At 42.8% G+C, this 71310-nt stretch overlaps 5 protein-coding genes across 9 annotated transcripts; 4 read left to right on the forward strand and 1 right to left on the reverse strand.

The window, feature by feature from the left end:
* Positions 1–406: 406 nt before the first annotated feature.
* On the forward strand, positions 407–11801 carry LOC129854917 (sulfide:quinone oxidoreductase, mitochondrial-like). 4 transcript variants are annotated; one of them, XM_055922089.1, is made up of 10 exons: positions 407–757; positions 4993–5244; positions 5648–5818; positions 8255–8308; positions 8819–9019; positions 9244–9453; positions 9942–10125; positions 10405–10472; positions 10915–11093; positions 11338–11801. In XM_055922089.1, the coding sequence occupies exons 2-10, from the start codon at positions 5014–5016 to the stop codon at positions 11393–11395; spliced, it is 1356 nt and encodes a 451-aa protein (XP_055778064.1). In that variant the 5' UTR covers positions 407–757; positions 4993–5013; the 3' UTR covers positions 11396–11801. The 4 variants fall into 4 exon arrangements, with proteins under 4 accessions (XP_055778064.1, XP_055778065.1, XP_055778067.1 ...); XM_055922090.1 differs by having other exon boundaries at positions 407–752; XM_055922092.1 differs by having other exon boundaries at positions 407–658.
* A 2989-nt stretch (positions 11802–14790) lies between these two features.
* Positions 14791–27915, forward strand: LOC129854918 (CTD small phosphatase-like protein 2-A). 2 transcript variants are annotated; one of them, XM_055922095.1, is made up of 13 exons: positions 14791–15034; positions 16208–16445; positions 19552–19684; positions 20318–20464; positions 20923–21147; positions 21512–21605; positions 22416–22527; positions 22850–22936; positions 24359–24421; positions 25144–25223; positions 25436–25562; positions 25717–25812; positions 26062–27915. In XM_055922095.1, exons 2-13 carry the CDS (start codon positions 16209–16211, stop codon positions 26125–26127), a joined length of 1467 nt encoding a protein of 488 aa, XP_055778070.1. In that variant the 5' UTR covers positions 14791–15034; position 16208; the 3' UTR covers positions 26128–27915. The 2 variants fall into 2 exon arrangements, with proteins under 2 accessions (XP_055778070.1, XP_055778069.1); XM_055922094.1 differs by having other exon boundaries at positions 14951–15034; positions 16189–16445.
* Positions 27916–34868: 6953 nt separating this feature from the next.
* Positions 34869–45698, forward strand: LOC129854919 (eukaryotic translation initiation factor 3 subunit J-A-like). Its single transcript, XM_055922096.1, has 8 exons — positions 34869–34976; positions 35097–35194; positions 41545–41599; positions 41696–41790; positions 42546–42693; positions 44404–44565; positions 44710–44783; positions 45074–45698. The coding sequence occupies exons 1-8, from the start codon at positions 34955–34957 to the stop codon at positions 45206–45208; spliced, it is 789 nt and encodes a 262-aa protein (XP_055778071.1). The 5' UTR covers positions 34869–34954; the 3' UTR covers positions 45209–45698.
* Positions 45699–49193: 3495 nt separating this feature from the next.
* LOC129854920 (cysteine-rich motor neuron 1 protein-like) lies at positions 49194–52078 on the forward strand. Its single transcript, XM_055922097.1, has 4 exons — positions 49194–49699; positions 51045–51132; positions 51402–51624; positions 51849–52078. Exons 1-4 carry the CDS (start codon positions 49324–49326, stop codon positions 51897–51899), a joined length of 738 nt encoding a protein of 245 aa, XP_055778072.1. The 5' UTR covers positions 49194–49323; the 3' UTR covers positions 51900–52078.
* A 10984-nt stretch (positions 52079–63062) lies between these two features.
* On the reverse strand, positions 63063–67882 carry LOC129854921 (protein mono-ADP-ribosyltransferase PARP16-like). Its single transcript, XM_055922098.1, has 7 exons — positions 67480–67882; positions 66626–66825; positions 66253–66390; positions 65803–66009; positions 65390–65561; positions 64955–65099; positions 63063–63709 (listed from the first exon to the last, which is right to left on the reverse strand). The coding sequence occupies exons 2-7, from the start codon at positions 66815–66817 to the stop codon at positions 63574–63576; spliced, it is 990 nt and encodes a 329-aa protein (XP_055778073.1). The 5' UTR covers positions 66818–66825; positions 67480–67882; the 3' UTR covers positions 63063–63573.
* Between the last annotated feature and the right edge of the window lie 3428 nt (positions 67883–71310).

The following is a 71310-nucleotide window of genomic DNA, read 5'->3' on the forward strand; positions in this document are numbered from 1 at the left end:
CACAAATTATGCTTAAATACATGTCATTTTGTCCTTGAAACATTTCATTTAAATACTGTAGAATTCCATTCTTCCTATAGAGGACTGCCAATATGGCCGAACGGTGGCTTCAAAGAATTTCAAACCGTCTCTCAATGACCAATACATAGCAACTGCAATCCAGTGTTTTACTTTTTTTTTTTTAATTAACAACAAATCAATACAGGAAGTACATGTGGGAACACAAGTATATAAATAATATACAATGGACAATTGGGCTAGGGGGTACAATATCACATTACACAAGGATCTTAAGGGTTTATATACTGTACATCATTGGCAGTGACCTATTGCCAGGGATTTATTTTGACAATGGTGCCATCATGTGGACATTGCGAGTAATGCACTCAGCAGCTGATTGACGTTCAACAGGTCGATGAGCTTGCGCAGTCATTTATGTTTACAACTCATGTTTCTGCACAGCTTCCGTTTGAAGAGGTTTGATCAAGCAGTCGTGCATGTCTTTATTGTGGGCGGAATGTTGTTTCAAGCGTCATGAAGTCTGGGTTTTGTGAAACGAGACCAATTTGAACCTACTGTAGTGGCTTACTACGAAAACTATACTACGCAATTGGTGACACGCTCTCGAGGTGTGTTCAAGATTGAAGGTAGATCGACAGTAAGTTTGACCAGAGCAAGGAGTCTGAGTAGCCAGTCATAGATCGCCAGCCTGCAAGGATCATATCCCGTTTTCGCAACTTTCTTCTTAATAAGTAAGGTAGGTTTCTAGCTTCGACGCAACTAATTCTGGGAGTCTGTTGTGACATTGGGCCTCGACTCAGTCCCAGCCCAATGTATTTTTAAGCAATTCAAAATATACAATATAATAGAAAAAAAAGTATACAAACATTACAAAGAACAGTCATGGAATACATACAATATATTTTAATAAACACCTTGTAAAAAGTACAAGCATTCAAAGTTTTAATAGCTTTTTATGTCATGAGAAGAAGAAAGTTTTTATTGTTTAATTTCATTCTCAAATAATATAGGTTTTCGACTCTTACATTTACGAATTTGGAATTGAGCTAAAATAACAATGATTTTTGATTAAGAAGGCTTCGCATAGCCTTTGCAATACTTTGTAGAAAAATAAATATATAACATTTTCAAGTAGAAGGGGAAAAATGTGCATGTATATAATCTAAAAAAAAATCTACATATCTTTCCACAACTTCCGGGTATAACATAAATGTAAAACAGTCCGGTTGTTCATTAAAGAAGGTACAATAAACCTCAATGTCTTTAAAAAACTTTTAAGTTCATGTTTAGTAGGGTAGCATTTTTGTATTCATTTCAATATAACGAATGTAATGTTATTAGTTAAAAAGAAACTTCTGAGAAAGAGAGTAACCAAAGAGATACATCCCTTTGTAACCAATTATTCCCAGCTAGCACAGTGGATCTGGGCTGATTCCTAGCTGGGTTACATTTATTTTGAGTTCTCTCTATGATAGGGTTAAAGTTCAGAAAACATCTAGCTTTGGTTTCTTAAGTTATTGTTATTTCCAGATAAGTGATTGTATCCTTAACTGGGATGTCAGATATTGAGGGCATTTCAATCAAATCAATCAAATTGATTTATAAAGCCCTTTTTGCATCAGCCGATGTCACAAAGTGCTGTACAGAAACTCAGCCTAAATCCCCAAACAGCAAGCAATGCAGATGTAGAAGCATGGTGGCTAGGAAAAACTCCCTAGAAAGGCCAGAACCTAGAAAGAAACTGAGAGAGGAACCAGGCTATGAGGGGTGGCCAGTCCTCTTCTGGCTGTGCCTGGTGGAGATTATGCAGATGACCTGCAGGGTCAGATAATAATAATCAGTGGGATACTGGCAACAACAGTTCACATGTATTTATGTTCAACCCAAGAATGAATGATTCACATTAAGCGCAATTGGAACCTGAAAGATCTTAACGTGCCGTAAACTCACTCCACAGTTAGCAGGAAATGTCTCAGATGGAGCTACCAAATTGGTACCTTTCGCACGTTGTCAAGGAGTGCGGTCACGTGTGTTGCACAGCGGAGGATCATTGGTTCAAACCGGGTATGGGGGGGCGGGCAAAGTTGGGGAAGATAGACTGTTAGCAGTATACAGACTGTTTCACTATTGCCACTTGTATACAGACATTTTGTAAAATGATTAAATATATCTCCAAAGCCACATTTGTTTTTAAGGGCATGAAAAATAATGTAATGTTCTACTATATCAAAGGCTTTATAAACATTCCAAAAGAGTATAAAACTCTCATCAGATACCAAATCTGAGTGATCTATGATATTTAATACCAGTCTGACACTATTCGAGATGTCTATTTCTCATAAACCCTGACTGGGACTCATCTATAATGGTTGAAGGCCGACCGCAGTACTGCAGGCATTGTCACCAGAATACAGGATCCCCCATTATAGTGAATGGGTAAATGGCGATCTTCTTGGTCAATATTCGTGTATATTAAACAAATTATTGAACACAATTATGGTACCAATAATTGGTTATGTTTCACCAGATGTATGTCCTTGAACCGATTACTTTAAAATCACGGGCGGCAGGTAGCCTAGTGGTCAGAGCGTCCACCCGGCACAGCCAGAAGAGGACTGGCCACCCCTCAGCCTGGTTCCTCTCTAGGTTTCTTCCTCGGTTCTGGCCTTTCTAGGGAGTTTTTCCTAGCCACTGTGCTTCTACACCTGCATTGCTTGCTGTTTGGGGTTTTAGGCTGGGCTTCTGTACAGCACTTTGAGACATCGGCTGATGTAAGAAGGGCTTTATAAATACATTTGATTTGATTTGACTAGTAACCAGAACGTTGCAAGATCGAATCCCAGAGCTGACAAGGTAAAAATCTGTCGTTCTGCCCCTGAACAAGACAGTTAACCCACTGTTCCTAGGGCGTCATTGAAAATAAGAATTTGTTCTTAACTGACTTGCCTATGTAACGGATGTGAAAAGGCTAGCTAGTTAGCGGGTACGCGCTACTAGCGTTTCAATCAGTTACGTCACTTGCTCTGAAACCTAGATGTAGTGTTGCCCCTTGCTCTGCAAGGGCCGCGGCTTTTGTGGAGCGATGGGTAACGACGCTTCGTGGGTGTCAGTTGTTGATGTGTGCAGAGGGTCCCTGGTTCGCGCCCATGTCGGGGCGAGGGGACGGTTTAAAAGTTAAACTGTTACACCTAGTTAAAATAAAGATAAAATTAACATACAGATGAAGTAATGAGGATCATTTAGTTGCTAATGGCAGCCTGCAGTACCTCGGTCTGCCTTCAAGAGAAACTCCACAAGGACAGCACTGAGCTAACCTGCAACATCATTTCCTAGAGTAGCTCAAACTACGCATGCAATGTTTCCAAAAAACATCCTCCATGTCGCAAGATTTCGACACACTGAAATCACACTTCCTGATCATCAAATACGCCACTGAGAATCTTCATAGGAAACAATGGGGTGACGTCATCGATGACTTCGTCCATATGTTTTACATTCTATGGGATCATCAGAGATCCTATCATTCACCATTTAACTGTTGACTAGTGTTTAGAGTGGTCCCAGCAGACTCCCAGAATAAGTTACATTGAAAGGGAAAGGGGGAATACCTAGTCAGTTGTCCAACTGAATGTATTCAACTGAAATGTGTCTTCCACATGTAACCCAAGCTAGTAGATGTCTTGGTAGAATGATGTGAATAGGCTGCTCTGCATAGACTTCAAATCACTTTGCTCAATGTTATTATTATTTTTTGACATAGGGGCTATGAAATATGCATATGTGGGTTGGCAATTTTAAAAAAGTATATATTTTTTACCTTTATTTAACTAGGAAAGTCAGTTAAGAACAAATTCTTATTTTCAATGATGGCCTACTGGGGAACAGTGGGTTAACTGTCTTGTTCAGGGGCAGAACGACAGATTTTTACCTTGGCAGCTCGGGGATTCGATCTTGCAACCTCTCGGTTACTAGTCCAACACACTAACCACTAAGCTAAACTAGCTAGGTTAAAGAAGTCCGATTGATAGAACAGTTACCCCTACACATAAGACGAATATAACCAGTAGCCTAAATAACCTAATAATTGTAAGTGCGTGTTTTATGCTTGCACACATGCACCTTCTGCGTTTTTTTCCTTTGACTATACTGCCTGTCAATAATCTGTCAGTCACTCGGCCTAGGCCCTATGGAATCACTGCCTGTCAATAATCTGTCAGTCACTAGGCCTAGGCCCTATGGAATTACTGCCTGTCAATAATCTGTCAGTCACTAGGCCCTATGGAATCACTGCCTGTCAATAATCTGTCAGTCACTAGGCCCTATGGAATCACTGCCTGTCAATAATCTGTCAGTCACTAGGCCTAGGCCCTATGGAATCACTGCCTGTCAATAATCTGTCAGTTACTAGGCCCTATGGAATCACTGCCTGTCAATAATCTGTCAGTCACTAGGCATAGGCCCTATGGAATCACTTCCTGTCAATAATCTGTCAGTCACTAGGCCTAGGCCCTATGGAATCACTGCCTGTCAATAATCTGTCAGTCACTAGGCCTAGGCCCTATGGAATCACTGCCTGTCAATAATCTGTCAGTCACTAGGCCCTATGGAATTACTGCCTGTCAATAATCTGTCAGTCACTAGGCCCTATGGAATCACTGCCTGTCAATAATCTGTCAGTCACTAGGCATAGGCCCTATGGAATCACTTCCTGTCAATAATCTGTCAGTCACTAGGCCTAGGCCCTATGGAATCGCTGCCTGTCAATAATCTGTCAGTCACTAGGCCTAGGCCCTATGGAATCACTGCCTGTCAATAATCTGTCAGTCACTAGGCATAGGCCCTATGGAATCACTTCCTGTCACTAATCTGTCAGTCACTAGGCCCTATGTAATCCCTGCCTGTCAATAATCTGTCAGTCACTAGGCCCTATGTCATCACTGTAACTGAATCCTGACTTTGAATCCATTCTAGAGATCATACAGAAAGGAATACATGGCTACAGTCAGAGTGGTGCATCGGCAGCCAGCCCTGTGGCGGCAGTGCCATAGGACTGCTGCTATAGCCCTCTGTCATCTCCACACCAGCAGCAACAGCCATGCCTCCTCCTCCAAAGAGCATTACAAGGTCCTAGTGCTGGGAGGAGGAAGTGGTGGCATCACAATGAGTGCTCGGATGAAGAGGAAGCTAGGGGCGGAAAACGTGGCCATAGTGGAACCCAGTGAGGTATTAAAGACAGTGGGTGTCTCAAATGGCCCCCTATTCCTATATAGTCCACTACTTGACCAGGGGCCCATAGTGCATTACATAAGGAATAGGAGGCCATTTTGGATGTGGAACATGTAGTCTCGTGCACAAGAGTATATATTTAAACATTAAGGCCCGAGGAGGGGGTGTGGTATATGGCCAATATACCACTGCTAAGGGATGTTCTTAGGCGGAGTGCCTGGATACAGCCCTTAGCCGTGGTATATTGGCCATATCACAAACCCCCAAGGTGCCTTAGAGCAGTAAAAATCTATGTTTTGTCATACCCCGTGGTATACGGTTTGATATACCACGGCTGTCAGCCAATCAGCATTCAGGGCTGGAACCTCCCAGTTTATAATAAGCAACATTCTTCCCGTAGATGCACTACTATCAGCCCATCTGGACATTGGTTGGCGCCGGGGCTAAAGGTGTGGCCTCTTCCGGTCGCCCCACCGCCAGTGTTGTGCCGTCTGGTGTTAAGTGGGTTAGATCCAGGGTTCAGGAGATCGACCCAGACACAAACACTGTGCGCACAGGAAATGGCATGGAGGTAGGTTGGGCTGTTTACTTTCCATATCGTTTATTTGATTTATTTCTCATTGGTTGAAGTTATAAAATGTAATTATAGGGCTTGGTCTCCATCTGAAGGCAAAGGTCAGTCAAGTGTTGTCATAATCTGTGTTGCTCATTTTTCCTGCGGATAATAGGCTGAATCTACCCCACACAGCAAAACCGATTAGTGAAGGTGCTGGAGGCAAAATGCTAAACTGGGGAAAAAAACAGAAAAAGCCATAACACTTCAACATCAGATGGCAAGATAAAAGGCTATAGAGCAGGGCTCTCCAATCCTGTTCTCAAACCCTGTTCTCGTAGGTTTACACCAGGGCTCTCCAACCCTGTTCCCAGAGAGGAACCATCCTGTAGGTTTACACCAGGGCTCTCCAACCCTGTTCCCAGAGAGGAACCATCCTGTAGGTTTACACCAGGGCTCTCCAACCCTGTTCCCAGAGAGGAACCCTCCTGTAGGTTTACACCAGGGCTCTCCAACGCTGTTCCCAGAGAGGAACCCTCCTGTAGGTTTACACCAGGGCTCTCCAACGCTGTTCCCAGAGAGGAACCCTCCTGTAGGTTTACACCAGGGCTCTCCAACCCTGTTCCCAGAGAGGAACCCTCCTGTAGGTTTACACCAGGGCTCTCCAACCCTGTTCCCAGAGAGGAACCCTCCTGTAGGTTTACACCAGGGCTCTCCAACCCTGTTCCCAGAGAGGAACCCTCCTGTAGGTTTACACCAGGGCTCTCCAACCCTGTTCCCAGAGAGGAACCCTCCTGTAGGTTTACACCAGGGCTCTCCAACCCTGTTCCTGGAGAGCTACTCTCCTGTAGGTTTACACCAGGGCTCTCCAACCCTGTTCCTGGAGAGCTACTCTCCTGTAGGTTTACACCAGGGCTCTCCAACCCTGTTCCCAGAGAGGAACCCTCCTGTAAGTTTACACCAGGGCTCTCCAACCCTGTTCCTGGAGAGCTACTCTCCTGTAGGTTTTCAATCCAACCCCAGTTGTAACTGACATGATTCAGTTTATCAACCAGCTAATTATTAGAGTCAGGTTCACTAAATTAGGAACAGGGTTGGAGAGGCCTGCAATATAGATTATCTTGATTTGCAACTGGACAAATGACAATGAAATTATTCAGCTTTACATGTCCTTTACACGGAGTACACCAAACATTAGGAACGACTTCCTAACAGTGAGTTGCACTCCATGTTCCCTCTAAACTTCGCGCTCGCCCCGGGACTGCCGCCCAGGAGAAACATTGGCCCACGTAGAGAAGCACGAGATTGAACAGACCGGTGCGGCATAACCAATCAGAGCTACAGTAGGCCTATATGCAAATAGACCGTTGGCATATGGATCGGTTACTTTGAACTGGACCGTGTTTACAGCATGAGCGTAACAGCATGAGATGCAGTGATTTTGAGATCAAAGGGAGAGCTGCATGTAGCCATGTGTGCACATTTTGTTCATTTATTTTGCTAGTTAGTGAGTTATTAGCCCAGTTGTAGATCATTTGTAGTCAGCGATAGTGGAGTGATTGCTTCCTACAAGAGCATTTCAAAACATGTACATTTCTAGACATCTTTGAAAAGCGAGTCAGGTAACAAGCTTTTTTTGTCTTAAAGGGGCAGTGTTGTATTTTGAAACAGGCTTGAGTAAGCTAAGTAGTGAATAGGCAGAGGGTAGCATAATTTGTCTGATTCTCTGTAATAATGGTATCAGAATAATAATGCATTTTACATTTTCAGTCACCTGGTCTGAAGGACAAGTGGATAAACAGGTTAATGTCAAGCCCTGCATGTTTTTTTCAAAAGTCTCATGGAATGTAGGTCTACATTGAACACCACACATTGTCTGCTACTGTAGGCTGAATGATAGAACAGCTATTTCCATGTTAAAATGTTATGGGATGCATTTTCTCCATTGTTTTTGATGGTAAGCCACTCTGGTAGGTCTAGATTATGATCAAATAGCCACAGTAGCCTACTTGACCACGGTTAAAACTGTAACTTAAAGTGGTTACAGCCTCAGTGTTCACAGTAAACGCGTTCTGGAAGTTGCACAGAATTTTAACAACGTTTGCGCTCAGCAGACCTGAAATGTGCTCAGTGCTGAAACAAATGAGAGGAAACATTTGTTTTTTCTTCCCTATTCACCCGCTAAATGTCACACATACACAATCCATGTCTCAATTGTCTCAAGGCTTAAAAATCCTTCTTTAACCGGTCTCCTTCCCTTCATCTACACTGATTGAAGTGGATTTAACAAGTGACATCAATAAGGGATCATAGCTTTCACCTGGTCAGTCTATATCATGGAAAGATCAAAGTTATTAATTGGTTTGTATACTCGGTGTATGTTTGTTAATAACAAGGCCTACAATAATTTTACCTTACAACTGACTGGAACTTGTATTGTCTTCCCTGTAACAGATCTCCTACCAATATCTGATAGTGGCTTTAGGTTTACAGCTACACTATGAGAAGGTAATACGCACCATATTGTTTATTTTATGCCTTTCACCACTCCCTCAATATTGTTTTAAAGGTCCAATGCAGACATGTTTTTTTCAATATCAAATCATTTCTGTGGAACAATGAAATAACTTACTGTGAATTGTTATCAATTAAAATGGTCAAAAAATAAACAAAAATAGCTTCTTAGCAGACTGTCTGAGTGGGGAGGTTTGGAACTCTCTTATTGGTCTATTAACGAATGTATTGTCTGGTGATGTCACCAGGCAGGCCAAAACTCCATTCTACCAAAACAGGCAGAAATTTCAGGTGGCCTTCTCAAACAGCGCTTACACTAAAAGGGCATTATCATATTTTTTCACAATTTCACAGTATTATTCCAACCTTAGTGTGGAAATATGTTTAAAATACAGGTAAATCACGTTTTTTACTGCAATGGGCCTTTTAACATAAATCCTTTTATAGTATGAGTCAGTCACTGCCAATGATCATCTATTTTTGTCTCTCACAATCACTCTCTAGATCAAGGGCCTGCCTGAGATTGAAGATTGGGTCAAATTTAAGATTGGTTCAAACTATTCCGTACAAACTGTGGAGAAGACTTGGAGTGCACTGCAGAACTTTAAGGAGGGAAATGCTGTATTCTCTTTCCCCAACACTCCGGTGAAGTGTGCAGGAGCCCCACAGAAGATCATGTACCTGACCGATGCTTATCTCAGAAAGGTATTGTGATATAAAATGCATCAGATAAACTGTTACAAAAATGTGGATTCAGAATACCTTTTTATATCTGGGTTGACTTGTGTTCATTAGTGCACACCGTAGCAAAACGTTTTGAAATGGTAAAAGTGTATTTCTTACTGGTACCTAATGAACACAACCCAGCTCTCATCTGTGTCATACCCTTCCTCAATATTATAACAGGTTTATTCTGATCCCTCTCGAAGACAGGAAAAAGGGCTAAGGCCAACGTTGTGTACAACACATCACTGCCAGTGCTGTTTGGGGTCAAGAAATATGCAGATGCATTGTGGGAGATTGTGAAGAGTCGCGACATCGAGGTGAATCTCAGACAAAATCTCATCGAGGTCCGGGCCGACAAGCAGGAAGCTGTGTTTGAAAACCTCGACAATCCCGGAGAAACCAAAGTGTTTGAGGTAATTTGCTAATGGAAAACACAGAATGTAGCCGAAGGGTTTGTTCATAGATTTCTAACATATTATTTAAGTTGACATAGAAAACTGATGCTAAGTAACATAGTATGCAGATGTAGTCACAGTTATTGTAGCATTCAATATCTCAGTGGCCTTGTGGTTGGTGTTTCTCCCCTAAGATAAGAAGATTGGGAGTTTGTTCCCCAAAGACTCTAAAAAATGATACCTGGTACATCAAGCTGACTCACACTACAGAAACAGGAGATAGACTAGCATCCTGTCCAGGGGGTGTGCTGGTACATCAAGCTGCCTCACTACATAATTAGGAGATAGGGCAGGAGCCTATGGGTCATTCTGGCTCAGACAAGGCTTACTTGTCTAAAGCTTAACTTACTATCTGAGAATTTGCTGGGCAACAACAAGACAGTAATAGTTTGATTTTGTTTGTGCTAATTTTCAGTCAGGGAATCAAGCTTTTCTTTCTTTTTCAGTATGAGATGCTTCATGTCACTCCTCCGATGGGACCCAACCCGGTGGTTAAAGGATCCTTATTGGCTGATGAGGCTGGCTGGCTGGACGTCAACAAAGAGACCCTTCAACATAACAAGTATCCCAACGTGTTTGGGATCGGAGACTGCACTAACCTGCCGACATCCAAAACAGCTGCTGCCGTGGGTAAGTCGTTTTTTTGTTTTTTCCTGTTTTGCCACTTGTAAAAAATGATAATACCACAACTAAACACCAGGGGAAACAGCTCTTGCAAAACTTTTGCTCTAGTATGGATGACCACACACCATAGCAGTCATCTTTACTCTACAACGTTGAAAATAGTAAAAATAAAGAAAAACCTTGAATGAGTAGGTGCGAGGTTGAAAACTTGTACCTACATGTACTACAATTGTTGTTGAGCATGGGGAAGAGCATCAGTAAGAATATGGTGCATTTTCTTTCCAGCTGCCCAGTCTAGTATTCTGGACAGAACAATTTCAAAAGTGTTGAAGAATGAAAAGCCGGATAGTAAGGTAAGTTACCTTACATAACACTAATTACACTTAACCTCGTATTAAAAATTACAGATCGTTGCGGATTAGTATTTTTAGAATCTTCAAGATAACACAGGGTATGTCCCAAATGACACACTATATAGTGCACTACTTATGACCAGGGCCCTGGTCAAAAGTAGTGCACTGTGAATGGAATAGGGTTCCTTTTGGGACGTATCCATATTATTATAAACTGGGTTGTTCGAGCCCTGAATGCTGATTGGCTGACAGCTGTGGTATATCAGACCATAAACCACAGGTATGACAAAACATTTATTTTTACTGCTCTAATTACGTTGGTAACCAGTTTATAATAGCTATAAGCCACCTCGAGGGGTTTGTGGTATATGGCCAATATACCACGGCTAAGGGCTGTATCCAGGCACTCCGCTTTGAACAGCCCTTACTTACTTGTTTACAGTATGATGGCTACACATCCTGCCCTTTGGTGACGAACTACAACACCGTCATTCTGGCTGAGTTTGACTATAGTGGGCAGCCATTGGAGACATTCCCTATTGACCAAAGCAAGGAGAGATGGACCATGTACCACATGAAAGCTGACGTGATGCCTCATCTGTACTGGCATGGACTTCTCAAGTAAGTAGCTGTCAAAGATAATTACTGGGTCGTGTTCGTAAGGCACCAAGGGGGGGGCACAAAAAGGAATGGATTTACTTGATTTGACCGATAAGAAATGCTCAGTTTCATTTTCCATCCCTAAATGTTTTCTGTTGTGTGCCCTAATAAACCCAACCTTTTATGTAGACTAAACAGGGAATACATGTTTTATAGAGCTTTTTGTTGCTAATATTTGTCCAAACATCTGATATTTTTCCCATAGGGGGTTTTGGGGTGGACCAGGACCATACAGGAAAATCATGCACCTTGGGATGAAATAGAAGCTTATACAACCAATTCAGCTGTTTCAGACTGATACAATGTAATCAACTTTTTCTCTCATTTCTTTGATTCCCAGATAGGGTTGCAAAATTTCTGTGACTTTCCCAAAATTCCAAGGATTTCTAGAAAACTTGGTAATTTTGGGAAAGTTACTAGAACATTGCAACACTATTCCCAGACCACTATTTGAATAACCATAATTTCATAATACAATTAAACAAGGTATTGAAAATCCAATTAGATTTTTTTTATTTTTTTTCATAAAACCTAATAATACTGTCAGTGCTTAATTTGAGCCAGATCACCTATTTTCCCGGATCTGGTACCTCTTGCGGAATGATTTATTAATTGTATCACTGTTCGCACTATAAACATTCTAATAAAAGCTATCAGAGTCAAATCAAATTGCCTACTTGTTATTTCTCCCAACCCCCAGAAAAACCATCAGCTAAAAGCGTGAGGATCCTGTGTAATCATCCTATCCTCCCACACTGATTCCAGACCTGCTTTCTTATTTGTACTTAAAGGTTATGGGTATGGTCGGTGGGGGTAAGTAACTGATCTTGATACAGGTATTGGTAGTGGTGGTCAGCTAGGGAAGAGGTCCCGACTGTACTTAGTCACGTACGTAGACGCTAGTCGTCTCCCTACTGAATTTGAAACGTGGGAAAGACTAATTAAAAAAAAAAAATGGATAAGAAGAAGCAATGATGATGTTATTCAAGTTAAAAAATCCAGAAAAATTGTGAATCAAACCCGAAACGAGCCAGAGAACTGTCAGTGCCAGAAGAGGGGGGAACTGACCCTGATGGCAATGCCTTAGCTAGCAGCGCTGCTAATCCTGCCACCTCCACTAGCAAGTAGGCCTTCGAATCTCATCACAGACAACTTTAGCATTTTAGCTACTTTTCAACTACTTAGCATGTTAACTAACCCTTCCTCTAACCTTAAACCTAACGCCTAAATGTAACCCTAACCCCTAGCTTACGTTAGCCACCTAGCTAAAATTTGTAACATATTGTACGTTTTGCAAATTCGTATCATATAATACGAATTATAAATCGTAACATACCATACGAAATGGGTGATGGACATTCACAAATTAATACATACCATACGAAATGTAACATATCATACTAAAAGGACCAGCTCAGATTTACGTACAGAATAATACAAAATGCTCTGAGACCAGGTTGATCCACTGAAGGGACACTCAGTTCAAGAAGAAGCAAAGATATAACCCCTGGCTTGTCATGTGAAATTAAAAGCTGGGCTGTAAAACATCAAAAATTTAGTGAGCTTGGGTCTAGAAACGACTGGATGGATTAAACTAGCAAAAGATTGGGTGGAATGTACAGCAATGTCTTCTGCCTCCGATGTAAAAAAAAAAAACAAAGCCCTCAAAGTTTTTTTTAACATGCCCAAAGCAAGGAGCATTTAGTGGAAGCAAGCATTGTAGACGAGGCTAAAGAGGACACACAGGTTATCGTTAACATTCAAAATTTAAAAAAATAAATAAAATAGGCACTACTGACAGATTCTTCTGAACAGCCTTACAAGGAGGCTAAACATCACAGATACAGGCCCGCTCATGGCTTTGAGCAAGACATTTACTGACATGGAAAGTCATTGTGAGAGGTTTTGAAAACTAAGGTAGGAACATATTTTCCTTAATCTGAATATGAGCTTCATGTTATAGGCAGGGGGCCTATATATTCTCATGTGCTCTGCTGGAACCAACATAAAATAAGAAATCTTAAATTATATTCTGATATTGTGATGTGTGTTCTACTGTTAGTCTTAAATTATATGAAATACGGTTATTGTAAACTGAGTAAGTGTGCATATGGCAGGAGATCTGCAGTGACTTAAAAAAAAAAATACTGTATATTGGTCTTGGAAAATTAGGCTGAAAGAAATTTGGACTTGTGTAAACACCACAGCTATATTCAAGTATGTGGGCATATAGTCTATGCCCCCTCTCGCGCTGAGTGTTCCGAGTGCTTAATTTAACTAATTAAGCACTGCATACTGTACACATCGAACATAATGCAGGGTTTTTCACATATAGGCTATATTTTATTTATTTATTTAACTAAGCAAGTCAGTTAAGATCAAATAATTTTTTTACAATGACTGCCTACCAAAAGGCAAAAGGCCACCCCCGGGGACGGGGGCTGGGATTTAAAAATAAATATAGGACAAAACACACATCACGACAAGAGAGACAACACTACATAAAGAGAGACCTAAGACAACAACACAGCATGGTAGCAACACAACATAGTAGCAGCACATAAACATATCTATATATTTTTAATTTATTTTTTATTTCACCTTTATTTAACCAGGTAGGCTAGTTGAGAACAAGTTCACATTTGCAACTGCGACCTGGCCAAGATAATAGATAATGGCTTGTATATAATTAAATGTCTTATAAATGGGAGTAACAGGGATTCTCACAACTCATGAGGATTATTAGGAGAGAATTGACCAGCTTTATACTAAAATATGAATTTCCAAAACAAACATTAGATATATACACCTAATGTAACAATCCTCACCTCAATATGATTGTCCTGCTTTCATTTCTATAGGAAATTATAAATATAAAAGTTGAGTAATTTTAATAAATAACATATGTATTATGTTGTTCTATTTTGCTGATAAGCTACACTGAAGGGCTACTCCTAAACCGATCCCTTTTATGTTTGACAAATTCTATAGTATGACATCCTCCTCTGCTTACAATGACGATACCATACAAGGCATCCACACATACCGCTACTCACTATGCTTAGTAGGCTTTGGAAGTATATGAGATCAGACTTTGCTTTCCAAACCTATTTTTGAAAATAAATTTGTGTACCAGTAATGCTGAAGTGCGCCTGCGCAGGTCATATGTGTGGCGCAGCGGCGAGTGGCACAGCGGTCAAAGGCACTGCATCTCAGTGGTAGAGGAGTCACTACAGACCTTGGTTCGATTCCAGCCTGTATCACAACCGGTCGTGATAGGGAGTCCCATAGGGTGGCGCACAATTGGCCCATCGTCCGGGTTAGGTTTTGGCCGGGGTAGGCGTCATTGTAAATAAGAATTTGTTCTTAACTCATTTGCCTAGTTAAATACATACATATATATTTTTTTATCAATCATCCGGGGTTTCTGACGAGGTAGCTAGGATTCGCATTACAGTGGGTACACTCGGTTTACTCCGGTGCAGCAGCCACATATATGCTCCGTATTGAAACACGTGATCCGTCAAACCATGTCGTGAAAATAATATATTTCTTACAAACCGTTTTACCGCATACTTATGACGTTATTCAGTGGTTACATTTAGCTGCTTTTGCGATGATGGGCACGGTGGTGGTACACTGTAAATTGCATATAATATAATCCACATTCCTAGACATCAAACTAGCGCTGGAGTCAGAGTAGCTTTATCGAGTGCACTCTCGATAGAGAGAATTTGTGATGAGGCGGGAAATGGCGTCCAAAGAGCCCGTCGATGGTCTGTGGTTCTGAACACAGCTGGCAACGATAACGACGGCAAGACCTCTCTCGGTGGCCGCCCCGTTGCGGCTACCAGTGTGGACAGGCAAGCGGCAAGTTTGGTTACGAATTTATTGCACCATCGGTAAGTAACGTTAATTGTTTATGGCTGTGTCAACATGTTTTTGATTCAAACGATTGCCATATCATCAGTGAGCACCTAGCCGGCCAGCTTGGTGTAGCTAAATGCTACCAGCTAACGTGACTAGTTAGCTATATCTAGCGACAATACTAGTCATTTGATTTATTAAACCAATATTAAACTGCTGACCGATGCTATGCATGTTGTTTGGTTGGCAATCGTGAAATCAAAATGGCTAGTTGCTAATCTTAAGTGTATACCGTTAGCTAACTCTAACGTTAGCAAGTTCGCGAGCCAGACAACTATTCCGTTACTTTTATCGTTAGTCCCAATTTCGTTGGCTAGCTTAGCCATTTTACTATGTGAATACCGGTATCTCGTTTTAGAATGGCCGTAATAAAATAAGTGGGTCGCTAACTGTTAAGGTTAGCTAACTAACACTGGTTACATAACAGTTAACTAGCTAATGCAATGTTCATGCCTGTCACTCGCTGTTCACGGGCTTGCACTTACAGTTTTGCAAACAACTGCTAGCTAGATACTAGCTAACACATGATTAATGTTTGGAGCCATATATAGGGGGCTTTGGTCAAGTCTCAGATTTGATTTAACGTCCTATATGACTTGGCTTGTGGAAAGGGAATTCTCGTCGTATTCTAACTAGTTACCTAGGCCTCATACTAGCAGCTAGTTAAGTTTGCCAACAACTTCAGCTAGAAAAAAAAGAAGCTTGCAGAACGAACACCGCCCACTTTTCTGGTAGTGTTCATACAATATCTACAAGTACTGTAGCATAGATCCCACTGTGGATATGTTATTGTGACCGTGGAGTATGTCTATAAATTAGTCGAATTTAAATCTGTATTCTGAAATATTTATAAATTACAATGCCATAATTATTAGCTTAAATATATAGTTAATTATAATTCTCAATACTCTTTTTAGATATAATCGTTTTTGGGAATACAAATGTCAAGAATATGCCTAACATCCTAACAAAGTAAAATAAACACATTGTTAGGGCTATAATAAATAAATGTGTTGTGGCTGTGTTAAAGCTCTGACTTGGCTACAAGTCACCTCACTGGTTTCCTGTGTTCTCTTTGTTGTACTTGTAATATATATTGCCCCGTCTGCTTGCTGTGCTGCCACACCAGTCTTCCATGTAACGTGTAGGATGATGAGGTTGAGAGTGCGGAAAGCTTCTCAGCAGCCCAGCACCAAACCAAAACCTACTCCCAAATCCAGCCCCGGCCTTCCAGCCCCAGCCTCAGCCCCCCGCCCAGCCCAGGCCAAGAGGAAACACTGTGAGGTGGAGCCCACTGCCGTGACCAGGAGAGGCCTCAGAATGCAGAAGAATGAGACAGGCCTGTTTTCCACCATCAAGAAGTTCATCAGGGGAAATGCTGTCAAGGTGTGTTTGTGTGAACTGTTTGCAATTGCTCACATTTTTCGGCAGCAGGTAGCCTAGTGGTTAGAGCGTTGGGCCAGTAACCGAAAAGTTGCTCAATCGAATCCCCGAGCTGACAAGATAACCTGTCATTCTGCCCCTGAACAAGGCAGTTAACCCACTGTTCCCCGGGTAGGCCGTCATTGTAAATAAGAATTTGTTAACTGACTTGCCTAGTTAAATAAATGTTAAATATAAAATAAATTGCAGCACATTCCATTCATGTCATGGGATGGATGTTAGCATTTTTACACGCTTCGTGTTTAAATAATCCAAGTGACTTTGTTGAGCTTCACAATCAATTTGAGATACTTTCAAGTGATATGGACATGATGTGGGAAAAATACTAATATCGGTCCCATGACTTGAATGGGTTTTCTACTTCAAATGCTAAAACATTAGCATTTAGAAACGGTACCAGGGAAACTAAAGCAAAGCATGGATTGCTGTCATCAAATTTTATTTGTCACATGTGCTTAATACATCAGGACCTTACAGTGAAATGCTTACTTACAAGCCCTTAACCAACAATGCAGTTCAAGAAAGAGAGTTAGGAAAATATTTGCCAAATAACCTGAAGTAAAAAAAGTAATACAATAATGAGGCTTTATACAGGGGGTACCGGTACTGAGTTAATGTGTGGGGGTGCAGGTTAGTCAAGGTCATTTGTACATGTAGGTAGGGGTAAAGTGACTGCATAGATTAGTGTAAAAACAAAGAGGGGGGGGGGGGGGGGGGGGGGTCAATGTTGATAGTCTGGGTGGCCATTTGATGAATGGTTCAGCAATCTTATAGCTTATCAATAGAAGCAGTTAGGAACCATTTGGTCCTAGACTTGGCACTCCGGTACTGCTTGCCGTGCGGTAGCAGAGAGAACCGTCTGTGACTGGAGTCTTTGACCATTTTTTGGGCCTTCCTCTGACACTGCGTAGTATATACAGTACCAGTCAAAAGTTTGGTCACCTACTCATTCAAGGGTTTTTCTTTATTTTTACTATTTTCTATATTGTAGAATAATAGTAAAGACATCAAAACTATGAAATAACACACATGGAATCATGTAGTAATCAAGAAAGTGTTAAACAAATGAAAATATATTTTATATTCTTCAAAGCAGCCAACTTTAACTTGATGACAGCTTTGCACACTCTCTTGGCATTCTCTCAACCAGCCTCACCTGGAATGCTTTTCCAACAGTCTTGATAGAGTTCCCACATATGCTGAGCACTTGCTGGCTGCTTTTCCTTCACTCTGCCGTCCAACTCATCACAAACCATCTCAATTGGGTTGAGGTCGGGTGATTGTAGAGGCCAGGTCATCTAATGCAGCAATTCATCACTCTCCTTCTTGGTCAAATAGCTCTTACACAGCTTGGAGGTGTGTTGGGTCATTGTCCTGTTGAAAAACAAATGATAGTCCCACTAAGTGCAAACCAGATGGGATGGCTTTTTGCTGCAGAATGGTATGGTAGCTATGCTGGTTAAGTGTGCCTTGAATTCTAAATAAATCACTGACAGTGTCCAGCAAAGCACCATCACACCTCCTCCTCCATGCTTCACGGTGGGAACTACACACACGGAGATCATCTGTTCACCAACTCTGCATCTCACAAAGACATGCCCTTCACTTGCAACAGATTTCACAGGCTCATCATTTGTATAAACAAAATTAAAATACAGAAAGTAACCCACTTCATTACTTTGATACACTTGATAACCCAATTGTAAAACATAATCTATGTAAACTGTCATTATTTGTTGCTTATTTTCTACTTCTTAGATGGGTATAACCTAGCCTGGTGGAACCAGCCTGATCACTGTGTTCACCATATAATGTCCAGGGTATAACCTAGCCTGGTGGAACCAGCCTGATCACTGTGTTACATATCCTAACTGCCATTGATAATAGAACAGTGACTATGTGTTCACAGAAACATGTATGGAGCCAGCACGTGGAGACTTGCAAGATAATGTGATGTGAAGTCCAGACTGACAGACAGGCTTGATACTGATGTCTCTGAATGGAAAGTGACCTGGCACTCTGTACTGATGTCTCTGAATGGAGAGAGACCTGGCACTCTGTACTGATGTCTCTGAATGGAGAGAGACCTGGCACTCTGTACTGATGTCTCTGAATGGAGAGAGACCTGGCACTCTGTACTGATGTCTCTGAATGGAGAGAGACCTGGCACTCTGTACTGATGTTTCTGAATGGAGAGAGACCTGGCACTCGGCATTAAACATTTTTTACTTGACAACTTTTACTTGTATTGTCTTTTTGTTATTATTGAATGGAATCAGTCAATATGGGGAAGGGGGACACCCCTTTGTATTCTGCACCAGGATCAGGGAACTCCTGTTGTGTGTATGGGACACCAAACAGGAAGGTATTACCATGTTTACCAATGTCGGCCCCATTACCACCAGAAACAATGCAGATGGGCACAGCATCTGTATCGCCTGGGAATGACAATGAAATATGCACATTGTTATATTAGCATAACACCGCTTCTATGGTGTTATGTAAAGGATGGTTTATTCTACATGGACCTGTTACTACAATTTTAAAGTTATCAAAACACTTTGTTTAGAATATCTACATTAATTCATCAATTGCATTCTTCTCATATGACTCTGTAGGCTACTGACCTATTCAAAGCTTCCTCCGGCATCTCACCATACATCTGCCTGTAGTTGTACAACTCAACCTGCAGGAGGTTTGTTTGTTGTGATTTTGGGGGGGGCAAGATTCTGACAGATGTGTGTGTCTTGGTGGTGGCAAGGACACACCCACAACAACCCCCCCCCCCCCCCCCCCAAGCCAAGTCACATTTGGCTTCTGTCATGGCCGCCATCATTCCTTGAGGAGCAAGCCCCCCCCAAAAAAAGAGGACAAAATCTGCAGTTGCAATTTACCTTTTTTTAAAGTTTGAATGGCGTTTTGATCTTAAAACGGTTGAAGAGGAGTAGCATCCCAAATAAAAGCTACAGGTCAGAAGGGTGCCATATTAAATGTTGCTTTCAGCAAGTCGTGACACTAACTACTAGTCCATCTGCTTCCTTTCTGTCAGATGGAGCATGACATCCCAGCTAAGAGGAGTCGTGTTGATTGTAAAGTGGACAGCAGCAACCTAATCACGTCTTCTCCTCATCCTCCTAACAAAGCTATCCCCAGGGGCTGCAGGAGAAGCGCTAACAAACCTGGTGAGTCAAGACTTTCCTCTGGCGTAATTAAGCAATAAGGCACGAGGGGGTGTGGTATATGGCCAATATACCACGGCTAAGGGCTGTTCTTACGCATCGCGGAGTGCCTGGATACAGCCCTTAGCCGTGGTATATTGGCCATATCACAAACCCCCAAGGTGCCTTATTGCTATTATAAACTGGTGACCAACGTAATTGGAGCAGTAAAAATAAATGTTTGGTCAAACCCGTGGTATACGGTCTGATATACCACTGCTGTCAGCCAATCAGCATTCAGGGCTGGAACCACCCAGTTTTATAATTTGTAATAATAGAGTCGTTCATAGCGCTAAAAGACAAACTGTTGTCATGACGCCATCTTTGTGAACATCTGCTTTTGGAAATGTTGCAATTAGTCAATTGGTAATTAATATTCATGAGATCGAAATATTCTGTTTTGCTATAATTGTGTGGATGTTGTCGTGTCCATTGGAAGAGTTCTGGCTGTTGACCACGTGGATAACACTTCCCCTCCGCTATAAGGAGGCGGTGATCATTAATGCTCAAGAAATCGGAAATATCCTGCATTGTCATAAGCAGGTGGATTTTGCAGGTTTCATTGGAAATAGTGAAGTTCCCTTGTTTTCCCCTCAGATCCAATGACGTTGAACAGTAAGCCCCTGAAGCCCAATGGTAAACTGGAGGTCCCCGTGGAGGTAGCCATCAGTCCTCCTCGCACTACTCTCCTGGGGACCATCTTCTCTCCAGTCTTCAACTTCTTCTCACCTGCAACCAAGACGGGTAACAGAATCTGCCTCAAGTCTCATCATTGTGCCTTGTGTTTTGTTTTTTTTTTTCAACCAGGAGGACCAGTCTAAGAATGACCGGTTACAGATTAAGGCTATTGTTGGACTGAAACGCCTTTACTCAATGGAGTTTCTCCAACATGCTTTACTAGTCCATGACTTGGTGTAATCTGTCTGGGATACCAGCCCCGTGTTTCTTTTTTTACCGATCCTAAAGGAATTCTCTTATATACCTCCCTCTTCTCCACATCACTCCTGTATATTCCCCTCGTCCAGCCAGAGGTTTTAAATGTAAAACATCTGTGGGTTACACAATTTTTTCATCCATGCTCACTCTTCTCTCGTCATTGCCTTATTCCTCTCTGTGTACGGAGTTAACGAGAGAAGATGCAAAGAATCAAAGAAAATACTTTTTGAGATTAACCCTGTGTCTCCGCTGTCTCCCCGATCCAGCCACTCTTGGGTCTGACTCACCTGGGCAGGTGCTGGAGGCTGAGGAGATTGTGAAGCAGCTGGAGGTGGAGGAATTGTCCACCAGTACCCCCACATCTACAGAAGGTGTCGTCCTGTCTCCTGTTGCTCCAGTACCACCACCACCGCCGGCTCTTCTGGCTACACCAGAACCACCTGTCGAGGAAGGGGAGATGGTTACAGAAACAGATATGCCCCTTCTAACAGGTAACCATGACGATATGCCCCCTTCTAACAGGTCACCCTGGTGATACGCCCCCTTCTAACAGGTCACCCTGGTGATACGCCCCCTTCTAACAGGTCACCCTGGTGATACGCCCCCTTCTAACAGGTCACCCTGGTGATACGCCCCCTTCTAACAGGTCACCCTGGTGATACACCCCCTTCTAACAGGTCACCCTGGTGATACGCCCCCTTCTAACAGGTCACCACGACAGGTTAAAACCCAGTGATTAGTGATGTGAAATTTTTACTTGCTGTGTTTGCTATGTTGAAATACCTGGGGAGAAAAGTCAATGTGAATAAATAAAACCTGTGGATTTCTACGCCATTTACATATGTTGTCATCCAGCTCCGGAATGCACCCCAGTCAGCTGTTACCCCCACGCCCCTCACACGACCCCTGCAGACGGCACCTACGAGGAGGACTGGGAAGTCTTTGATCCGTGAGTACCGCTTAGTTTATTTAGCAACCGTACCAACCAAACAACCTTTTAAATGCCTCTCTCTTTAAATGTCTGTGGAATAGTAAGTAGTAGAAATAGGTCTCCCATCTGTGTGTCATCATCACCATCTAACCAACTGAAGAAAAGCATTGTGTGTGCAAAGTGTCACGAACCGGCTCAAAGCCCGTAACAAAAGGGAGACCACATGGAGATAAGGAATAACAAAATATACACTGCTCAAAAAAAAAAGGGAACACTTAAACAACACAATGTAACTCCAAGTCAATCACACTTCTGTGAAATCAAACTGTCCACTTAGGAAGCAACACTGATTGACAATAAATTTCACATGCTGTTGTGCAAATGGAATAGACAAAAGGTGGAAATTATAGTGTATTTATTAACTAAGGTGAAGTAAATACAATTAACATTGGTGTGTGTGTAGTCAGTAGTCAGTAGTGTAGGTGAGTGGCTGCGTGTACACATGTGATAAGTAGGGGTGTTGAAGGGTGCCAACACAAACAAACCAAATAACCACAACAAGGCCACAACCAAAATCTGTCTGTGTCTGAATGGAGAGAGTCCCCCCACTGACTGTGGAAGAGGTCTATTTATCCTGGGACACACCCGGGCCCAGGTGTTTCCCATGTAGCTGACGACCCTCCATATTCCGCCCACCAACATCCTAATAAGGAAACAAGAGCAAAGAGAGAGAGAGAGAAAACGGTAGACAGAGTGGGAGGGTCGTCACAAAAGGTTTTTTTCTTTACTTGAACCAACTAAAATATTCTGTGCCTGCTCGGTTTTCAGGTACTTCTTCATCAAACATGTGCCTCCGTTGACAGAGGAGCAGATAGCCAGGAAACCAGCACTGCCTCTCAAAACACGCAGCACACCAGAGTTCTCCCTGGTCCTAGATTTGGTGAGTAGCACATTTTTATATTTGAGTCATTAGCAGAAGCTCTTGTCTAGCCTGGGTGCCGGTCTGTTTCTGCTCTCTTTTAATATAGCCTGGGTGCCAGTCTACGACATTTGCTGTCCCATCGGAGCGCTACGATTGGTTTCTCAAAATTCTGGGGCTTAGCGAAGGTTAAAATGTGCTTGACAATTGGAGTAGGCAGAAGAAGCACAAACCAATCTGCGACTAGCTCTCATCTACAGCGTCTTAAAATCGTGGTGCATTCAACTAAAGAAGGTTGAACAGCCACTAACCAGAAGGTGTGTACTGTATGTGTTTTCATCAGGACGAGACGTTGGTGCACTGTAGTCTGAATGAGTTGGAGGACGCAGCCCTGACCTTCCCAGTCCTGTTCCAAGACGTCATCTACCAGGTACAGGCTGTCATACTATACAAATCCACCGGTTTTAAGTGATTGTCAAGGGCTCTTTCTCAAGTCTTCTTTCTTTGATTCTTTCCTTGTGTCCTCTCTCTCTCTCTCCTCGCTTTATTCTCAAACCACATTGTAAGAGAATATCCAAGGTCTTTTTTTCCCATGGATTTACTTCTATGCGTTTTGAGAAGGAGGCGAGGAGAGGGGGGACATGAGGAATCAAGGTAAGACAAATTGAGAAAAAGCATTAGGTTTTATGTGATTTTGTCATGTGTTAAAATGGCCAGCTTCAGTCATCTGATTCTAGTCAGGCAGCTTAGTATCCCATTCAGGGGACCCCCACTTTTGTTAGTGTCTTATTGGTCAAGGTCAGCCAATTACTTATCAGCAATTCTCGTTCGGACTAGATTCCCTGGACTTCAGTTAGTGTTGGAACCCGGGAACACCGTATGGTCCGAAACGTCCCCATCCTGATGAGCACTACCATCGTTTCCCCTCCGTGGACTAAATCCATGCCTGTCTGATGTTTAAGTGTACTTGCATGCGTACATGTTGGGTCCCTCTTTCACTTGTTTCTTCGCTTGGATGGTCCTCCCATGTGGAGTCCTCCCCTGTGGGGTCCCCTTATGCAGGGGTACTTGTCGGTGTCTTCAACATCAAATTACGTAAGTGACCTGAGAGCCGGAACCTCCGCTGTTCCACTGGGGAGGGATTCCGGAACACCTCCGCTGTTCCACTGGGGAGGGATTCCGGAACACCTCCGCTGTTCCACTGGGGAGGGATTCCGGAACACCTCCGCTGTTCCACTGGGGAGGGATTCCGGAACACCTCCGCTGTTCCACTGGGGAGGGATTCCGGAACACCTCCGCTGTTCCACTGGGGAGGGATTCCGGAACACCTCCGCTGTTCCACTGGGGAGGGATTCCGGAACACCTCCGCTGTTCCACTGGGGAGGGATTCCGGAACACCTCCGCTGTTCCACTGGGGAGGGATTCCGGAACACCTCCGCTGTTCCACTGGGGAGGGATTCCGGAACACCTCCGCTGTTCCACTGGGGAGGGATTCCGGACTAGGATCACTTGCCATGATTTTAATCTCCAGCTCTGTTCCAACCAAGCGCAACAATTTGAACCAGAGTTAATGTCAGTTCTCACTGGACATGATTCTCACTTATCTGAACCATGAGTGGTCAGATGTATGTGGCTCTTCCATTAAACTCCCCTTAACCTGGACATCTGCCTCATCCTTGTTCTGACCGGACACTCTGTAGTGGTTGCTACCGGCAACTAAGGTTTCTTATTACAATGATGGTCCGTTGATTTTCTACAACCTACCCTTATTTTTCATCATGCAAAACATATCTTTCACTGAACAGGGAACACTCTTGACATGCTATGGTTTTCATATGATTCTTCTCTGCAGGTATATGTGCGGTTGAGGCCGTTCTTCAGAGAGTTCCTGGAGCGCATGTCTCAAATTTACGAGGTGAGGTCCTATGTGTTTAATACATTGACATCAGACACTGTTGACTAGAGTGAAAATTCATTCCTGTCTTGGTCTGTCAAAAGAAAATCCCCCACCTGTACTGTCCTGATCCCACAACAGTTTTATAACCCCACAACTTTCCTGTCCCTTCTCAAAATAAATCACTGCCGCACCGTGCTCAATTTTGCGTGCAAAAGGATGTAGGCTATTCAATCAAATGTGTGTTTAAAGCCCTTTTTACATCAGCAGATGTCACAAAGTGCTATACAGAAACCCAGCCTAAAACACCAAACAGTAAGCAATGCCTGTGGCTGCGAGAATGTCAAGTGTGCAAAGCTGTCATCAAAGCAAAGGGTGGCTACTTTGAAGAATCTCAAATATAAAATATATTTTGATTTGTTTAACACGTTCTTGGTTACTACATGATTCCATGTGTGTTATTTCATAGTTTTCATGTGTTTTTTTTTGTTTATTCTACAATGTAGAAAATAGTTTCAAAAAAAAAATTTACACTGTATTTCCACCCCTATTACTGCACTGCCCCTTCCTGTGGACTGTTGATCCTGTTCCGAACGTGACTCCCATTCCTGACAGATTCCCGCGGGTCCCGTTCTCGTGTAAACCTCTACTGTAGACTTCACTGGGACAGACAAACAGAACGGAAATATATATATACCCTTTTTTTTTTTTTATGATTCTTATGGGTTTCTTGTCGTTCACAGATCATTCTGTTCACTGCCTCTAAGAAGATGTACGCAGACAAGTTACTTAACATACTGGACCCCAAGAAACAGTTGGTCAGGTCAGTTAAATAAAGTTATTGCTTTTTGAATGATTACAAATAACCAGTGTTGAGTTGCACCATGATCTGTATCCCAAATGGAACAATATTCCCCAAAAGTAGTGCACCTACGTAGGGATTAATTAGGGTGTGTATAAAGCTTGTACTAATGTCCTAACACCCACCACTACACTTGACTAATCATTTGGTTTATTTTTCTACCTCTCCTACAGGCATCGTTTGTTTCGTGAGCACTGTGTATGTGTTCAAGGAAACTACATCAAGGACCTAAACATTCTTGGAAGAGATCTTTCAAAAACCATAATAATCGACAATTCACCTCAAGCTTTCGCCTATCAGGTAAGCCGTCACAGTACAGCTACTCATTCTATCCCGCAGGAATCGCATACTTAAATTATATACACTCAATATACAATAAGTATTTTGGATAAAAGTGACGGCAAAGTGGCATATATTCATATACGATTCAAAACGTCATGGTTCTTCATCACAGCTTTCCAATGGGATTCCCATCGAGAGCTGGTTCATGGACAGGAATGATAACGAGCTTCTCAAGCTGGTTCCTTTCTTGGAGAAGCTAGTGGAGATGGTATGTACTCATTCTGGAGAAGGGGGGAAAAAAACAAATGAATATTTTTGGATGTGGATCCAACTAAAGCGACTTCCTTATGTACTCACTCAAACATTTGCCCTTGTACCTGTAAGATTGTCTGTATACGGCTTGCATAAACAGACCGGTTTCTGTTCTTTCTCTTCCTCCACGAAAGTCACCTCAGTCATTTGTCTTGGTGTACTATTTTATGCAACCTCTGCTCTCTGTTCTTACTCTCCTCCACAGAATGAGGACGTAAGGCCTTACGTCAGAGAACGGTTTCGTCTTCACGATCTCCTTCCTCCAGACTGATTTTGTGATTGGTTGAGGCAGCAGGCTAACCCATAGAAATATAGAATGTGTATTTATATTAGAATGTTCATTCTAATTCTATGGACTAGGCCTGCAGTACATGGGAGAGGGTTGCCTTCCCTTCAACACAGCAGAGATGAGGAGAATCAAGTTTAACTGACTCTAATGAGGATGTTGTTTTTTAAATGGATCTCTGTCTACAACTACAACGTTTTCGTTACCGATGAAAATACCAACAACAAAACACCATTACAGAGGATTGTCTTGTTACAGAAAACAACAAAACACCATTACAGAGGATTGTCTTGTTACAGAAAACAACAAAACACCATTACAGAGGATTGTCTTGTTACAGAAAACAACAAAACACCATTACAGAGGATTTTCTTGTTACAGAAAACAACAAAGCACCCATCTTTATAATTCCTGAAGCTATGTACAGTTTGAGTATTTGTATATGTTTTGTATTCTCTAACTAAACTGTTATACTCAAACTAAACTGTACCCCCAGAGTAGAGCAATCCCCTTGTATTGTAAAAGGTTTCTGCCTAGACGGACCTTTTATTTATTCTTGAAACAAACGTTTTGCAACTAAGGGGGGGAAGCGTTTCTGATTGGACAAGTCCAGGCAGAACATCTCCAATTCAGACCGTTTTCTTCGTTTTGGTGCCTAATGAACAAGACCGTGGTGACTTTCTGGGAAATGTTTCTCATCTGCAGCTATACTTTTGGACTGACTGAACTGAATGTCATGCAGTATTTGAGTGTGAGGACCTGACTGCTCCAGACTCATTTTAACAGGAATGGGCAGTCAAACCTGTATAATATACACACTCGATTACATGTGTATATATATGACGTATATATTTTTCAACTTTTCACTGTGCTTCTGATTTTACTATGCGTTCCTCTTTTAACTGACTGCTTCTTTTACATTTTTATTTTTATTTTTTTTAACCTTTGGTGGGAAAAATAGGTGATTTTTCTGTTGTCTGCCTGCATTTTTGCATCCGAAATGGCTCCCTATTCCCTATATAGTGCACTGTTTGACCACAGCCCTATGGGACCTATTCCCTATATAGTGCACTATACAAAAGAATAGGGTGTAATTTGGTATGCATGCTTATTTCCTAGTCTGCTTTTTAGTCCCATTTTAAGTGCAGTTATGTGGTCTCTAACAAGGTGCAGGTTTTAAACTTATCTTTTAAGAGGAAATGTTTATGAAATCATCATGAGGATGTGTATAGGTCGTAATATTAACGTAGAATAAGGTTTCACTTGGAAGACCATTCAACAAGCCATAATGATGGCCCAGATATTAATTTAGAAAATGTATATTTGAGATTTCACCACTTTCTTTTTTTGTAAAGATGTTTAAAAATACCCTTAAGATGCTCTGTTTTTAGGGTGTGATGAAGAGTTTTAAGGAGGAAGGAAGGAAGACTTCGGAGCTCCTGCACTTTTTGTAAAAAAATACTTTTAAATCCAGCCCTATGTAAAAATCATTTTTTGTACACAAGTTATCACCTCAATTGTTATGTACGGACTATTTTGAAATCGTAGCACCAGCAAAAACGGCTAACATTTTGTTTTATCTTTTAAATCATGTGTTTCAATGCTGTTCTTAGTCTTGTGTGTGTGGAATCTCTTATGTAAGAGTCTTAAAGTTTGGCCGATGAGACTCCATGTTGTCATTGACCATCTTGGACGGTCACTCCTGTTGTACTCGGTGTTACTCAATGGTGTCCTTGATCATAAATACATTTTTATACAATTAATGAAAATGAATGATTTACCATTTTGTTTTTATTGAACTGCATCAGTATGAGCCGAGACACATACATTATTTAGCAAGGTACTCTTATCTGGAGCAACTTAGTCACACACTAAAAATACAAAGGTATGTGGACACCCCTACAAATTAGTGGGATTTGACTATTTCAGTAACATCTGTTGCTGACAGGTGTATACAAATTGAGCACACAGCCATGCAATCTCCACAGACAAACATTGGCAGTAGAATGGCCTGTACAGAAGAGCTCAGTGACTTTCAATGTGGCACCGTCATAGGATTCCACCTTTCCAACAAGTCAGTTCGGCAAATGTCTGCCCTGCTAGAGCTGCCCCGGTCAACTGTAAGTGCTGTCATTGTGAAGTGGAAATGTCTAGGTGCAACAACAGCTCAGCCCTGAAGTGGTAGATCACACACGTTCACAGAACGTCTGTCCTCGGTTGCAACGTTCACTACCGAGTTCCAAATTTTCTCTGGAAGCAACGTCAGCACAAGAACTGTTCATCGGGAGCTTCAGGAAATACGTTTTGATGGCTGAGCAGGCGCACACAAACCTAAGGTCGCAATGCCAAGCGTCGGCTGGAATGGTGTAAAGCTCCCCGCCATTGGACTCTGGAGCGGTGGAAATGCGTTCTCTGGAGTGATGAATCACATTCATCTGACAGTCCGACGGATGAATCTGGGTTTGGTGAATGCCAGGAGAACGCTACCTGCCCCAATGCGTAGTGCCAAATGTAAAGTTTGGAGAAGGAATAATGGTATGGGGCTGTTATTCATGGTTCGAGCTAGGCCCCTTAATTCCAGTGAATGGAAATTCTAGACGATTCTGTGCTTCCAATTTTGTGGCAGCAGTTTTAAGGAATGCCCTTTCCTGTTTCAGCATGACAATGCCCCCGGTGCACAAAGCAAGGTCCATACAGAAATGGTTTGTCGAGATCTGTGTGGAAGAACTAGACTGGCCGGCACAGAGCCCTGACCTCATACCTATCTAACACCTTTGGGATGAATTGAGCCCCCGTGCACAGAGCAACATACCTTTTGGTCATGTAGTGCGGAAAGTATTCAGACCCCTTGATTTTAAAACATTTTTAAATTTACGTTACAGACTTTAATGGATTAAATTACTTTATTCCCCCTCAGTCTACACACAATACCCCATTATGACAAAGAAAAAACAGGTATTTAGACATTTTTGCAAATTAAATACCTTACGTAAGTATTCAGACCCTTTGCTATGAGACTCGAAATTGAACCAAGCCATTAGGATGAAGGAATTGTCCGTAGAGCTCCGAGACAGGATTGTGTCGAGGCACAGATCGGGGGAAGGTTACCGAAACATTTCTGCAGCATTGAAGGTCCCCAAGAACACATTCTTAAATGGAGGAAGTTTGGAACCATCAAGACTCTTTCAAGAGCTGGCCGCCCAGCCAAACTGCGATCAGGGGAGAAGGGCCTTGGTCAGGGAGGTGACCAAGAATGCGGTGGTCACTCTCTGACAGAGCTCCAAAGTTCCTCTGTGGAGATGGGAGAACCTTCCAGAAGAACAACCATCTCTGTGTAACGGATGTGAAATGGCTAGCTAGTTAGCGGGTACGCGCTAGTAGCGTTTCAATCAGTTACGTCACTTGCTCTGAAACCTATTAGTAGTGTTGCCCCTTGCTCTGCAGAGGCCGCGGCTTTTGTGGAGCGATGGGTAACGCTGCTTCATGGGTGACTGTTGTCGATGTGTGCAGAGGGTCCCTGGTTCGCGCCCGTGTCGGGGCGAGGGGACGACGTAAAGTTATACTGTTACATTGGTGCCGTGACCCGGATCACTGGTTGCTGCGGAAAAGGAGGAGGTTGAAAGGGGGGTGAGTGTAACGGATGTGAAATGGCTAGCTAGTTAGCGGGTACGCGCTAGTAGCGTTTCAATCAGTTACGTCACTTGCTCTGAAACCTATTAGTAGTGTTGCCCCTTGCTCTGCAGAGGCCGCGGCTTTTGTGGAGCGATGGGTAACGCTGCTTCGTGGGTGACTGTTGTCGATGTGTGCAGAGGGTCCCTGGTTCGCGCCCGTGTCGGGGCGAGGGGACGACGTAAAGTTATACTGTTACATCTGCAGCACTCCACAAATCAGGCCTTTATGGTAGACTGGCCAGACGGAAGCCATTCCTCATTAAAAGGCACATGATAGCCCTCTTGGAGTTTGCCAAAAGGCACCTAAAGGACTCTCAGACCATGAGAATCAAGATTCAAGAAACAAGATTGAACACTTTGGCCTGAATGACAAGTGTCACGTCTGGAGGAAACCTGGCACCATCCCTACGGTGAAGCATGGTGGTGGCAGCATCATGCTGTAGGGATGTTTTTCAGCAGCAGGGACTGGGAGACTAGTCGGGATTGAGGGAAAGATGAAAGGAGCAAATTACAGTGAGATCCTTTTTGAAAACCTGCTTCAGAGCACTCAGATCCTCAGACTGGGGTGAAGGTTCACCTTCCAACAGGACAACAGCCCTAAGCACACAGCCAAGACAATGCAGGAGTGGCTTCGGGAAAAGTCTCAATGTCCTTAAGTTGCCCAGACTTGAACCCGATAGAACATCTCTGGAAATAGCTGTGCAGCGACGCTCCCCATCCAACCTGACAGAGCTTGAGAGGGTTTGCAGAGAAAAATAGGAGAAACTCCCCAAATACAGTTGTGCCAAGCTTGTAGCGTCATACCAATGAAGACTCAAGGCTGCAATCGCTGCCAAACGTGCTTCAACAATGTACTGAGTAAAGGGTCTGAATACTTATGTAAATGTCATTTCAGTTTATACATTTTTGCAGACTTGTTTAAAATCAACATCTTTTTTTGGCTTTGTCATTATGGTATATTGTGTGTAGATTGAGGGGAAAAAAGATATCTAATCTATTTTTGAATAAGGCTGTAACCTATCAAAATGTGGAAAAATAAGGGGTCTGAATACTTTCCGAATGCACTGAAACAGTACTTTTTCCGTTACTCTCCTCTCCCCAACTTGGGGCTTGAACCAGGGACCCAGTGCACACATCGACAACAGTCACCTTCGAAGCATCTGTCGTGGAAATTCTACACAGGGACACTCAAAGTCAATCTTAAATGAGTCGTTGTTTATTAACATTTAACTGGAGAGGATCCAACAAAACTTGATACACCGTAATACACGTCTGTCAGGAGCTCTATCAGGGCAGTCCCGTCAGATATCTACTACTTACGGTCTTGTTACATAGGCATTATTTAGCTTATTCATCATTCATAATTAATTCATCATTAACGTTTGGTTCCTTGAAACGGAGATCCTTTCATTCTTAAAACAGAAGGTTCTGTGCGTTCTGCCAAATTGCAGATACTGATAGTGAGGATTTGTTCAAATCAGTCACTTGCATGAACACAGAAACTGGTTATTAGAAAAGCTCAAACATAGCCTCCCGAGTAGCGTAGTGGTCAAAAAATCCATTCTTACTGAAACGTATATAACTTGTTGGCTTATCCCTCTGTACTGGTACAGATCTACTACTCACACCACTCCTCTCAGGATCCCTCACCCTTGACCCATCTTCCTCTTTCTTCACTGCCTCAGCATACGACAACTTCTACACTACTCTAATCCTGATAACCTCAACCTGCCCCTCTCTCACCGGACATGTCTGATCCCCAGCCACATGGGCACCCCTACAATTAACACATACCACTTCTTTCCCCAATGCTACACATTTCTTTGTCTCATGCCCTTCTGCACACCTAGAAACCTCCCTCCTACACACTGCTGCCACATGCCCATAAGCTTGACACATGTAACAACATAATGTATTCGGTTACAAAAGCTTAAGTGGGATAATTGATATCCTAACATCACTTTGTCGGGCAAAGACTCAACAAAACTAAAAAGAAGACAACTTTTTTTTCACCACTCACGCCTTCCTGTCTGCATCGCACCAAATGACAAGCATCACAAACACTGTGAATCTCACCCCAAGACTCACAAACTTTTACAGATGCACAATTGAGAGCATCTTGTCGGGCTGTATCACCGCTTGGTACGGCAACTGCGCGGGCCGCAACCCCAGGGCTCTCCAGTGAGTAGTGCGGTCTGCCCAACGCATTATCTGGGGCACACTGCCTGCACCCAGGACACCACAGCACCCGATGTCACAGGAAGGCCATAAAGATCAAGGACATCAACCACCAAGCCACGGCCTGTTCACCCCACTATCATTCAGACGGCGTGGTCAGTACACGTGCATCAAAGCTGGGACCGGAAGACTGAAAAACAGCTTCTATCTCAAGGCCATCAGACTGTTAAATAGCCAAACACTAGCCGGCCACCACCCGGTTATGTAACCCTGCACCTTAGAGACTGCTGCTCTATGTACATAGACATGGAATCATTGGTCCCTGTAATAATGGAACATTAGTCACTTTAATAATGTTTACATACTGCTTTACTAATTTAATATGTATATACTGTATTCTACTGTATTTTAGTCAATGCCACTCCGACATTGCTCATCCTAATATTTATTTATTTATTAATTCCATTATTTTACTTTTAGATTTGTGTGTTTTGTTGTGAATTGTTAGATACTACTGCACTGTTGGAGCTAGGAATACAAGCATTTTGCTACACCCGCAATAACATCTGCTAAACACGTGTATGTGACAAATAAAATTTGATTTGATTTTTCGTTGGTCCACTTTCACTGCTACTCCAGTAATCACTTCTTTCAATGGCGCCATTTTCTTGAGAGCAAAATAATTCACATCTCTTCCCCCCATTCGTTTAACGTGGAGCGCCTACTCCCTCTGACCAACAGAAACACAAACATTATCACAAGACGACTTTGGGTTACCTTCACCGATTCCACAGCACCTAAGGTTCGTTTTCACCCATCCTTGAAGCCACAAATGGATCAGCCAAAATGCAAGGGTTCACTTTTCTTTTCTTTAAATGTCACTCCTACCGTCACAGACTCATCTTTTATCCTGATCCTTGATGCAAGCTTCGGGCTCCGAGAACTTCACCACACCTACCACCTCTGATACTTCGCCCTCATTCACTTCCATTTCTCCTCCTGTCTTCAGCACCCTCTGCTTACACTTTCTACCAGTCTTCTTTAACAAACCATCTCACTTTTTCCGCCATTTTTAACCAATTCAAGCTCACCCTCTTCCTCCCTCTCTCTCTTAGACCTCATCTGCCTCTCTTTTCCCCCCATTCCTCCTCCGTAATCCAAGTATACATCTCCTTATGATAATACTGCACTTCTCCTTACATACATTTTGTTCTTGCCCTCTCAAGGGATGGCATTCCCCGCTTGCTCCAGCCCTCCACCTCCACAAGTGTGCATGGCACACACTTCAAAACAAAGCTAGCTAAGTCACACATCGAGGAGGATTTCTCGCTGTAATAAAGCCTTTTGTGAGGAAAAACTCATTCTGATTGGCTAGGCTTGGCTCCCAGTGGGTGGGCCTATGCCCTCCCAGGCCCATCCATAACTGTGCCCGGGTCATATGAAATCCATAGATTAGGGCCTAATGAATGTATTTCAATTGACTGATTTCCTTTTATATGAACTGAAACAGTAAAATCATTGAAATTGTTGCATGTTGCATTTATATTTTTATTCGGTATACTGCAAGGTGTCAGAGTGAGTGGCGTCACCGATTGAAACGCTACTAGCACACACCACTAACCAGCCCTTCACAGTCCCCAAGTCCAGAACAGACTATGGGAGGCATACAGTACTACGTAGAGCCATGACTACATGGAACTCTGTTCCACATCAAGTAACTGACGCAAGCAGTAAAATTATATTTGAAAAAATATTTAAAAACACCAGATGGAACAGCGGGGATTGTCAAGCAACACAAACACTGACACAGACACATGCATACACACACATAATAACATACGCACTACACATACACACGGATTTAGTACTGTAGATATGTGGTAGTGGTGGAGTAGGGGCCTGAGGGCACACAGCGTGTTGTGAAATCTGTGAATGTATTGTAATGTTTTTAAAATTGTATAAATTCCCTTAATTTTGATGGACCCCAGGAAGAGTAGCTGCTGCTTCGGCATCAGCTAATGGAGATCCATAATAAATACAAACTAGCTAGCCATTTCACACCGGTTACGCATACACACCATCAGCGGTGGAAAAAGTATCCAATTGTCAGACCTGAGTAAAAGTAAAGATACCTTAATAGAAAATGACTCAACTAAAAGTGAAAGTCACCCAGTAAAATACTCCTTGAGTAAAAGTCTAAAAGTATTTCGTTTTAAATATACTTAAGTATCAAAAGTAAATGTAGTTGCTAAAATATACTTAAGTCTCAAAAGGAAAAGTGTGAATAATTAAAAAAAAATCCTTATATTAAGCAAACCAGAAGGCACAATTATCTTGTTTTTTATTTATTTATGGATAGCCAGGGTCACACTCCAACACTTAGACATCATTTAAAAACAAAGCACGTGTTTAGTGAGTCTGCCAGATCAGAGGCAGAAGGGATGACCAGGGATGTTCTCTTGATAAGTGTGTGAATTGGGCCATTTTCCTGTCAAAATATAACCAGAACTTTTGTGTCAGGGAAAATGTATGGAGTGAAAATGACACAATTTTCTTTAGGAATGTGGTGAAGTAAAAATAAAAGTTGTCAAAATATAAATAGTTAAGTACAGATACCCCAAAACCCTACTTAAGTATTACTTTAAAGTATTTTTTACTTAAGTACTTTACACCACTGCTAATTGGTGACATCTATATTCAGTGGTCTAAAAATTACTATTTTAATGGGTATTCTGAAATTATATAACTGACATTATGTTTTGGCTTGAACGAATGATGCTATGTTGCCACTAAATAGGGGAAAGCAATGACTGAAGAATAATAATTGGAGCAGCAATGACTGGAGAATAATATTGGGAGCATGACAGCGCACATCGGCGTGTGCATCATTCTCTCTCGGAACCAAAGAGCCAGTTACCGATTGTACACCCACGGAATTCGTTCTGATCAGATACACAGGCAATATGGCGGAGGGAGATTCATGGGGTAAGAATCCAATCCACCTGTGTGGGAATGGAGCATTCTTCAAGTTTACCGAAACATTGCCAATTAAAAATACAAGAGATGATGGTTGACATTTGTAACATGTGTATTGTTTTGTCTTAGATGCTGACACTTTCGATCCGGACGAGCCCGCAATCGGGGCCAAGAAGGCTGTTGTGGCAGACAAATGGGAAGGCGAGGATGAGGATGAGGATATCAAGGTAACGATAGCAGGCTAACGTTTAGCTAACAACCACATACACCGTAGTTGATTTCAAGAGCATCTAATCACCTCTTCGCATCCTAACTAGATCATACATATGATGTTAGCAGTGTTAACTAGCTAACAGTAGCTAACTAACCAAAGTTAGCCGAGTGGTCCACAGCCTAAAATGACAAGTCAGGAGTAGAACAGACTCGAAAAAGTGTCCAGAACATTCGGCCTGTCATGCCAAATAGTGTCCCTCTGCGTCACAATGAGCTTCGAGAAGCTATTCGCTTCCGTTGCTATATCAACGGCGTGATGAGCGAATGCAGGCCTGGGCAACTCCAGTCCTTTGGGGGCCTGATTGGTGTCACCATTTTTCCCCAGCCCCAGCTAACACACCTAACTCCGATAATCAACTAATCATGATCTTTAGTTAAAAATGCAATTAGTTTAAATCAAGTGTGTTTTCTAGGGCTGGGTTGGGGTTGGGTTGGGGGGGGGAGTGTGACGCCAATCAGGCCCCGAGGACTGGAATTGCCCAGGCCTGAGCTAATGCGTAGAATTTTGGAGAGCATTACAGCCAAACTGACTTTATTTTCATCCCTACTATGTAAACAAAGCTTATTTAATGAAAACATTACTTTGAACTACTTTTGGGTACCTTAACATTTCAACAACATTTACAAGTAAACCATACTTTTGAAATACCAAAGAACAATAATACAATACCATTATACAGCTATAGACTGAAATATATGAGTATAGGCTAACTTCAACACATAAACAATACAATGCCATTTAGTTGAAAAAAAAACAAGTATCAATGACATGTACATAATATGATTGGGGGGGGGGGGGTGGTCTTGGCAGAAGTAGGGCATGGGTTTTATCTCAGTTCTGGTGTGTGGGATAGAGGAGAGGTGGATGCTACAGGGGGTCACTTTCCCTCGACAGGCAGCCAGTCTCAGGAGGTGGACTTGAAGAGGGAGATTGTAGTCCAGGCACAGCTGTTCTCTTCCCTCTTGGAGTGTTTACAGTGCTAGTGTATGTAGTGCGTGATATGTCGAGCACAGTTCCCTTAGCAGATTACATTAAACGACATTAACAGTAGCTGTAGGTAATTGTAATGAAAAGTGGGATCTTGGAGGACATCATGGGGATCCAGGTCTGGGGAAGGGATACGGTAGGTATCTCAGACTGGTGTGACCCGTCGTCCAATAATAAATGACTGGTGTGACCCGTCGTCCAATAATAAATGACTGGTGTGACCCGTCGTCCAATAATAAATGACTGGTGTGACCCGTCGTCCAATAATAAATGACTGGTGTGACCCGTCGTCCAATAATAAATGACTGGTGTGACCCGTCGTCCAATAATAAATGACTGGTGTGACCCGTCGTCCAATAATAAATGACTGGTGTGACCCGTCGTCCAATAATAAATGACTGGTGTGACCCGTCGTCCATAATAAATGACTGGTGTGACCCGTCGTCCAATAATAAATGACTGGTGTGACCCGTCGTCCAATAATAAATGACTGGTGTGACCCGTCGTCCAATAATAAATGACTGGTGTGACCCGTCGTCCAATAATAAATGACTGGTGTGACCCGTCGTCCAATAATAAATGACTGGTGTGACCCGTCGTCCAATAATAAATGACTGGTGTGACCCGTCGTCCAATAATAAATGACTGGTGTGACCCGTCGTCCAATAATAAATGACTGGTGTGACCCGTCGTCCAATAATAAATGACTGGTGTGACCCGTCGTCCAATAATAAATGACTGGTGTGACCCGTCGTCCAATAATAAATGACTGGTGTGACCCGTCGTCCAATAATAAATGACTGGTGTGACCCGTCGTCCAATAATAAATGACTGGTGTGACCCGTCGTCCATAATAAATGACTGGTGTGACCCGTCGTCCAATAATAAATGACTGGTGTGACCCGTCGTCCAATAATAAATGACTGGTGTGACCCGTCGTCCAATAATAAATGACTGGTGTGACCCGTCGTCCAATAATAAATGACTGGTGTGACCCGTCGTCCAATAATAAATGACTGGTGTGACCCGTCGTCCATAATAAATGACTGGTGTGACCCGTCGTCCAATAATAAATGACTGGTGTGACCCGTCGTCCATAATAAATGACTGGTGTGACCCGTCGTCCAATAATAAATGACTGGTGTGACCCGTCGTCCAATAATAAATGACTGGTGTGACCCGTCGTCCAATAATAAATGACTGGTGTGACCCGTCGTCCAATAATAAATGACTGGTGTGACCCGTCGTCCATAATAAATGACTGGTGTGACCCGTCGTCCAATAATAAATGACTGGTGTGACCCGTCGTCCATAATAAATGACTGGTGTGACCTCGACCCGTCGTCCACTAATATATGACTGGTGTGACCTCGACCCGTCGTCCATAATAAATGACTGGTGTGACCCGTCGTCCATAATAAATGACTGGTGTGACCCGTCGTCCATAATAAATGACTGGTGTGACCCGTCGTCCATAATAAATGACTGGTGTGACCCGTCGTCCATAATAAATGACTGGTGTGACCCGTCGTCCATAATAAATGACTGGTGTGACCTCGACCCGTCGTCCATAATAAATGACTGGTGTGACCTCGACCCGTCGTCCATAATAAATGACTGGTGTGACCTCGACCCGTCGTCCACTAATAAATGACTGGTGTGACCTCGACCCGTCGTCCACTAATAAATGACTGGTGTGACCTCGACCCGTCGTCCATAATAAATGACTGGTGTGACCTCGACCCGTCGTCCACTAATAAATGACTGGTGTGACCTCGACCCGTCGTCCATAATAAATGACTGGTGTGACCTCGACCCGTCGTCCATAATATATGACTGGTGTGACCTCGACCCGTCGTCCATAATAAATGACTGGTGTGACCTCGACCCGTCGTCCATAATAAATGACTGGTGTGACCTCGACCCGTCGTCCACTAATATATGACTGGTGTGACCTCGACCCGTCGTCCATAATAAATGACTGGTGTGACCCGTCGTCCATAATAAATGACTGGTGTGACCCGTCGTCCATAATAAATGACTGGTGTGACCCGTCGTCCATAATAAATGACTGGTGTGACCCGTCGTCCATAATAAATGACTGGTGTGACCTCGACCCGTCGTCCATAATAAATGACTGGTGTGACCTCGACCCGTCGTCCATAATAAATGACTGGTGTGACCTCGACCCGTCGTCCACTAATAAATGACTGGTGTGACCTCGACCCGTCGTCCACTAATAAATGACTGGTGTGACCTCGACCCGTCGTCCATAATAAATGACTGGTGTGACCTCGACCCGTCGTCCACTAATAAATGACTGGTGTGACCTCGACCCGTCGTCCATAATAAATGACTGGTGTGACCTCGACCCGTCGTCCATAATATATGACTGGTGTGACCTCGACCCGTCGTCCATAATAAATGACTGGTGTGACCTCGACCCGTCGTCCATAATAAATGACTGGTGTGACCTCGACCCGTCGTCCACTAATATATGACTGGTGTGACCTCGACCCGTCGTCCATAATAAATGACTGGTGTGACCCGTCGTCCATAATAAATGACTGGTGTGACCCGTCGTCCATAATAAATGACTGGTGTGACCCGTCGTCCATAATAAATGACTGGTGTGACCCGTCGTCCATAATAAATGACTGGTGTGACCCGTCGTCCATAATAAATGACTGGTGTGACCCGTCGTCCATAATAAATGACTGGTGTGACCCGTCGTCCATAATAAATGACTGGTGTGACCCGTCGTCCATAATAAATGACTGGTGTGACCCGTCGTCCATAATAAATGACTGGTGTGACCCGTCGTCCATAATAAATGACTGGTGTGACCCGTCGTCCATAATAAATGACTGGTGTGACCCGTCGTCCATAATAAATGACTGGTGTGACCCGTCGTCCATAATAAATGACTGGTGTGACCCGTCGTCCATAATAAATGACTGGTGTGACCCGTCGTCCATAATAAATGACTGGTGTGACCCGTCGTCCATAATAAATGACTGGTGCGACCCGTCGTCCATAATAAATGACTGGTGCGACCCGTCGTCCATAATAAATGACTGGTGCGACCCGTCGTCCATAATAAATGACTGGTGCGACCCGTCGTCCACTAATAAATGACTGGTGCGACCCGTCGTCCATAATAAATGACTGGTGTGACCTCGACCCGTCGTCCACTAATAAATGACTGGTGCGACCCGTCGTCCATAATAAATGACTGGTGTGACCTCGACCCGTCGTCCACTAATAAATGACTGGTGCGACCCGTCGTCCATAATAAATGACTGGTGTGACCCGTCGTCCACTAATAAATGACTGGTGCGACCCGTCGTCCATAATAAATGACTGGTGTGACCTCGACCCGTCGTCCATAATAAATGACTGGTGTGACCTCGACCCGTCGTCCACTAATAAATGACTGGTGCGACCCGTCGTCCACTAATAAATGACTGGTGCGACCCGTCGTCCACTAATAAATGACTGGTGCGACCCGTCGTCCATAATAAATGACTGGTGCGACCCGTCGTCCATAATAAATGACTGGTGTGACCTCGACCCGTCGTCCACTAATAAATGACTGGTGCGACCCGTCGTCCATAATAAATGACTGGTGTGACCCGTCGTCCATAATAAATGACTGGTGTGACCTCGACCCGTCGTCCATAATATATGACTGGTGTGACCTGTCGTCCATAATAAATGAATACCACAGACGGGCAGCACATGTAAATAACCCACAGCAGTAATAACCCAACAAAACCGTGTCTATATCTCATTGTTCTATCTGTGCCAATAGGAGGGGGGGAGGGGACTCTATTTGGCATGACAAGCTCGCTGACTTTGCTAACGATGTTGCTCTACTTGTGACAGCGTTAGCTAGCTAGCCACCCTAGGATGACAGCTGTTAGCTAGCAAGGTAGATTAGATGGTCTTGATGAGTCCGTTGGCTACCGTTATGTAGCTACACGTTACTCGACAGCTATGCACTATTGGCCTGCTAATGATTAGCTACATCTGTCTGTCATTCTATTGCTAGTTTAGAAGCTATCTAGTTATGTAATTTAGCTAGTTAGCTTCGGCTTGCCAGGAATAAGCACCGTATGTGACGCCTGTTACTGAGGTTCACGTTTGTTTTTTTAAATGTATTTTATTTCACCTTTTATTCATTAACCAGGTAGGTGAGAACAAGTTCTCATTTACAACTGCGACCTGGCCAAGATAAAGCAAAGCAGTGAGACACAAACAACAACACAGTTACACATGGAATAAACAAACCATACAGTCAATAATACAATAGAAAAAAAAGAAAGTCTATATACAGTCTGTGCAAATGGCATGAGGAGGTATGGCAATAAATAGGCCAATAGTAGCGGAGTAATTACAATTTAGCAGATTAACACTGGAGGGATAATTGAGCAGATGATGATGTGCAAGTAGTAATACTGGTGTGCAAAAGAGCAGAAAAGTAAATTAAAATATGGGGATGAGGTAGGTAGATTAGTGTACTGGTAAGAAAAAAGAGAAGGAACCCGTATGTGCGCGTGCCTTTTGAATTTTGATTTACTGTACCGGTAAACATCAGTAGATAGCCCAAATGGTGCTAGCATATCAGTCTGATTTAATCACATAACAAAATGAATTGGTCTATACGTCCTAAAAGGAATGACTGCAAAATCCTGTAAATGTTATTTACAAGCAAGAATGTTTATAATTTTATACAAAATATCCCACAGAAAAGTATTTGTTTACCAAACTTCTTTGAGCATCAGTACTGAAATTGACATTTTCTATCAACTGTCACAATGCTCAAAACCATGACAACACCTACTGACTTCAGTTTTAGTCCGCATGCATCTCGTACACACGTGTGTTTGCGCATGGCCGAAGGCACGTGCACAAGACTGACGTCAGCAGGTGTTTGTGCCAGAGGATTTAACTTTCTGTTTGAATTTCAGCACTTTTAAAAAGTTGGTTTAACAATACTTTCCTATGGAAATTCTGTCTAAAATTGACCATCCGGAAGGACTAACCGATAGAGTAAGTTCAAATGTAATTTTATTCAAAATTTCTGCTGTAAGGAACATTTTACATGATTTTGCAGTCATTCGTTTCAGACTGTATATACCAATTAATTGTGCATGACAGCCTGATTTAATCAGGCTGGTGCTAACCAATGGTGAACAATGAATAAGGTAAATAGTGATGGCTTTGGTTGTAACTAAAAGCTAGATACATGACTGGATGTAACATTCTGAAGCATACATCCATTTGTCCCATAACCGTGTGTTCTCTTTGTAGGATAACTGGGATGATGAAGAGGAGGAATTGAAGAACGCAGAAGAGAAAAAAGCAGGTATTTAAACCACATGACTTGAACCAGTGAGTTCCTATTATATTAATACAAGTTCAAATTAAATCATATTGTTTTCCGTTTTCTTTTCTTTTGTAGCTGAGACAAAACTTTCAGAAAAGAAGAAATTAGCTGAAAAAATCAAAGAAAGGGAAAGTTTACAAAGAAAAAAACAAGAAGAGTTGAGAAAGAGGGTAAGTGCCTTGCATACTGGGATTTCTGCTTGTTGTTGCTATGGAGTACATGATAGTAGCCACGGTAACCAATCCAGCAACTGCGACTGCTGGGTTGCTTCTCAAAATTCAGCAGGAACTTGACCTTTGCTTCCATAAATATTAGTACATTTGGGATGCCTTGATGATTTTAATTGTCTTTATCATTTGGATTGGGTACAAATCATTACACTGTACATCCGGTATTCCCAGAGACTGTAAAAAATAGTTTTTTCCAGACCCAGATTAAATCTCAAATTGTCCCAAAGGGTTTCACAATGTGTGTGTGTATATACACTGAGTATATAAAACATTAAGGACACCTGCTCTTTCCATGACATAGACTGACCAGGTGAATCCAGGTGAAAGCTATGATCCCTTATTGATGTCACAGGTTAAAGAAGGATTTTTATGCCTTGACAATTGACCCATGTATTGTGTGCCATTCAGAGGGTGAATGGGCAAGACAAAATATTTAAGTGCCTTTGAACATGGTATGGTAGTAGGTGCCAGGACTACCGGTTTGTGTCAAGAACTGCAACGCTGCTGGTTGTTTCATGCTCAATAGTTTCCCGTGTGTATCAAAAATCGTCCACCACACAAGGGACGTGCGCAACTCAGTATTAAGGTGTCCTTAATGTTTTGTACACTCAGTCTATAGCCTAAAGTGTCCATGACTGACAAGTCATTGTCTGCTGGATCTGAAAGTATACTATTTCTAATTTATTGCTTGGTAGTTAGAGGAATCTAATGAGACAGAACTCACACCAGAGGAGGAGCTAGCAGAGAAACTACAGGAAGAGGAAACGGAACTAAAACCAGAGGAGGAGCTAGCAGAGAAACTACAGGAAGAGACTGGTCTTCTACTGGCTCAGGATGCTTTTGGTAAGAGATCAGGGCCCGGTTTCCCAAAAGCATCTTAAGGTTAAGTTCATGATTTGAACTATAGTTCCAATGATGAATTTAGCCTCAAGATGACTTTGGGACACTGGTCCCAGTATTACAGGCAAAGGAAAAGTTTGGCCTTGTCTGTTTTATATAAAAACCTGTTTGTCTGTTTATCATATGTCATAATACTGTCAGTAAGCAAATAAGTGCATGGTTCAATTTGCTGATGCATACATCCGTATATACAGTGTGCTTAGGGTCGTTGTCCTGTTGGAAGGTGAACTTTCGCCGCCCCAGTCTGAGGTCCTGAGCGCTCTGGAGCAGGTTTTCATCAAGGATCTCTCTGTACTTTGCGGCATTCATCTTTCCCTTGATCCTGACTAGTCTCCCAGTCCCTGCTGCTGGAAAAACATCCCCACAGCATGATGCTGCCACCACCATGCTTCACCGTAGGGATGGTGCCAGGTTTCCTCCAGATGTGATGCTTTGCATTCAGGCCAAAGAGCTCAATCTTGGTTTCATCAGACCAGAGAATCTTGTTTCTCATGGTCTGGGAGTCCTTTAGGTGCCTTTTGGCAAACTCCAAGCGGGCTGTTATGTGCCTTTTACTGAGGAGTGGCTTCCGTTTGGCCAGTCTACCATAAAGGCCTGATTGGTGGAGTACTGCAGAGATGGTTGTCCTTCTGGAAGGTTCTCCTATCTCAAGATTGAATCCCCGAGCTGACAAGGTAAAAAATCTGTCGTTCTGCCCCTGAACAAGGCAGTTAACCCACTGTTCCCCAGTAGGCCGTCATTGAAAATAAGAATTTGTTCTTAACTGACTTGCCTAGTTAAATAAAGGTAAAATAAAAACTCTAATTTCCGTTACACCTCCCAAATATTTTTTGCACCATTGCTTTTGTTGAATTGCCCGGAAACCTGCCTAGTGTCTGGTGGAAAGCAGATTGAACCTTGTTTTCCTCTAGGATTTTGCCTGTGCTTAGCGCCATTCTTTTTTATAAAGCATTGTGTTGTATTGGACTTGCCCCAAACGTAAGACTGTGTTCGGGACAAAAAGTTCATTGCTTTAACAATTTTTTTGCACTATTACTTTAGTGCCTTGTTGCAAACAGGATACATGTTTTGGAATATTTTTTATTCTGTACAGGCTTCCTTCTTTTCACTCTGTCAATTAGGTTAGTGTTGTGGAGTAACTACAATGTTGTTGATCCATCCTCAGTTTTCTCCTATCACAGCCATTAAACTCTAACTGTTTTAAAGTCACCATTTGCCTCATGTTGAAATCCCTGAGCAGTTTCCTTCCTCTCTGGCAACTGAGTTAGGAAGGATACCTGTATATTTGTAGTGACTGGGTGTATTGATAAACCATCCGAAGTGTAATAAATATTTGTAAACATTTTGAAATACATAATTTCACTTTGACATTGATGTATCTGTTTTAAATTCATGCTGCAACACAACAAAATATGGAAAAAGTCCAGGGGTGTGAATACTTTCTGAAGAGATGCTGATGCATGATAAACATTTTAAAGTTGACAGGCTACACATTCCAGATCCATAAAAAGCTTTACAGAGAATCTGTGATTAAAACCAGCCATTTTGCTAGAAGTGTAAAGCGTTTTTTGACATTGTCAACACAAGTTGTCAGTGGAAAGTTTTAATATCATAGTGCTGAAATATATATAATTTTTTTTCTTCCCAAATCAGATGTCGTCGACAATGTAAAAGGAATTGACGCTGTAAGCCCCTCTTCTAAAGATGACTTTACAGATTTTGAAAAGTTGCTAAAAGACAAGATAACACCTTTTGAGAGTTCCATACACTATTCCGGGTTCCTAGAGTCCTTGTTTCGAGACCTCTGTCTCTCATGTGAGTATTCATTTAATAATCCATTTTAATAATATACATTTAGAAATGAACCAATGTTATTTAGTCAATCATATCAACTGTCAGTGGTACTATATTATATGAATTATTTGTTTGTTTTTAAACTGTGCACCTCTTATGTTACAGTGGAGGTAGAAGACTTAAAAAAGGTCAGCAACTCCCTCACAGTATTACTAAGTGAGAAACAGAAACAGGAAAAGGTAAGTGGTCTTTTTCAAATGACAGAAAAGTAGACTTTTATCTCCAGTATACATGGTTTACGTTGGCTTGTAATCAGTCTTATCCGGGTCCTGTTCATTAGGCATCAAACAGAAGAAAACGGACTGGAACAGTGAAAGGGCTACTACTCATATTTCGTTTTTTTTCCCCCATTGCAAAATGTTTTTTAACGTTTTCTGTTGCTTGCCCTAATGAACACGGCCCTAATTAAATGTGTATTCCTGTGATATATATACGTCAATGCTAATCATCCCCTGTTTGTTTCCAACAGCAGCTGAATAAAGGAAAGAAGAAAAAGAAAGGCGTGGTTGCTGCCGGAGGGATGAAGGCCAAGATGAAGGATGACCTAGCGGACTACGGCGAGTTCGATGGAGGTTACGCACAAGACTACGAGGACTTCATGTGACGTGATACCAACCGACTGCTGAGTCTCAAACGGCAACCTGTTCAAAGTAGTGCCCTTTATATAGGGGACATCCACTGTCCTTCCCATTCCCTCTCAATGACCCCTGACCTATGACTTATTCTACTGCTCAAAGCCATCCAACGAAAACCACCCTTGTGTCGCCCGCTGCACACAAAGAAGATTCTGAAAGAAGTGTTGAGCGTGTTTGACGAAGAACATGAACATCTGATCTCAAGAGGGTTGTTTCTCCTCGTTAGGATTCCTTCGACGATTCCTCGAAACTGACTGACCAATAAGACAACAAAACTGATCCTTGAGTTCCCTTCGCTGTAAGAATGTTCTGAAATGTTTTACCAGCATAACTCGTTTTTTCCAAATCTACAATGATTTCAATTTTATCTTTAAAAATAAAATGTGTCAGGAAAATGAATTGTTACTGTTTGACGACTGAAAGTAGAAGGAAAATAAATGTGGTGTTCTATGCAAATGAGATTGACTATATTTGTCTCCAGTATCATTCAATATTATATGTATTTTACTGGCTACCGGCATTCCAAAATATGAACTACATTTTTTTTATTGTGAAGAATGTAGGTCTCCAAATGTCAGTTTGCTTATCCCATATTCCACTATATTTATCCTTGAGTAGAGATCACATAGGCTGCGTTTACACTGTCAGCCCAATTCTGATATTTGTTTTAACTAATTGGTCTTTTGAGCAATCAGAAAAGATCGGATGTGAAAATATCTGATGTGATTGGTCAAAACACCAATTTGGTGGGGAAACGTATCAGAATTGGGCTGCCTGTGTAAACGCAACAATAGTATTTGCAGGAGAAAATGTCCAAATAAGACCTGGAGCATAAAATCACTTGAGAAAAGCCACATTGCTATGAAAATGTTGTGTACACACTCAGGAATATGTTTGCGTACTTAAAGTGCCTTTCGGAAAGTATTCAGACCCCTTGACTTTCTCCACATTTTGTTACGTTGTTACCTTACAGCCTGATTCTAAAATGGATTAAATCGTTTTTTTCTCTCCTCAATCTACACACAATACCCCCTAATAACAAAGCAAAAACAGGTTAACATTTCTGCTAATGTGTCACTAATAAAAAAACTGATATCAGATTTACATAAACTTGAAGTTGGAAATTTACATACACTTAGGTTGGAGTCATTAAAACTCATTTTTCAACAACTCCACAAATTTCTTGTTAACAAACTATAGTTTTGGCAAGTCGGTTAGGACATCTACATTGTGCATAACACAAGTCATTTTTCCAACAATTGTTACAGACAGATTATTTCACATATAATTCACTGTATCACAATTCCAGTGGCTCAGAAGTTTACATACACTAAGTTGACTGTCTTTAAACAGCTTGGAAAATTCCAGAAAATTATGTCATGGCTTTAGAAGCTTCTGATAGACTAATTGACATCATTTGAGTTAATTGGAGGTGTACCTGTGGATGTATTTCAAAGCCTACCTTAAAACTCATTGCCTCTTTGCTTGACATCATGGGAAAATCAAAAGAAATCAGCCAAGAAAGAATTGTAGACCGCCACAGGTCTGGTTCATCCTTGGGAGCAATTTCCAAACCCCTGAAGGTACCACGTTCATATGTACAAACAATAGTATGCAAGTATAAACACCATGGGACCACGCAGCCGGCATACCGCTCAGGAATTAGACGTGTTCTGTCTCCCTAGAGATGAACGTACTTTGGTGTGAAAAGTGAAAATCAATCCCAGAACAACAGCAAAGGACCTTGTGAAGATGCTGGAGGAAACGGGTACAAAAGTATCTACAGTGGGCAAAAGAGTATTTAGTCAGCCACCAATTGTGCAAGTTCTCCCACTTAAAAAGATGAGAGAGGCCTGTAATTTTCATCATAGGTACACTTCAACTATGACAGACAAAATTAGAAAAAAAATCCAGAACATCACATTGTAGGATTTTTAATTAATTTATTTGCAAATTATGGTGGAAAATAAGTATTTGGTCACCTACAAACAAGCAAGATTTCTGGCTCTCACAGACCTGTAACTTCTTCTTTAAGAGGCTCCTCTGTCCTCCACTCGTTACCTGTATTAATGGCACCTGTTTGAACTTGTTATCAGTATAAAAGGCACCTGTCCACAACCTCAAACAGTCTGTCTTTTGACAGACCAAAGAGCTGTCAAAGGACACCAGAAACAAAATTGTAGACCTGCACCAGGCTGGGAAGACTGAATCTGCAATAGGTAAGCAGCTTGGTTTGAAGAAATCAACTGTGGGAGCAATTATTAGGAAACGGAAGACATACAAGACCACTGATAATCTCCCTTGATCTGGGGCTCCACGCAAGATCTCACCCCGTGGGGTCAAAATGATCACAAGAACGGTGAGCAAAAATCCCAGAACCACACGGGGGGACCTAGTGAATGACCTGCAGAGAGCTGGGACCAAAGTAACAAAGCCTACCATCAGCAAGGGCATTGAAGATGAAACGTGGCTGGGTCTTTCAGCATGACAATGATCCCAAACACACCGCCCGGGCAACGAAGGAGTGGCTTCGTAAGAAGCATTTCAAGGTCCTAGAGTGGCCTAGGCAGTCTCCAGATCTCAACCCCATAGAAAATCTTTGGAGGGAGTTGAAAGTCCGTGTTGCCCAGCAACAGCCCCAAAACATCACTGCTCTAGAGGAGATCTGCATGGAGGAATGGGCCAAAATACCAGCAACAGTGTGTGAAAACCTTGTGAAGACTTACCGAAAACGTTTGACCTCTGTCATTGCCAACAAAGTGTATATAACAAAGTATTGAGATAAACTTTTGTTATTGACCAAATACTTATTTTCCACCATAATTTGCAAATAAATTCATTAAAAATCCTACAATGTGATTTTCAGGATTTTTTTTCTCATTTTGTCTGTCATAGTTGAAGTGTACCTATGATGAAAATTACAGGCCTCTCTCATCTTTTTAAGTGGGAGAACTTGCACAATTGGTGGCTGACTAAATACTCTTTTGACCCATGGTAGCCTGTCTTTTTACTGTTTTATTTCTTTACCTACCTATTGTTCACCTAATACCTTTTTTGCACTATTGGTTAGAGCCTGTAAGTAAGCATTTCACTGTAAGGTCTACTACACCTGTTGTATTCGGCGCACGTGACAAATAAACTTTGATTTGATTTGTAGTGTAATATTCATTATTTTCTGGATTGGCATTGGACATAGGAGCATTGTATTAGACTGAAGGGTTTTTTCTTCATGCACCCAATTTAAGAAATGAATTGTTACAATTATTCCTCAAGTATGAGGAATTGTAATGTTATTTTGTGGGTTGATATGCTAATTGTGCACAGAGCGTAACGGGAAGAGTCTGGCGAACGAGTTACTAACTACATTACGTTAATAAACCGTTTAATTCCATTGACGTGAGGGACTTCATCTCCATCAGACTTTAACTTTTAACTTTTCTCTGCCATAATAGTTCTCGGCTGTGATATTTCATAATTCTTGCAGCAGAGCGGCAGTTGATTGATGTCAGGTCAAGGGTCAGGTCAAGGGTCTGGCCTCAGAGACGTCGTGTACATATTTGTTTTAAGGCACACGACTCACTAGACTTTTATTACGGGCCTCCAGACTTCTAGATAGCCCAGAGGGTTGTTCAGATATCCTGCCAATGTCCTAATCTTGTCCTTTTGGCCTTGTAAGAAGGTGACTATCTGATCCCACTGAATTGCCCCATTTGGTTGTCGTCATGTGACTCGTATTACAAAGGGTCTTTGTAAGAGTCTTGTACAGCAGACCTGGATCAAGCTAATCTACTACAAAAATCCCTGCGAAAGAAAGATTTATTTGGAATGAACAAACAACAACAAAGGAGATGGTAAAGATAAGGGGGTTGATGGATAACACACACTACACACACACACTATACACATACCTTCACTACACACACAGCAACCTTACTGTAATACCCCCCCCCCCCCCCCCCCTCCATCCATTGGCTGCCACTGGGGGTGGAGAGGTGGTGCCTTGTAAAATGCCTAGGTGTTGCCAACGACGACCGCATAAAAGATCCTCACCAAGTCCTCTCACCTCATACGCGACACCGCCAGAATGATCAACAGTCATTGTCATACACAGATGTGGCTGTTGGTAGTAGCAGTAGCAGCATCACTGGGGGTGTCAGGGTCAGAGACCTCACACCGATCCGAGGCCCAGTCCCAGACCCTCCAGGCCCTCCACTGTCCGCCCTGTGAGAGGATCCATTGCACCCACCGCCGGGCCCTGAAGCTCCAGTGTAAAGGTGGCCTGACCACAGGGGTCTGCGGCTGCTGCCCAGCCTGTGCCAGGACGGCTGGGGAGAGCTGTGGTGGGACTTGGGACTACCTGGGAAAGTGTGACGAGGGGCTGGTGTGTGTCTACCAGGACTCTGTCTCGGAAGCTGAGGGAAAACCAGACGCAGGGGAACGTAAAGGTATCTGTAAAGCAGGTAGGATACACTGACGGACAACATTCCCCACCGCCATGTTATTCAATGCACTTCTCTTATGGTGATCACATCTGTGCAGGACAATTTGATCACTATAAACGGTCAATGACTAAAACCACGTTCACTGTAAGCAGAGTGCACTGTAGTGAATTCAAGGAGGAGAATATGCCTGGACCTTGATGCTAGAACTGTGTCACAGCAGACATTCTAATACTTTACTACAGGGGCGCAACTTTCACTGGGGACGGGGACAGTGGGGGACATGCCCCCCCCCCCCCCCCACACACACACACACACATTCTGAAATTAGATGTTTGTCCCCCCCCCAGTTTTATAATTGGAATATGATACAAAACGAGGCAACGGTGTGCTTTAGGACCATGGGGACGCCTCCGAATAATTATATATATTTACGTGTCCCCCCCACTTCTAAAACCAAAGTTGCACCCCTGCTTTACTGTATATGATGCATGATAAAATCTCATTGGTTTTGAATGAGAAGCGCTGAAACTGTGCTTCTGAATCACGGTCTGCTGCACGTCCATGGTCCCTGACGTGTAAATGAATCTTTAAATGATACGACGTACATTCCATACCTGAGATGTAATCAATTGAGCTGTGGAGGAGACGTACGCACCAGAAATTGGCACCGGTGAGGCTCTTCTTATTTACGAGCTGTGAAATGCGATTGTGTCGGTGAAGGAATCCTTTGAATAAAATAACTTTCTCCTGTTAACAGTTAACACATAATTACACCTGTTATCTAGACGTATGGGGAAATTAATGGTCCTACCTGTTACTATCGTCTGTATAGTTAAGGATTCAATTGTTGTAGATTCTTCTATTTAATATATCTGACATCACAGAGAGATAGCAAAGTCTAACCACTACAGATAGCTCTATAAAGGATGGATGCTCATAGTGGTCCCCTTCATTGTTTTATACACTATTACTAGTAGTAGTTTTACAAGTTTTACATGCATAGTAATGTATGGTTTAGGTTATATGGTTTAGGTTATATGACATGAATAGTAATGTATGGTTTAAGTTGTATGACATGAATAGTAATGTATGGTTTAGGTTATATGGTTTAGGTTATATGACATGAATAGTAATGTATGGTTTAGGTTATATGGTTTAGGTTATATGACATGAATAGTAATGTATGGTTTAGGTTATATGACATGAATAGTAATGTATGGTTTAGGTTATATGACATGAATAGTAATGTATGGTTTAGGTTATATGACATGAATAGTAATGTATGGTTTAGCTTATATGGTTTAGGTTATATGGTTTAGGTCGTTTACCGTCCTTTGTCTCATAAGCAGTTTTTTTCTGGCAGTGCTGGAGACCCTGGATGTGGAGTCCTGTCGCCCAGAATGCACCTGGGAGTACTGTCAGGCCAATCCTAATGAGGTGTGCTCTGCCAGGTGGGTGAATATATCTGGACCGGGACATCTCAGTCCAAACCCGCAGTCCATTCCCTCTCTCCCTCCCCTCAGAGTTTCTACCTGTTTTCCTGGCCTGGAAACAGAATAATTCTCTCAAAAGTTAGGGTCAATTCTATTGAAAATCTGTCAGAATTGGAACGGAATTGATCCCCCATCTCTACCACTCAGTTCTCAACACTTGCCTCCCATGTTCTACCCTTTTCATGTACTTTAAAAGCTCTATGAATTACTCTCTCTCCCTGCGGCAGGTCAGTGTCCCTGGAGAAGCAAGAGTGTCATGGTACCTGCCAGCACACGTCATGCTCCAGCTGTCTTGTCTTGAGACCCCCATCCTCAGCCTCCTGCCCACAGACCTGTGCCCCCTCAGACCCCACCTGCCTGCAACGCTTTGGGAGGTGTGTTCACAACCACCTGGCCGAGCCCCACCGTCACCACCACCACCACCACCCCATCTGCCACCACAACCTACAGGTGAGCTGCAGCGTGCCAAGTTGCGAACGGACTAATCGTACCCAGAATTCTAACTGTATGACAGATATGATGTCATAAATGATAGCAATTTCTCATGGTGGTATCTACACCAGGGTAGCAGTTATAAATGCTTTACATTCCTCATCATAGATTGAACATTCACAATCTGCTTTGGAATAATACATTTCTTCACCTTTTGAATTGTATATATCTTTTCTCAACAGAGTAATGCGGAGGGGTATTTTGTGTGCTTGGTGCCTGGATGTCTGAACTGATGCTTTGAGAAGAAACCCCTTACTAAAATGTTCACTGATACCAGTGTGTTACAGATACTGAATGGCAGCTATTTTCAAATATATTATTTGAATAACTTGACAATAATATTTAGTTTTTGTGTGTTTTATATACATTGCCTGTGTACATTTTGAATGTGATAAATTGACTGCATCTTGAATTTTGTGAATAAAAATGATATTTTGTAGATTATAACGTGTCCTTACATATACCAACACGCGCAATTGTTTAATGTAGTGGATCAAATATCCATGTCCCTATTGTTAAAGATTTTGGGGGTACAATAACAACACACATCTGAGTATCCAATCTTTCTGAGTACATGCTCGATTTTGAATAGATTTTGGACCGATGAGGTTATGGTTGAGGGAGTGAATTTAGACAGAGCAATACTCTAATCCTCTCTGACAAAGTTTTATACAGTGCCTTCAGAAAGTATTCATATAACCCCTAGCACATAGTCCACATTTTGTTGTGTTATAACCTGAATTCCCCAAAAATATATATATATAAAAAATATATATTAATATTCTCACCCATCGACACACAACACCCCATAATGAAAAAGCTAAAACATGTTTTTTAGACATTTTAGCAAATCTATTGAAAAGTAAAATACAGAAATATCTCATTTACTTAAGTATTCACATCCCTGAGTCAATACTTTTTGTAGAAGAACCTTTGGCAGCAATAATAGCTGTGAGGCTTTCTGATTAAGTAAGACCTTTCCAAATCAAATGTATTTATATAGCCCTTCTTACATCAGCTGATATCTCAAAGTGCTGTACAGAAACCCAGCCTAAAACCCTAAACAGCAAGCAATGTGTAGAAGCACGGTGGCTAGGAAAAACTCCCTAGAAAAGCAAAAACCTAGGAAGAAACCTAGAGAGGAACCAGGCTATGAGGGGTGGCCAGTCCTCTTCTGGCTGTGCCGGGTGGAAATTATAACAGAACATGGCCAAGATGTTCAAATGTTCATAAATGACCAGCATGGGCAAATAATAATAATCACAGTAGTTGTCGAGGGTGCACCAAGTCAGCACCTCAGGAGTAAATGTCAGTTGGCTTTTCATAGCCTATCATTAAGAGTATCTCTACCACTCCTGTGGTCTCTAGAGAGTTGAAAACAGCAGGTCTGGGACAGGTAGCACGTCTGGTGAACAGGTCAGGGTTCCATAGCCGCAGGCAGAACAGTTGAAACTGGAGCAGCAGCACGGCCAGGTGGACTGGGAACAGCAAGGAGTCATCATGCCAGGTAGTCCTGAGGCATGGTCCTAGGGCTCAGGTCCTCCGAGAGAGAGAAAGAAAGAGAGAATTAGAGCGAGCATACTTAAATTCACACAGGACACCGGAAAAGACAGGAGAAGTACTCCAGATATAACAAACTGACCCTAGCCCCCCGACACATAAACTACTGCAGCATAAATACTGGAGGCTGAGACAGGAGGGGTCAGGAGACACTGTGGCCCCATCCGATGATACCCCCGGACAGGGCCAAACAGGAAGGATATAACCCAACCCACTTTGCCAAAGCACAGCCCCCACACCACTAGAGGGATATCTTCAACCACCAACTTACCACCCTGAGACAAGGCCGAGTATAGCCCACAAAGATCTCCACCACGGCACAACCCAAGGGGGGGCGCCAACCCAGAAAGGAAGATCACGTCAGTGACTCAACCCACTCAAGTGACGCACCCCTCCTAGGGACGGCATGAAAGAGCACCAGTAAGCCAGTGACTCAGCCCCTGTAAAAACACCTGTATTGTACAACATTTGCCCATTATTATTTCTTAAATTCTTCAAGCTCTGTCAAATTGGTTGTTGATCATTGCTAGATTTTCAAGTAGATTCATGTCAAAAATGTAACTCGGCCACTCAGGAACATTCACTGTCTTCTTGATAAGCAAACGGCAGTGTAGATTTGGCCTTGTTTTGTAGGTTATTGTCCTGCTGAAAGGTGAATTCATCTCCTAGTGTCTGGTGAAAGCAGACTGAACTAGGTTTTCCTCTAGGATTTTGCCTGTGCTTAGTTCCGTTTCTTTTTTATCCTGAAAAACTCCCCAGTCCTTGATGATTACAAGCATACCTACAAGATGATGCAGCCAGCACTATGATGCAGCCAGCACCATGATGCAGCCAGCACTATGATGCAGCCACCACTATGATGCAGCCAGCACTATGATGCAGCCACCACTATGATGCAGCCAGCACTATGATGCAGCCAGCACCATGATGCAGCCAGCACTATGATGCAGCCAGCACCATGATGCAGCCAGCACCATGATGCAGCCAGCACCATGATGCAGCCACCGCTATGATGCAGCCAGCGCTATGATGCAGCCAGCACTATGATGCAGCCACCGCTATGATGCAGCCAGCGCTATGATGCAGCCACCACCATGATGCAGCCACCACTATGATGCAGCCACCACTATGATGCAGCCAGCGCTATGATGCAGCCACCACCATGATGCAGCCAGCACCATGATGCAGCCAGCACTATGATGCAGCCAGCACTATGATGCAGCCACCACTATGATGCAGCCACCGCTATGATGCAGCCAGCGCTATAATGCAGCCAGCACTATGATGCAGCCACCGCTATGATGCAGCCAGCGCTATGATGCAGCCAGCACTATGATGCAGCCAGCACTATGATGCAGCCACCGCTATGATGCAGCCACCGCTATGATGCAGCCAGCGCTATAATGCAGCCAGCACTATGATGCAGCCAGCACTATGATGCAGCCACCGCTATGATGCAGCCAGCGCTATAATGCAGCCAGCACCATGATGCAGCCAGCACTATGATGCAGCCAGCAAAATGATGCAGCCAGCACCATGATGCAGCCAGCACTATGATGCAGCCAGCACCATGATGCAGCCAGCACTATGATGCAGCCACCACTATGATGCAGCCACCACTATGATGCAGCCACCACTATGATGCAGCCAGCACTATGATGCAGCCAGCACCATGATGCTGCCAGAACTATGATGCAGCCAGCACCATGATGTAGCCAGCACCATGATGCAGCCAGCATTATGATGCAGCCAGCACTATGATGCAGCCAGCACTATGATGCAGCCAGCACCATGATGCAGCCAGCACTATGATGCAGCCACCACTATGATGCAGCCACCATTATGATGCAGGCAGCACTATGATGCAGCCACCACTATGATGCAGCCAGCACTATGATGCAGCCAGCACCATGATGCAGCCACCACTATGATGCAGCCACCGCTATGATGCAGCCAGCGCTATGATGCAGCCAGCATTATGATGCAGCCAGCACTATGATGCAGCCAGCACTATGATGCAGCCAGCACTATGATGCAGCCACCATTATGATGCAGCCACCACTATGATGCAGCCACCACTATGATGCAGCCAGCACTATGATGCAGCCAGCACCATGATGCAGCCAGCACTATGATGCAGCCACCGCTATGATGCAGCCAGCGCTATAATGCAGCCAGCACTATGATGCAGCCACCGCTATGATGCAGCCAGCACTATGATGCAGCCAGCACTATGATGCAGCCACCATTATGATGCAGCCACCACTATGATGCAGCCACCACTATGATGCAGCCAGCACTATGATGCAGCCAGCACCATGATGCAGCCAGCACTATGATGCAGCCACCGTTATGATGCAGCCAGCACTATGATGCAGCCACCGCTATGATGCAGCCAGCGCTATGATGCAGCCAGCATTATGATGCAGCCAGCACTATGATGCAGCCAGCACTATGATGCAGCCACCATTATGATGCAGCCACCACTATGATGCAGCCAGCTCTATGATGCAACCACCACTATGATGCAGCCAGCATTATGATGCAGCCAGCACTATGATGCAGCCAGCACTATGATGCAGCCACCATTATGATGCAGCCAGCACTATGATGCAGCCAGCACTATGATGCAGCCACCATTATGATGCAGCCACCACTATGATGCAGCCAGCTCTATGATGCAGCCACCATTATGATGCAGCCACCATTATGATGCAGCCACCACTATGATGCAGCCAGCTCTATGATGCAGCCAGCACTATGATGCAGCCAGCACTATGATGCAGCCACCATTATGATGCAGCCACCACTATGATGCAGCCAGCTCTATGATGCAGCCACCACTATGATGCAGACAGCACTATGATGCAGCCACCACTATGATGCAGCCAGCACCATCATGCAGCCAGCACTATTATTGCACAAAGAGTGAGTCCATGCAACTTATGTGAGTTGTTAAGTAAATGTTTACTCCTGAACTTATTTAGGTTTGCCATAACAAATGGGTTGAATACTTATTGACATCAAGACATTTCAGCTTTTCATTTTTAATGAATTTGTTTAAAAAAAATGTCTAAAAACACAATTCCACTTTGACATTATGGGGTATCGTGTGTAGATCAGTGACAATATATATATAAATCAGGCTGTAACAAAAAATTTGGAAAAATATCAAGGGGTGTTTCTGAACACCTGCATAGAGGTTACTGAATAACAGACTTTATGAGCCGACTATAACAAAGTCAGTAGAAGACAGGAATACTGCCTGGCCCAACAATAGGCTGGTTGTTCTCTGAATGTCCTTCAGATGTCTGTCTGGCTTATATAAAGTGCATTCTGGTGAAGAAATAGTGATCAAGAAAGAAAAAAATACTAATTCACAAGTACAGGTGGTAATTTTTGTGAGGAGTAGGCTTTCATTGAGCAGCCAAGTTATCAGTCATTGCACAGACATTTTTTTGATATCTCAGTTACAATCACAGGCTTCTGAAACACCACACAAGATACAATTAAAGGACGGTGATTAAAAAATAATCAAGATGTCGGCTGCTTCTCTGCACAATTTTAATTCCAAACGGTATTAATTAATAAAACATTGTGAAATCTGATAAACCACAGTTAAGTAGGCCACAGTCTGAAAGCATTAAAAAATATATTATCCACCGAGTTTGGATGTTTAGGTACACATTTAAACTTTGCATCTGTTATTTTCCAGAGGGAATGTAGGGCACAAAGGCACATCAAGGTTGATAAATATATATATTTTTTTAAACTGACAAGATTAGTGATTTGGCTTTGATGTTTTTTGCAGCTATTAACTTTCTTCTGGAACCAACTTTGTTCTAATGCAAATGTTTAATAAATCTGGTCCCAGGGAACATACTGTATTTATTGATTAAAATATCAGTTGAGAAATATTATTGATTAAAGTCATAAAATGCTAAGCTATAAATTGTTTTACGCAAACCGACCCTTTGCTAAATGTTTTAAGTTTGTAAGTAAACTATTGATACAGGATTGCACAACATATTTCCATATTACTACGATTCAAAAGCATTTACGTAAATCCATCCTTACTGACTAAACTAGTGTTTCCTCTTCTATCCAATAGCTCATATCCAAGAACATTGACAGGGACAGACCAGGCAGTGATTTATTAACATAATAGTTTGTGTATGGCAGACTCCTCGGTGAACAAAGCTAGCTAGCCGCCACTGTTATCAAGCCCGTGTATTGGTCCTGTTGTTTATCCACTGATAATAAACACAGATAAGAATGGACCTTCAGCGATCCAGGTGTCATAAAACATTCCCACGGACAGGCAGCATGACAAAGTTACAATATGGAGGAACACACAGACCAATAACACTCACAACTGGAAGTTATACATCAAACAAGTGTTTCAAAGCTTTTATGGTCCTTCTCATCTCTCCACAGGATAATATCCCCATTCTACACTCTCTGTTTACACCTATAGACGTACACTATATACACAAAAGTATGTGAACAACCCATTCAAATGAGTGGATTCAGCAAATTTCAACCACACCCGTTGCTGACAGGTGTATAAAATCGAGCACGCAACCATGCAATCTCCATAGACAAACATTGGCAGAAGAATGGCCTTACTGAAGGACTCTGCCCCAGTCAACTGTAAGTGCTGTTATTGTGAAGTGGAAACATCTAGGAGCAACAACGGTTCAGCCGCAAAGTGGTAGGCCACACAAGCTTACAGAACGGGACCGGCGAGTGCTGAAGCACGTAAAATTAATCTGTCCTCAGTTGCAACTGTCACTACCGAGTTCCAAACTGCCTCTGGAAGCAACGTCAGCACAATAACTGTTCATTGGGAGCTTCATGAAATGGGTTTCCATGGCCGAGCAGCCGCACACAAGCCTAAGATCACCATGTGCAATGCCAAGCGTCGGCTGGAGTGGTGTAAAGCTCGTCGCCATTGGACTCCGGAGCAGTGGAAACGTGTTCTCTGGAGTGATGAATCACGCTTCACCCTCTGGCAGTCCGACGGACGAATCTGGGTTTGGCGGATGCCAGGAAAACACTGCCTGCCCGAATGCATAGTGCCAACTGTAAAGTTTGGTGGAGGAATAATGGTCTGGGGCTGTTTTTCATGGTTCAGGCTAGGCCCCTTAGTTCCAGTGAAAGGAAATCTTAATGCTACAGTATACAATGAAGATTCTGTGCTTCCAACTTTGTGGCAACAGTTTGGGGAAGGTCCTTTCCTGTTTCAGCATAACACCCCTGTACACAAAGCGAGGCCCATACAGAAATGGTTTGTTGAGATCGGTGTGGAAGAACTTGACTGGCCTGCAGAGCCCTGACCTCAACCCTTTGGGATGAATTGGAACGCAGACTACGAGCCAAGCCTAATCGCCCAACATCAGTGCCTGACCTCACTAATGCTCTTGTGGCTGAATGGAAGCAAGTACCTGTAATAATGTTCCAACATCTAGTGGAAAGTCTTCCCAGTAGAGTGGAGGCTGTTATAGCAGCAAAGGGGGGGGACCAACTCCATATTAATGCCCATGATTTTGGAATGAGATGTTCAACAAGCAGGTGTCCACATACTTTTGGCCAATTGGTGGATCATCCAACAAACCAGTAAGTTTTTATTTACATGCCACAGTCACCAATACTATCTACACCAAGAGTATCTACAATTATTTTCACTTTTTTATACATAGAAATATCTGAATACTCCTCAAATCCCTTGAGTTTAAGAGAACAGTCTACTAGCTATTCTAGCTCTCTAATCTTGTAATTGTCTCAAAAAAAGGGAGAAAAAAATCCCAAATGTATTTTTTACGATTAAGATCAACTGTAAGAAATTAAAATGTCATAAGCGATACAAAAGCACATTTTATTTGATATGATTGTTTTGGGAATATCTTATAACAATAAAACAATTAAATTATGTATAAAGAATATATAAACAGCTCTTCAAGAATTAGGGTTCTCTTGACAAATTCAAGTGGTTTCTCATTATAAAAGTACAACAGCAAAGCATAAGCCAACTCAAACCGTTTAATAACAACCGTGGAAAGTCCTTCACTTGTCATGAGGTAAAATAAACAGAACAACAAAGACGTTGACCACAAAGATGTACAGATACAAGGACTACATTGACAGGACTCCTTGTCCAATAAGAAATACATTTGTTTCTGTTGCGAACATTTGGCTACTGTGTTCCCTAATGAACACAACCCAGAAGTACACTATTGCAGACTGATATAGCAGTGATTACTGATGAAAGGAACAATCTTAGCAGTATTTTGTATTCGCTAAGCGTAAGGCAGATGCAGGCAAAAGGTAAGTAGTTATGCAACTATAAAAAAAATAAAAAAAACTGAGCACAATTTAACATACAGTGCCTTCGGGAAAGTATTCAGACCCCTTCACTTTTCCCACATTTTGTTACATTACAGCCTTATTCTAAAATGGATTTAAAAAAAATCATTCATCTACACAATACACCATAAAGACAAAGTGAAAACGGGTTTTTAGACATTTTTGAAAATGTTTTAATAAAAAAAAAAAAATGAAATACTTTATTTACATAAGTAATTCAGACCCTTTGCTATGAGACTCAAAATTGAGCTCAGGTGCATCCTGTTTCCATTGATCATCCTTGAGATGTTTCTACAACTTGATTGGAGTCCACCTGTGGTAAATTCAATTGATTGGAGCCAAGGCTGTAAATCGCTTCCAAAGATGCTTCAACAAAGTACTGAGTAAAGGTTCTGAATACTTTAACATTTGTTATAAATTTGCAAACATTTCTATAAACCTGTTTTTGCTTTGTCATTATGGGGTATTGTGTGTGTAGGGGGATTTAATGCATTTTAGAATAAGGCTGTAACATAACAAAATGTGGAAAAGTCAAGGGGTCTGAATACTTTCCGAATGCACTGTATATTTGTTAGCAGGGTCAATTCCATTTTAATTCCAGTTATTTTAGGAAGTACACTGAAATTTCTATTATCTTCAATGCTTTTCAATGGTCCTCTGTAGTGCTAGCTACGCCAGAATAGTGGGTTTGATTCCCGGGACAACCCATACGTAAACCATATGCATGCATGACTAAGTCGCATTGGATAAAAGCGTCTGCTAAATGACATATTAATGAAGGAAATATGAAATTTCAATGTACTGAAATTGACCTCAAAACTTGTTTGTTAGTGATTAAAAAGGTAGACTCAGCGATATTACATAGTAGTCCATGATAACGTTTACTTTTAACAACATGAAATGACTCAAAGCATGGTTTCCTTCATGTGAAAACAGTCTTGTGCTGACCACACCGCTCCGCGTGCGTCCGCCATCGCGCGCATGTTGATTTTGCTCACCCAGGTCAAAAAGCATTAAACATATGGCAATTTAGCTAGCTAGCTTGCTGTTGCTAGCTAATTTGTCCCATTTAGATAGCTAGCCATCTTGCTGTTGCTAGCTAGCTTGTCCTGGGATATAAACCTTGGGTTGTTATTTTACCTGAAATGCACAAGGTCCTCTACTCCGATAATTAATCCACAGATAAAAGGGGAAACCTAGTTAGTTTCTAGTAATCTCTCCTCCTTCAGGCTTCTTCTTCGGACTTTAGATTACTGCACCTGTACATAGCACATCTATAATTTAGCCCAAACAACTACCTCTTCCCCTACTGTATTTATTTATTTTGCTCCTTTGCACCCCATTATTTCTATTTCTACTTTGCACATTCTTCCACTGCAAATCTACCATTCCAGTGTTTAACTTGCTATATTGTATTTACTTCGCCACCATGGCCTTTTTTTTGCCTTTACCTCCCTTATCTCACCTCATTTGCTCACATTGTATATATACTTATCTTTCTACTGTATTATTAACTGTATGTTTGTTTTACTCCATGTGTAACTCTGTGTTGTTGTATGTGTCGAACTGCTTTGCTTTATTCTTGGCCAGGTCGCAATTGTAAATGAGAACTTGTTCTCAACTTGCCTACCTGGTTAAATTAAAGGTGAAATAACTAGCCTACCTGGTTAAATTAAAGGTGAAATAACTAGCCTACCTGGTTAAATTAAAGGTGAAATAACTAGCCTACCTGGTTAAATAAAGGTGAAATAACTAGCCTACCTGGTTAAATTAAAGGTGAAATAACTAGCCTACCTGGTTAAATAAAGGTGAAATAACTAGTCTACCTGGTTAAATAAAGGTGAAATAACTAGCCTACCTGGTTAAATAAAGGTGAAATAACTAGCCTACCTGGTTAAATTAAAGGTGAAATAAATCAAAAATAAACATGGCGGTTGGCAACCAACTTTTAAGGTGCATTTCCACCACCAACTGGAGAGTGGACCTCAGTTCATCTTTCAATCACCCATGTGGGTATATACACTCCTAAAAACCAATGAGGAGAAGGGAGACGCAGGACTTGCAGAACATCAAGCGTCACAAAGCGCTGGCTGTCTACGGCAGACGCTCGTTGACACGCGTGCACAGTGTGGACGCAATGATTGAATAACATGTATGTGTACACTTATTTTGCAACGCTCGCTCACGAGACGCGGGCGGTCTTGTCAGCATGTGAGGGTGTTATAACCGTAGCAGTGATAACCATGCATACTGTACATACAAAGGGATGCAAGGTGGAAAACTCATGAAAGGGAAACAGTGTTAAGGTGTTTGTCCTATTTGCCCACGTCTCCTGTGCTGTCCGTCCGGTCTGCCTCCTGTGCTGTCCGTCCGTCCGTCTCCTGTGCTGTACGTCTGCCCAGAGTGTCTCCTGTGCAGTCCGTCCATCCAGTCCGTCTCCTGTGTTGTCTGTCTCCTGTGCTGTCCGTCCGTCCAGTGTGTCTCCTGTGCTGTCCGTCCGGTCAGTCTGTCTCCTGTGCTGTCCGTCTCCTGTGCTGTCCGTCCGTCCAGTGTGTCTCCTGTGCTGTCCGTCCGTCCGGTCTGTCTGTCTCCTGTGCTGTCCGTCCGTCCGGTCTGTCTGTCTCCTGTGCTGTCCGTCCGTCCGGTCTGTCTGTCTCCTGTGCTGTCCGTCCGTCCGGTCTGTCTGTCTCCTGTGCTGTCCGTCCGTCCGGTCTGTCTGTCTCCTGTGCTGTCCGTCCGTCCGGTCTGTCTGTCTCCTGTGCTGTCCGTCCGTCCGGTCTGTCTGTCTCCTGTGCTGTCCGTCCGTCCGGTCTGTCTGTCTCCTGTGCTGTCCGTCCGTCCGGTCTGTCTGTCTCCTGTGCTGTCCGTCCGTCCGGTCTGTCTGTCTCCTGTGCTGTCCGTCCGTCCGGTCTGTCTGTCTCCTGTGCTGTCCGTCCGTCCGGTCTGTCTGTCTCCTGTGCTGTCCGTCCGTCCGGTCTGTCTGTCTCCTGTGCTGTCCGTCCGTCCGGTCTGTCTGTCTCCTGTGCTGTCCGTCCGTCCGGTCTGTCTGTCTCCTGTGCTGTCCGTCCGTCCGGTCTGTCTGTCTCCTGTGCTGTCCGTCCGTCCGGTCTGTCTGTCTCCTGTGCTGTCCGTCCGTCCGGTCTGTCTGTCTCCTGTGCTGTCCGTCCGTCCGGTCTGTCTGTCTCCTGTGCTGTCCGTCCGTCCGGTCTGTCTGTCTCCTGTGCTGTCCGTCCGGTCTGGTCTGTCTGTCTCCTGTGCTGTCCGTCCGGTCTGTCTGTCTCCTGTGCTGTCCGTCCGGTCTGTCTGTCTCCTGTGCTGTCCGTCCGGTCTGTCTGTCTCCTGTGCTGTCCGTCCGGTCTGTCTGTCTCCTGTGCTGTCCGTCCGTCTGGTTTGTCTGTCTCCTGTGCTGTCCGTCCGTCTGGTCTGTCCGTCTCCTGTGCTGTCCGTCCGTCTGGTCTGTCCGTCTGGTCTGTCTCTGTGTTAGGGAAGGCACTATGAATGAGAAGAATGGTCCATGTCTAGATGAACTATTCCTTCTCATAAGAAACTGTTGAAATTTCACATGTTGTTGAACTTGACACACTGCTCTTCCCAAGTTCGAAGTGTCAAACTCATTCAATGGATTGTCTAGTGTCTGCTGGTTTTTCTTTTCAATTAAGACCTAGACAACCAGGTGAGGGGAGTTATTTACTAATCAGTGACCTTAATTAATCAATCAAGTACAAGGGAGGCGCGAAAAACTGCAGACACTCAGCCCTCCGTGGAATGAGTTTCACACTCGTGCCTTAGGGTCAAGCCCAAGGGATGGAAAGGAAACTATTTCCCTAGTAAAAACACCAGGGTTTAAGCCCATAGAAAGCCTCAGGCTGAACCATCTTGGGCTGAAGTGGAAAAGCACCATGACCGTTCTGTGACGTCACCGGAAGAGTGTCCTCCTGTGTTTGTGACGTCACCGTAAGAGCCAGTGTTGTGATTGTGACATCACCGGAAGAGCCGGTTCCAGAAGGAGAGGAATGTGGTGGAGTTGAAGGTACCGATGAAGATGAGAAGCAGTAGGTAGAGACTCATCATAATGGCAAAGTGATGTCTGACCAGCCACGACCTGCCCTGGGAATGTCTGGAAACATCACAAAAATCACATCACACAAGTCAAAAGACTACATCTGCACTACAGAAGAAGTAAAACGCATATAGGAGTTGGAACGGCAATGAAAATCTGAAGCGGCTGTTGACGCCAAGCTGGAAAGTTCATCCTTTCCCATCCTTTTCCCAACACACCACTAGAGGGCAGCAAAGATAACACAGATGGTAAAATATATTGGCACACTTGCGTGATTCACTATTTTTTATCAAATCACTTGAAGTTCAAAAATGTATTTGTTTGATTTACAAATGCCCAGGACCAAAAAAACATAATAATAATCTAAAGTGAAATTGAAGTAAATAAAGTAAAAATGGCCTGGACTAAATTATTCTAAATTCAAATACATTTCATTGGAGGCAATGATTCTTGTTTACTGTGTAATTTATCCTCTCACATGTGGTAAATTGCAGGTAACATTGAACCAGTTTTGAAAAGAAAAAAAACGGAACATTCTGCTCGATTGTAAAGAGCAAGGGTGCCAATATATTTGACCGCATTTGTGCATCCAGTTAGCAGTTTGTCAAAGAGGTGTTAGACTTTAAGAGTAGTGCTCCATCTATACAGGTGACTTACCTGGACAGGTGTCTTCTCTGAGAGTACACTAGCAGGTACTAACCTGGACAGGTGTCTTCTCTGAGAGTACACTAGCAGGTACTAACCTGGACAGGTGTCTTCTCTGAGAGTACACTAGCAGGTACTAACCTGGACAGGTGTCTTCTCTGAGAGTACACTAGCAGGTACTAACCTGGACAGGTGTCTTCTCTGAGAGTACACGAGCAGGTACTAACCTGGACAGGTGTCTTCTCTGAGAGTACACGAGCAGGTACTAACCTGGACAGGTGTCTTCTCTGAGAGTACACTAGCAGGTACTAACCTGGACAGGTGTCTTCTCTGAGAGTACACTAGCAGGTACTAACCTGGACAGGTGTCTTCTCTGAGAGTACACTAGCAGGTACTAACCTGGACAGGTGTCTTCTCTGAGAGTACACTAGCAGGTACTAACCTGGACAGGTGTCTTCTCTGAGAGTACACGAGCAGGTACTAACCTGGACAGGTGTCTTCTCTGAGAGTACACTAGCAGGTACTAACCTGGACAGGTGTCTTCTCTGAGAGTACACTAGCAGGTACTAACCTGGACAGGTGTCTTCTCTGAGAGTACACGAGCAGGTACTAACCTGGACAGGTGTCTTCTCTGAGAGTACACTAGCAGGTACTAACCTGGACAGGTGTCTTCTCTGAGAGTACACTAGCAAGTATTTGACTCGGAGCAGCTGATTGTTGGTGACCACAAAGTACTTCTGAGGGACCTCTCCTCCTTCACTGTTCCTGGCTCTGGATCGCTGCCGGTCAATGGTCTCAGAGTCTGAAACAGGTTTAGGGAAATAATTATTGACAGGGTTTAGGAGGTAGCTGTTGTTTACATTTCTGTAGCATTGTCCATCAATTTAATCAAAAAGCCCTTTTTTTTTTAAACATAAAAAAAGTGCATTACAGTAACCCGGCCTCAACCCCTAAGAGCAAGCAGAGGAAAACCTCCCTAGAAGGAAGAAACCTTGAAAGGAACCAGACTCAGAGGAAAGTCATATCCACCCCTGCCTGTACTGGGTCTTCACTCATCTGTTATGAAGTATCCTAGCGGTTGTGCAAACGTACCTTTCCTCTTTACCTGGCACTTGACGTCTGGGTGGTCAATGACCTCACACATGGCGACACAGCTTAGCAACGGTCCCAGGAGGCTGTCGCCCCAACCGTTGCCATGGGGACTGTAGAGGACCGCCATGCTGAGGTCACTGGTGAGGTAGGTGCCCTCTCCGAACAATGACGTCTGTGGGGGAAAATCACCAAACACAACAGTCTGTCAATTTAAAAAAAAAATGGTCTGACAAATTATTAGATTTGACTCTGCAACTTCAAATGACGCTATAGCTAATATTGGCTATTGACTCAACATAACAATTATCTGTGAACATATCAATCAACCATATATACTCAAGTAGGGCTACTGGGAACCAAAGATCATCTCCATCATGACAGGCCTGGTGGGACTGCCACATTTCTGCACTGACCTTGTTGAGGTGGCAGTGTAGTCCGTTGTGTATGATAGAATGGAAGTTCTCCAGTCGGCTGCCGTGGAATGCATAGAAGAGGTCACGTCCCGCCCGCGTCTTCTCAAACTTAACGTTCATCTGGTCGCAGTACTCTAGCTCAAACAGGAAGTCCGGGACCGGCGTAGAGATCCCCTCAGCCTCTGTCAGGTTACAGAGCTTGACATACTGGTGAAGGGGCAGCAGAGAGGAGAAAGGGAACAGGGATATTCAAGGGCCGCCCTGGCCAGGACTCAAACCCGGGACCAGCAACTGTCAGCAGAATACCTTAGCAGTTACGCCAAGAGATACAAACCCCTTGACGTGAACGCTAGGTGTAGGTTATAAGATGGTAATGCTGAGCTGACAGGAACATCCAATAATCTGAGAATGTTGATAGTGAGGTGACCATGTTATTGACTTTGCCTTTACCTCGTCTTTCTGTAGTGTCTTCACAGCGAAGCTCTTGGAGAAGAGAACCCAGTGTGTGAGGGCCAGATGATGGTCAGCTTTGCCAGGTCTCAATCTCACCAGCTCCCTCACACCAGGCAAACTGCTCACATCTGACAGCTGGGAGGAACACAAGAGCAGTCTATAACCTAGGAGAGCCGACTACATCAACACAGTACAGTACTGATTACAGTACATTGCATCACCAACTGGACAGGTATGGTACACAGTGACACTGAATAATGTGTTTGAATTCTAGCAGAAAGGCTGCATCTTAAAGTTTTAAATTATAAGTCAAACATTCTCTTTTGATATGGGAAAATATCAGTGTTTTCTGTCCTGTCTAATTCCTCACCAGCTCATCAAACTCCTTGGTGTCAGTGTCTCTGATATATCTGGGGGGGTAGGGTCTGAGCAGTGAGTCCCTCTTGTAGCTCTGAGCAGCAGCAACAAACAGGCTGCATCTCAGGTCAGCAGCTACTGGGTCCCTGTGAAGACAGGAACACACCAGCTCTCTGACTTCATCTGGCGGGAGTGGCGGCTGCATTCCCAACACTGTAGACAATGGAGATAAGAGACGCGTCGCAGGTCCCAAGTGTACATGGACACGACATCATTGACACGTATAAACAGGATATTGATTGTGCGAGAACTGCTACTGTGTGAAACCATTCAAATGTGGAGGGACCACTATCAGATTTAAATTGAGATGTGGCTGGACCTTTCTAAATCAGAATTGATTCAGAAAAGCATTGACCTAGTTGGCTTGTTAACTAACTTAATCTTTACCACCAAAGGCTGAGTGCAAATATGATGTGTAGCCAGCCACAGGATATAGCTAGTTAGCTAATGATGTTTACATAGTTGTGCCATATGTCAACAAAACCTGTTGGTTCATTGTGACAATGTTAAATAATTAATACACTTCGTTTAAAGAGACACAATGCTACTTTACAAACGTAGCTTAGGCTATCTTTAAAAAAAAAACTTGGGTCATTCATAAAGATGAGAGACAAGTTAACTAACGTTAAATGAAGCTGGTAGCTAGCTGGATAGCTAACGTTACCTTAGCATACACTAATTAGCATATCCGACAGAGAGCAATACATCTGGCTAACAAACAATACTAAAACGTCTTTATGTACTTGTCAGCTTGTAATAACTAGACTTTCGAAGAGATATTAAAAACGGATTGCTTTAAAAACCTACCTGAGTGAGCCCGTTACCTACCACTGGTTCGACTGGTAACAAAGATGATGTAATATATTGACAAGATAGCTGAGTGACCGCTCTAACAATGGAAATGTGCTCAGTGATCGAAGGCAGGCGAGAACAGCTGGGACAATTCTAGCCAATGAGAGGGCAGACACGCGTGTGAACAACAGGCAAAACCAAGTCGTTTTTCTCAAAGTTGTCAGAATTCCACATGCATCCAATTATATCAGCACATTTTAACAGACTAAACAATGCGAAACTTCTATTCGATCAATACGGCCTTAAGGCATTCGAAACTCTTATAGACCTCCATAGAAAAAAAGGATATCTCCACTAAGGTAAAACAAAAACAATTATCTCACGCTGACAGATTTTGGGCTGAGTAAATCCTCTCGCTTTTGCCTCTTCCTCTCTGCTGGGGTCATCACCAGTTGCCACATCTACAGAGTCATAAACCCCGCCTATTTCTACAATTGATCTTCTTAAAATGTGATTTTAAACCTAACCCTAACCCTAACCACACTGCCAACCCTATGCCCAACCCTAACCTTAAATTAAGACCAAAAATGAAATTTTTGTTTTCATGCATTTTTACAATATAGTACATTTTGACTTTGTATTTGTGGTAACTAGTCTAAACCCTCTGCTGTATCCGGCCACGTAGTGAAGACACACGATTAAAACTAGTTTTGCAGAGAGTCTCTAGAGTTGTGTCTGTTGCTCACAGGGTTGGATGATGGAGGACGTTGGGTGGCGTGGGCTGGGGTCAATTGGAATAGTCCCACAGTGTATTTGACTGGAAATGTGCCTTTATGTAGGGGCTGCTTCTTGATATTATATATACAGTTAAAGTCGGAAGTTTACATACACTTAGGTTGGAGTCATTAAAACTTGTTTTTTAACCACTCCACAAATTTCTTGTTTTAACAAACTATAGTTTTGGCAAATCGGTTAGGACATCTACTTTGTGCATGACACAAGTCATTTTTCCGAAAATTGTTTAGAGATAGATTATTTTACTTATAATTCACTGTATCACAATTCCAGTGGGTCAGAAATGTACGTACACTAAATGGACTGTGCCTTTAAACAGCTTGGAAAATTCCAGAAAATTATGTAATGGCCTTCGAAGCTTCTGATAGGCTAATTGACATCATTTGAGTCAATAGTAGGTGTACCTGTGGATATATTTCAAGGCCTACCTTCAAACTCAGTGCCTCTTTGCTTGACATCATGGGAAAATCAAAAGAAATCAGCCAAGACCTCAGAAAGCAGGTTGTAGACCTCCACAAGTCTGGTTCATCCTTGGGAGCAATTTCCAAACGCCTGAAGGTACCACGTTCATCTGTACAAACAATAGTACGCAAGAATAAACACCATGGGACCACGCATCCATCATACAGCTCAGGAAGGAGACGCGTTCTGTCTCCTAGAGATGAATGTACTTTGGTGTGAAAAGTGAAAATCAATCCCAGAACAACAGCAAAGGACCTTGTGAAGATGCTGGAGGAAACAGGTACAAAAGTATCTATATCCACAGTAAAACAAGTCCTATATCGACATAACCTGAGAGGCCGCTCAGCAAGGAAGAAGCCACTGCTCCAAAACCGCCATTAAAAAGCCAGACTACAGTTTGCAACTGCGCATGGGGACAAAGATCGTACTTTTTGGAGAAATGTCCTCTGGTCGGATTAAACAAAAATAGAACTGTTTAGCCATAATGACCATCGTTATGTTTGGAGGAAAAAGGGGGAGGCTGGCAAGCCAAAGAACACCATCCCAACCGTGAAGCACGGGGGTGGCAGCATCACCCGTTTTTTTCCCTATTGTGTTATTGACTGTACGTTTGTTTATTCCATATTCCATATTCCTCTGTGTTGTTGTTTGTGTCACACTGCTTTGCTTTATCTTGGCCAGGTCGCAGTTGTAAATGAGAACTTGTTCTCAACTGGCCTACCTGGTTAAATAATGGTGAAATAAAAATGTTGTGGGGGTGCTTTGCTGCAGGAGGGACTGGTGCACTTCACAAAATAGATAACTTCATGAGGCAGGGAAATTATGTGGATATATTGAAGCAACATCTCAGGACATCAGTCAGGAAGTTAAAGCTTGGTCCCAAATGGATCTTCCAAATGGACAATGACCCCAAGCATACTTCCAAAGTTGTGTCAAAATGGCTTAAGGACAACGAAGTCAAGGTGTTGGAGTGGCCATCACAAAGCCCTGACCTCAATCATATAGAAAATTTGTGGGCAGAACTGAAAAAGCGTGTGCAAGCAAGGAGGCCTACAAACCTGACTCAGTTACACCAGCTCTGTCAGGAGGAATGGGCCAGAATTCACCCAACTTATTGTGGGAAGCTTGTGGAAGGCTACCCAAAACGTTTGACCCAAGTTAAACAATTTAAAGGCAATGCTACCAAATTCTCAACTTCTGACCCACTGGGAATGTGATGAAAGAAATGAAAGCTGAAATAAATCATTCTCTCTACTATTATTCTGACATTTCACATTCTTAAAATAAAGTGGTGATCCTAACTGACCTAAGACAGGGATTTTTTACTAGGATTAAATGGAATTGTGAAAAACTGAGTTTAAATGTATTTGGCCAAGGTGTAGGTAAACTTCCGACTTCAAATGTACCTAAACTTCAACTGTATATATATAATACCAGTAAAATACCAGTCATAAGTTTGGACACACCTACTCATTCAAGAGTTTTTCATCATTTTTTACTATTTTCTACATTGTAGAATAATCTTGAAGACATCAAAATGATGAAATAACAGATATGGAATCATGTAGTAACCAAAAAAGTGTTAAACAGATTCTTCAAAGTAGCCATCCTTTTCCTTGATGACTGCTTTGCATACTCTTGGCATTCTCTCAATGAACTTCACTTGAAAGGCTTTTCCAACAGTCTTGAAGGAGCTCCTACATATGCTGAGCACTTGTTGGCTGCTTTTCCTTCACTCTGCTGTCCAACTCATCCCAAACTACCTCAATTTGTTTGTCGGTGATTGTGGAGGCCAGGTCATCTGATGCAGCACTCCATCACTCTCCTTCTTGGTCAAATAGCCCTTACACAGCCTGGAGGTGTGTTGGGTCATTATCTTGTTGAAAAACAAATGATAGTCCCACTAAGCACAAACCAGATGGGATGGCGTATCGCTGCAGAATGCTGGTTAAGTGTGCCTTGAATTCCTAAATAAATCACTGACAGTGTCACCAGCAAAGCACCTCCATACACCCACACCACCACCTCCATGCTTCACGTTGGGAACCACACATGTAGAGATCCGTTCACCTACTCTGCGTCTCACAAAGACACGGCGGTTGGAACCAAAAATCTCACAATAGGACTCATCAGACCAAAGGAAAGATTTCCACCGGTCTAATGTCAATTGCTCGTGTTTCTTGGCCCAAGCGAGTCTCTTCTTATTATTGGTGTCCTTTAGTAGTGGTTTCTTTGCGGCAAAATCGTCCATGAAGGCTTGATTCACGCAGTCTCCTCTGAACAGTTGATGTTGAGATGTGTCTGTTACTTGAACTCTGTGAAGCATTTATTTGGGCTGCAATCTGAGGTGCAGTTAAATCTAATGAATGTATCCTCTGCAGAATAGGTAACTCTGGGTCTTCATTTCCTGTGGTGGTCCTCATGAGAGCCAGTTTCATCATGGCGCTTGATGGTTTTTGCGACTGCACTTGAAGAAACTTACAAAGTACGTCTACAAGGCAAAGGATGTCTACTTTGAAGAATCTCAAATATAAAATATATTTTGATTTGTTTAAAAAAAATGGTTACTACATGATTCCATATGTGTTA

This window comes from Salvelinus fontinalis, chromosome 5 (genome assembly GCF_029448725.1).
Source record: "Salvelinus fontinalis isolate EN_2023a chromosome 5, ASM2944872v1, whole genome shotgun sequence".
NCBI lineage: Eukaryota > Metazoa > Chordata > Actinopteri > Salmoniformes > Salmonidae > Salvelinus > Salvelinus fontinalis.

Coding starts and splice junctions, on each gene's coding strand:
- LOC129854917 (XM_055922089.1), top strand. CDS start 5,014: ATGGCTACAGTCAGAGTGGTGCATCGGCAGCCAGCCCTGTGGCGGCAG. Junction 9,020..9,243: donor CCGATGCTTATCTCAGAAAG/GTATTGTGATAT, acceptor TCCCTCTCGAAG/ACAGGAAAAAGGGCTAAGGC. Junction 10,473..10,914: donor ATGAAAAGCCGGATAGTAAG/GTAAGTTACCTT, acceptor ACTTGTTTACAG/TATGATGGCTACACATCCTG.
- LOC129854918 (XM_055922095.1), top strand. CDS start 16,209: ATGATGAGGTTGAGAGTGCGGAAAGCTTCTCAGCAGCCCAGCACCAAA. Junction 21,148..21,511: donor AGATATGCCCCTTCTAACAG/GTAACCATGACG, acceptor GTTGTCATCCAG/CTCCGGAATGCACCCCAGTC. Junction 21,606..22,415: donor GACTGGGAAGTCTTTGATCC/GTGAGTACCGCT, acceptor CTCGGTTTTCAG/GTACTTCTTCATCAAACATG.
- LOC129854919 (XM_055922096.1), top strand. CDS start 34,955: ATGGCGGAGGGAGATTCATGGG. Junction 34,977..35,096: donor GGCGGAGGGAGATTCATGGG/GTAAGAATCCAA, acceptor GTTTTGTCTTAG/ATGCTGACACTTTCGATCCG. Junction 41,600..41,695: donor CGCAGAAGAGAAAAAAGCAG/GTATTTAAACCA, acceptor TTTCTTTTGTAG/CTGAGACAAAACTTTCAGAA.
- LOC129854920 (XM_055922097.1), top strand. CDS start 49,324: ATGATCAACAGTCATTGTCATACACAGATGTGGCTGTTGGTAGTAGCA. Junction 51,133..51,401: donor AATGAGGTGTGCTCTGCCAG/GTGGGTGAATAT, acceptor TCCCTGCGGCAG/GTCAGTGTCCCTGGAGAAGC. Junction 51,625..51,848: donor TCTGCCACCACAACCTACAG/GTGAGCTGCAGC, acceptor TTTTCTCAACAG/AGTAATGCGGAGGGGTATTT.
- LOC129854921 (XM_055922098.1), bottom strand. CDS start 66,817: ATGCAGCCGCCACTCCCGCCAGATGAAGTCAGAGAGCTGGTGTGTTCC. Junction 66,391..66,625: donor CCAAGGAGTTTGATGAGCTG/GTGAGGAATTAG, acceptor TGTTCCTCCCAG/CTGTCAGATGTGAGCAGTTT. Junction 65,562..65,802: donor TACACTGCCACCTCAACAAG/GTCAGTGCAGAA, acceptor TTTCCCCCACAG/ACGTCATTGTTCGGAGAGGG.